General features: G+C 29.0%; 3 protein-coding genes, 2 non-coding genes and 1 pseudogene across 5 annotated transcripts; 2 read left to right on the top strand and 4 right to left on the bottom strand.

Moving 5' to 3' along the window:
* Positions 1-8,779: 8,779 nt before the first annotated feature.
* LOC107911259 (NADH dehydrogenase [ubiquinone] flavoprotein 2, mitochondrial) lies at positions 8,780-12,429 on the bottom strand. Its single transcript, XM_041105504.1, has 5 exons — positions 12,112-12,429; positions 11,965-12,011; positions 11,751-11,828; positions 11,583-11,635; positions 8,780-8,869 (listed from the first exon to the last, which is right to left on the bottom strand). The coding sequence occupies exons 1-4, from the start codon at positions 12,206-12,208 to the stop codon at positions 11,615-11,617; spliced, it is 243 nt and encodes an 80-aa protein (XP_040961438.1). The 5' UTR covers positions 12,209-12,429; the 3' UTR covers positions 8,780-8,869; positions 11,583-11,614.
* A 7,271-nt stretch (positions 12,430-19,700) lies between these two features.
* On the bottom strand, positions 19,701-21,285 carry LOC107912135 (myb-related protein 306). The gene is made up of 3 exons (XM_016840201.2): positions 20,937-21,285; positions 20,644-20,773; positions 19,701-20,558 (listed from the first exon to the last, which is right to left on the bottom strand). The coding sequence occupies exons 1-3, from the start codon at positions 21,067-21,069 to the stop codon at positions 19,949-19,951; spliced, it is 873 nt and encodes a 290-aa protein (XP_016695690.1). The 5' UTR covers positions 21,070-21,285; the 3' UTR covers positions 19,701-19,948.
* Positions 21,286-43,971: 22,686 nt separating this feature from the next.
* Positions 43,972-46,837, top strand: LOC107912136 (eukaryotic peptide chain release factor subunit 1-3-like; annotated as a pseudogene).
* Positions 46,838-47,614: 777 nt separating this feature from the next.
* Positions 47,615-47,695, bottom strand: TRNAL-CAG (transfer RNA leucine (anticodon CAG)). The gene has a single exon. It is a non-coding gene; the product is annotated as a tRNA-Leu (tRNA).
* A 1,483-nt stretch (positions 47,696-49,178) lies between these two features.
* TRNAL-CAG (transfer RNA leucine (anticodon CAG)) lies at positions 49,179-49,259 on the bottom strand. The gene has a single exon. It is a non-coding gene; the product is annotated as a tRNA-Leu (tRNA).
* Positions 49,260-52,514: 3,255 nt separating this feature from the next.
* LOC107912137 (NAP1-related protein 1) lies at positions 52,515-56,142 on the top strand. Its single transcript, XM_016840202.2, has 10 exons — positions 52,515-52,797; positions 53,348-53,470; positions 53,579-53,629; positions 53,797-53,868; positions 54,032-54,142; positions 54,236-54,297; positions 54,797-54,857; positions 54,953-55,009; positions 55,118-55,153; positions 55,809-56,142. The coding sequence occupies exons 1-10, from the start codon at positions 52,669-52,671 to the stop codon at positions 55,860-55,862; spliced, it is 756 nt and encodes a 251-aa protein (XP_016695691.1). The 5' UTR covers positions 52,515-52,668; the 3' UTR covers positions 55,863-56,142.
* Positions 56,143-64,740: the final 8,598 nt, after the last annotated feature.

Below are 64,740 nucleotides of genomic sequence, written 5' to 3'. Positions count from 1 at the left end.
AGTGTTAACATGTAAGTGACTTATCTTAATTGGTCAATTTAGGGTGACGTTATGTTGCCAACATGAATTGTTAAATTGAATAAGGTGATCACTGAATGCGGTCCACTTAATGTGGTGGCGATTGATGTGGGTAGGTTGCGAGGACTTGTTAAGTGAGATATTTGCTCATTCGTTAAAGGGTTGAACCCATGAGATTACCCTTAGCGAGAGGTCATCACTAAGGAGTTTTAATAAGAACGGCTTATGCAAAGTATCTGGGAGGTGTTTGGTGGTGAAGTGTAACGATATTTAACTTTTTTTATTTTAATAAGTGACAAGAGGTAAGGGTTATTTAATGATGAAAGTCATCATTGGTGTCAACTAAAGATTTGAACACAAGTTGACCGAATCTTAGCTCTGTTGGCATTGATATTATTATCAGTGCAAAAGGATGTGAGTTCAAGTGTGCTGAAGCGTATTTATCTTCCTATTTAAGGGTTCAAAAAGAGTTATGAGTAGTTCTAGATATTATATGAAAAGAATTGAACACAACTTTCGTGGTTTGAACTATAGTTTGAGCTATTCGTAAACTTATGGGTTCTTTTTTAATATTGTATTGTATTGGTTTGTTATTTTTTATTCATGTTTGTTTTATGGTATATGTTCGAGGTTTGTAGCTTCTTCTCTCGACAAATGTCATCTCTAATGTTTGAACTTACGTCTCTCCTTGAAAATGCAATATATTTTACTATTATACCTACTACTTATTTGCAGTGTGTTGGATTTTTTTAGTTTCAAACTTTTAATTAGACAAATTATTATTATTAATAATGTAATTTTGTATCTTCATTTTATTAGTAAAATTTCGTCACTAAATTTAACAAGCCAAAGAAATTGTATTTTCCCGTCGCTTCCTTTTCCATCTATCTCCAAATGACAGAAGCATTAAAACAACGCCACAAAAATAAACTTCTCCTGTAGCCGACAGAAATAGAAAATAAATGGTTAAAATTTGCTTCAAGTCCCTATACTCTTTATATATTTGAAATTTAGCCCCACTATTTTTATTTTCAAGAATTTAGTTCTACTTTTTTGGTTTAAAAATGCTAGTTGAATTGTTAGTATTGTTAAAATTCTTATATTAAATTCAAGTTCATTACAATGCTATTTTTTTGTTAGGTGTTTACCAATCAAGTATTTTTATTATTTCAAAATATCACACCAGCGAATTTAATATAATAATTTTAATAGAATTAATAATTAGACCTAAATTTTTAAATCTAAAAAATAAAGAGATTAAATTTCAAATATACAAAAAAGTATAGGGAATTAGAACATATTTTAACCAAAACAAAACAACACTAGAAATTTTTCTAATACAATTTTTAAATTACTCATAATCCTCCAAATCCTTGAATCGAAGGATAAAACGTACTTGAATTACGTCCTCTTAAATATTACGACAACTGCATCAATTGAACAAAAACTCAATCCACATACCATGCCAAACAAGTTGAAGTGAATCGTCAATAGAGGTCAAGACTCGGTGAGACTGGGCAAAATTGGGCTTTCTTAATCTTTGCTCTGTTATCGTTACACGACAACGAGCAAAGAGGGGCAGCTGTACAAGCCCAATTTTTAGCCCAATCCCACTATCCAAAATTTGACTCGGGCCCATACCAGCAAAACCCTCTACCCAATACAACCCAAAAACCCTACCTAAACCTACCCAACTCAATTAACCCCCCAAACCCAACTAGCCTAACCCAAATTTATAGCCCAAATTTGGGGCCCAAATCCCCCAAAAGTCAAGCTAGGGTTTCAGAAAAGAAACCCTAGCACCGCAGCCCTCTGCCTCTAACTCTGCTGGCCGCCGCATACGTCCCGTCACCGCGCCACCGACGCCCCCACTTGCCCCTGCGACAGAAATGACAAGAACATTAAAGAAACAAGTTGTAATGGCTATAAAAGCCAAACAAAAACAAATTGTAAGGGGTTCGGCCTCTATTTTTAAAAAAAAAGAACAGAAATAAAAGGTTGAACATTTTTGCTCAGTTTTCTCTTTACTTTTGCTTACTGTTTTTTTTTAAGTTCATTTTTTTCCTTTTTTTAACTCGAAAACATAAAGAAAAAAAATAAAGGAGAAGGCTTTTTACCTTTTTTACCTGCGCCGCGCCGGACATGGAGGAAGGCGAGCGGTTTCGCCCTTTTTCGGGTCTTCGGCCTTTGTTTCACGAGATTCGGCCCCAGATCCGTGCCTAAGAGACACTCGACTTCGAACTAGGATAAAAAAGATCCGATTTTGAGACATCGGCCACCGCACGCGGCGGTGCTACGCCGGAGGCCGGGCCAGATCGGTGGCCGGATTCTGGGGAAGAAGATGAGAGGGGAGAGAGTTTTGAATTTTTTTTAAATGGGGGGGCTGAATGGATTTTTTTCAGAAAATTTGGGCTTAAATACTGATATAAAACGGCGCCGTTTTGATATGGCCTTACCCGCGCGTCGACCCAACCCGCCTAGAGGATCCGCGTGTTTTCGACAGAAGGGCTAATTGCATCTTTAGCCCTTCCGCTTTTAAATAATCTTGCAATCTGGTTTTTTTTGTTTTTTTAAATTCGCCCTGAAATCTATTCTGATTTACAATTTGGTCCAACCTGAAGCGCAGTGTTTTGGAGAGCGGGAATATTTCCCATTTTGGTCCCTCCATTTCTACTCGTGTTGCATTTGGGACCTGATTTGCTTTTCTTTTTAAATTTGGCTCTTAAATTTTATTTTTCTCTTGATTTAGTCCCTTTTGTTTTTTTATTTCGATTTCGCCCCGTATTGTTGCTTTTACTTCGATTTAGTCCATTTTTAACACTTTTATTATTTTCTTCATTATTTTAGCGTATCATCATTTATTTATTATTATTGCTTTTATATATATAGGAGTATATATTTTTTTATATTTTTATATACTTATATACATACTTTTTATATTTTATGATAGTTATATACGTATATATGTACATATTTACTTATATATATATTTTATAATGCATATATGCATATATTTTTCATGTTTTTATAAATTAACGTACATACTTATATTTTACATATCTTTGTATTTTATAATCTATATACATATATATGTAAATACTTATATTTTTATATCTTATAATTCATATATATTTTTTCATTTTTTTTATAATTTTATGTATATACATACATATACATATTTCCCTTAAATGTACATATACATGTTCATATTTTATAATTTTCATCTATTTTCCTTTATTGTTTTGTATGATCATTTATGTATTTATTTATATGTCCATTTTTTATGCTTTAGTTTATTTATTTATTTATTTGCTATGATATATGCATGATTGATTTATTTTATTATTCGTTTTTGTAATATCTGTTCACATTATCATATCTATTATCCCATTATGCATATTAACACTATACTTCAAAAAGGAAAATTTTTCAAAATAAGGTAATGTTTTGCCGTTTGGAAATTCGAGAAAACATGCCCTAAGGTGCTGGGTGTCGATTTTTCTCATTCAACCAAATGGCTAAATATCTTTTTAAAAATTTCAAAATAAGGCAATGTTTTGCCGTTTGGAAATTCGAGAAAACATGCCCTAATGTGCTGGGTGTCTATTTTTCTCGTTCAACCAAATGGCTTAATATCCTTTTAAAAATTTTAAAATAATGCAATGTTTTGCTTTTGGAAATTCGAGAAAACATGCCCTAATGTGCTGGGTGTCGATTTTTATCATTTAACCAAATAGCCAAATATCTTCTTGAATTTCAATCCATATCATTCGAATTTTTTTAAGGATCGTATTTTAAATTTCTTTAAAGTTTTCAGTTTTCGACACTAAGACATTAAGTAATCAACTAGGTACCAATTTTGGGCGTATCGAGGGTGCTAATCCTTCCTCGTGTGTAACCGACTCCCGAACCCGTTTTTCTGAATTTCGTGGACCAAACCTGTTGTTTTAATAAAATCAAATCGTTTATTAAAAACAACCACTTTTCGAGGTGATCCGATCACACCTCATCAAAAAGGATCGGTGGCGACTCCCATTTTTGTTTTCATTTTCCAAAACCCAAGTCGACCCTGTTTTTCATCAAAAAAATGGTGTCAACAATTACAATGCTATTTCTTTTGTTAGGTGTTTACCAATCAAGTATTTTTATTATTTCAAAATATTACACCAGCGAATTTAATATAATAATTTTAATAGAATTAATAATTAGACCTAAATTTTTAAATCTAAAAAATAAAAAGATTAAATTTCAAATTTACAAAAAAAGTATAGGGAATTAGAACATATTTTAACCAAAACAAAACAACACTAGAAATTTTTCTAATACAATTTTTAAATTACTCATAATCCTCCAAATCCTTGAATCGAAGGATAAAACGTACTTGAATTACGTCCTCTTAAATATTATGACAACTGCATCAATTGAACAAAAACTCAATCCACATACCATGCCAAACAAGTTAATTAAAGGTGAAGCTTTTTAAGTGTTAAAAAAAAATTTTCCAAGCCCACCTTTTTGTGTTGCATGTGAATATATGGAGTATAGTTCGAGAGAGAAAATATTAAGCATGGCCCGTTAGGAAGCAAGCACTAGATTCGAGAATTATTCAAAGTAGGAACATAAATGGGCTTTCATGAGGCGGCCACCTTAATCTATCACTTTTTTTGGATAAGTTATTTGAGTTTAACTCAAAAATTTAAATTTAATTTGATAATTATTAAGTAGTTTTAAATTTAATAAAACTTGATTCAAACTGTTGTTAAATATTTTTAATTTCACTTCTAATGTATATTATAATTTTTTTATATTACGAAATTATATTATTGTCTTTAATATATATTATTAATCTTAAATTTAATTATTAAACCAAGATCGAATTTGAACTTAATTAAATACGAATTTAATCCAACTCAAACTCGAAAAATTTTGCTTAACTACACTTAATGTGAAATATAGATGTTTGTATTGAAGAAGGAAGAAACAAAAAAGTAAAATAAAAAAAAAAGTCAAAGCCTTCACATGTATTGCATTGAAGAGTTAATTTTCCATATTTCCAATGTTATCTTGGATTTTTGCTCATGCCACACCTATTTCGTTCCCTGTCTTGGCCCATTCGCTGCATCACTTGGTTTCTACTCTCAACTTCCTTCTTACCTTATCAAATAAAATATTTCTATTGTTGAAGGGATAAAAATATTATCTCTCATTTATCTAATTGTTAACATGTTGTTTTAAATGTTTTAACTAATTTCATTGGTCCAACTTTTTTTTTATTGAATAGAGACAATTATTATCCCTGACGAAAATTCAAAAAAAGACGACATCAATTTCACATGAGTTTCAATAAAAATCCGATAACATTATCTATTTTTAGGGACCAGATTTGATGAATCGAAGTCAAATTACATCAATCGAGCCGTTAGATGAAGCTTAATCTAATGATATTGGATATTCACTCTAAAAACCCATGTCGTGAGTAAAAATAACATGGACAGCTCCGTCTATGTGTGAGTTTATTTTATTAAAAATCTAACATAATCTTGAATTATAAAGCTTAATTAAGATTGGGTTGTTAACGAGTGAAAAGACTTTTGAAAAAAAGAAGTAATTACATTATATTTTCAATGAAATATAGATAGTTTATTAATTATTGTTGACTTAAAAGGAGTGTTTATGTTGACTTATCCTTCGCATCGTTTAACAACTCATGAAGGGTATGTCATGATTGCTTTAATTAGGATTCAACCTCGTAATTAAGGATGATTTTGTCATTTTAAAAAATGAGTAACATTACATGGTATTTGAATATCCAGTCCATTTCGTTGAGCTAAGTCAGAAGGTGTATTATTTTGATAGTGATATTATTAGCTGTTTTTTAAAAAATATTTTATTGCTAAATGTAATTATAAAAAGGAAATAAAATTGATCAAAGAAGAAAAGAAATTTGTTTAAAATATCAGATAAGTAAAATTTAAAAAAATTATAATCTTGTTTTAATTACTAAGAACTGATATTGACCACTATTGGTGGATACAAATAATCATACAGATTAGCATCAAAATCAAAGTAATGTCATATTAATACCATTTTATTCTGACCAATTATAGACCTTGTTTGAAAATTCAACATAGTATTTTTTTTCTTTCAAATGAATATAATATCTATATAATTAAGTTTTTTATTGAATCGGTGTTTAAACATGAATCTCATTTTCGATTTCATAATTTTCTACCCACCTTTTTATTTTTCTCACATTCAAAATAAAACATTCTATAAAAAAACGAAAATGAAATGATGTTTGTATTCCGATTCTATGTCTATTTGTGCTCTATCTTTATTTTATTTTATTTCGTAGTTACTCAAATATATCTCTCTCTATATATATTTGTAATTGTACCATATTCATATAAGTAAACCCTCTCCCTTAAAACAATATTATGCATAAAATTAAAAAAATGATAATATATATTTGGTTAAAGGTGATTTGTAGTAATTTGATATGTCAAATGAAGCTCTCTCGAACACTTTATGGGTTTTTCTCAAGCGATTTACGAGTCTTTTCAACATTTTTTATTGATTTTTAGTCTTTAGTATTAATGATAATTTTTCTGACGTTTTAATTTTTTTGAGACTCAAATTGGCAAAATTATGTCATCAGAGGCCTAATGGTTGATTTGAGTGTGTAGGGAGATGACTATAGCCAAACGTTAAGGAAAACATCACTATTGTGGGTGTCACGTACTAGGTGTGATGTGTTGCAACACCGAGTCCCAATATCTCGACTACAAGCCTTCAAGGTCGCAACTCCAAGTTGATGGTTGAAGTGAAGGAGCCCAAGGCCACTGTCAAGGATGTCGCGACACCAACTAGCCTGTGTTGCGACATCAAGAACCCCCGAGCTAAGAATGTGCCTAATGCGGAGGATGTCGTGACACCAAAGCTTGACAGCATGTTTGGTTGGCTGTAATGGAATAGAGACGTAATGGAATAGATGCGTAATGGAATAGAGGCGTAATAGGTAATCTTTTGTTTGGTTGAATGTAATGGAATAGAGGCGTAATGGTATTCTTGTGTTTGGTTGAATGGAATAGAGGTGTAATAGCATAAGGAAAAAAACTAAAATGACTAGAATACCCTTAGCAGAATTTTTTTTAGGTAGATGATTATTGTTATTGTTATTAAATTTTAATAAGCTTAATTTAATAAAAATAATATATAATTTAATAAAATATATGAATTTACTAAAATCATAATATATAATACTATAAAATATAATTTAAAATAATTATTATTAAATATAATTTAATAAAAATATATAATTTCCCCACGTTATTTGGAGATACAGGATACGAAACGAATTAATTGTTTGACTAATCAAGGGACTGATTTTGTTTAGCCATAAAATACATCAATATATACATTTATGTAATGAGAGTTTTTCATTTACATCCGAGTAAAGTTATTTTAATTTTATATTTCAACTAACTTAACATTTTATCTCCTATATTATTTTTGGAATATTAATTTTATATCAACCTTATACCATTCTTCTATATCATTTTGATTAAATTTAAGCTTAAATCTTATCAAAATAACATGTTTTAATAATAAAATAAAACAAACTTATTTTATTAAATTCCATAAGTTCAACTTAGTAAACTTTGCTTCTTTTAAAACCAAAAAGGAAAGCAGGTTATGATATAATTTGATTTAATAAAATTAGTCAATATCCAAACTTTATAATTTAATCATTTGTGTCCTATACTTTAAGCAAATATTCTCTCCATTGAAGGTGTAGTAGATCACTTCATGCAAGACAACAAATCAAAAAGCAATTATATAAAGTACAAGCTTATCAGTATAAGGCCAAGACAAGGAGCCAATTTCTATTTTTCCTTCATTAAGCTTATCAGTATATGGATCCATCAATACACAAACACTTGTACAACCAAAAGTCCCATATAGGAAATGGCACCTTTTTCCCTTGAACTAAAAGTAGCTACTAATGCTCAAGCACACAAGAATACACAAGCTATTACTTTAGTGCATGCGCACAAGCACACCCCCTTGGGTACATTCACATTTAAGAGGATAATATATACTAATAAACCAATACCAAATAAAAATTTACAATAAATCATGCCAATTTCCCCTTCAAGAACTTAACAACAGCAAAACACAATAGCTCTAACAAACAAGTTCCAAGCAGAACACAATAATTATCTCATCAAATATACCTCTGAATTGGAGATATACTCTCTGATAATATACCAAAGCTGAGCATTTGTATCCATCAACTGTAAATTACACAGAAAAGAGGCAAAAGGGCCATGAGTTTCATGATGCACACCAAGAATTGGAAACCACTCTCAGTTAATCTTGGAGCTTCTTTATCTCTGTAAAAATAGACATAAATACATCATGACACCAATCGTGAGATATAGAACCCTCAATATCTATTGCATAAAAGAAATGAAGCTATAGTTCATGGCAGGATATAGCACCTCTAACGCAAAAGACCACGCTAAAAAATTCTCATCATGGAAGAGCTGAAGCTCGTTGATTTTTCAGCTTGTCCTGAACTTATAAGTTGCAGCAAGAAACACTTCTTAACAAAGCTGAAGTAAGAAGCAGCTCAAACATTAAAACTAAACAGTTGAGCAAATTCAAAACTAATTGCATAATTCTACATCACATACACTACCATTAAGAACATAAATTATGCCAATGAATCGATGAAAAAAATAGGTGAAAGTCACACCTCCCATTGCTCATGTGCATAGGCATCGAGCTCCTCTGAGGTTGGAAGCCTTGCAGTAACACTTTGAGGCATCAGTTCTCTTGGCAAAATGTAACACCCCTTACCCGTGTTCCTTGCCGAAACAGAGTATGAGGTATTACTAGAACTCAAACACTTATAATTTTTTTTTTTATAAAAAAAATTTCGGCAGCATTTCTGCTTGTTTTTACATAAAACCCCCTGCAACTTTCCAAAAACAATTTCAAACAACTTCAATATTTCCAACCAATTACAGATATATGTTCAGACATAATTTTTCCATTAATAATCACCAACATATTAAACCGAATAACACTATATATATATATTTATACCACATCACATAAAGTCATCTATACATGCCATATTTCAAAATATTAATTACAAAATACCCAAAAAGTTGATGATAGTGTGGATGATTTCCTGACTTCGTCCAAATTCCAAGCTAGCTGATGTCACTATAATCAAGGGAAAATAAAAACAAGTAAGCATATAGCTTAGTAAGTAAACATATGACAAATAAATAAATTTCCCACATGATTTCATAGCAACATAATTTTAATCACACATAAATTTCAAAGTTCATTTAATTTCCAGCAAACTGTCTTTCTGCGTCACAGACGGTAATTTATTTTTATATGGAGCTACAGGACTCCAAAATAAGTTCCGTAAATTTTCCCCAAAACTAGACTCATGTACCTTTCCACCATAAAATTTTCAGAATTTTTTGGTTTATCAAATTAGTACAGTTTATTATTTAAACTTCCCCTGTTTCACTGCCCGATGGTTCTGACCTTCCTTTACTAAAATTTGCTTAACTCTCTGTACAAAATTCAAAAAATGGTCTCGTTTGTTTCTATTAAAAATAGACTCAATAAGGGATCCATGCATATAAATTTCAGGCCATAATTATTTTTATAAAATTTTTGGTGATTTTCCAAAATTGGAACTGGGGATTTCGAAATCAATCCAGCCTTGTCTCAAATAAATTCAAATATCCCCAAATATACAACTCTTTTGTTTGCTCTGTTTCTTTCATATGAAAATAGACTCACTCAGCTTTAATTTCATATATTATTCAACCTCCAATTAATTTTCCACCATTTATGGTGATTTTTCAAAGTTTCCCAACTACTGTTGTTCAAAACAGTTTTATATTTAATTTGCTCTTTTGTAGTTTTTGATACTTCCTCCCATCTTATACATGGGTTGATTAAGTATCAAACCCACAATTCCTCCCATAAACTTTTCCACCATATATAAATATTAACCTTTCCAATTTCCTCGTTGAAAACTCGAAATATCAACCGTTATCGGTGGATTCAGCACTTAGCAACCACCAGTGATTCGGGGAATCAACACTTAGCAACCCCTTTCACATTCAAAGATATGGTGGAATCAGCACTTAGCAACCACCAATGATTCGGGGAATCAGCACTTAGCAACCCCTTGGGGAAATCAGCACTTAGCAACCCCCTTCACATTTAAAATACGGTGGAATCAGCACTTAGCAACCACTAATAATTCGGGGAATCAGCACTTAGGAACCCCTTGGGGAAATTAGCACATAGCAATCCCCTTTATATTCAATGTACTCCGGCTTATTCCGAGTGTTCAACCGGAACCCATATTTTCAACACTTTACCACCTTTTCTAACTTAATCACATTTTTAGAATTTTTATCAAATATTTATTCTATGTTCAAATAAATCTCAACATATATCAAATAATGTCAAAATAATGCATTAAATCACATGTTTACTTACCTCGGTGCAAAATATCGAAATTTTGCAATTTACTCCACTATCTTCTCTTTTCCCCGTTTGAGGTAGTCTTCTCGTTTTTCTTGATCTATAATGGGAAATTTAACTCATTCAATGTTCACATTTATTAAAATAATCCACTACCCAACTTTTTGATAAATTACAAATTTGCCCCCAAACTTTTGCATAATTACACTTTTATCCCTAAGCTCGGAAATTAAACTTCATCACTTATTCTTATGTTTTATGACATGCTGAACATTTTTCCCTTCTATGACAACATCAAATTCTCACTCTAGCACACACTTTTGAACATTAGGTATTTTTACCGATTATGTCAATTTACCCGTTTTCGTTTAAAATCGCTTAGCAAAAGTTGTTTAACATAATTTCTAGCTTCATATTCCACCATAAACAGCAAAATAAACACTTTTCACCTATGGTTATTTTTCCAAATATGAACCCTAACATGAATTATTGATAAAATAAGCTAAACCGAGCTACGAGGATTTCAAAAATGCGAAGAACATTAAAAACGGGGCTAGGATGCACGTACTATGAGCTTGAGAAAGCAAAGAAACCCTAGCTATGGTGTCTTCCAAAATTTGGCAGCAACTATGGAGAAGATGACACCATTTTTCCATCTTTTTCCCATTTTATTTGTTTTTATTACTAAATGACTAAAATGCCCTTACTTAAAAAAATCTATTTCACTAATTCTATGCCCATTTTTGTCCATCAATTTACTAATGGTCTATTTACAACATAAGAACCTCCAATTTAGAATTTCATAACAATTTGACACTTCTAACATGTAGAACTCAACTTTTCACTTTTTACAATTTAGTCCTTTTGACTAAATTGAGTGCCCAAACGTCGAAATTTTTGAACGAAATTTTTACGATTTTTTTTTGAAAAATTTTAGACCATAAAAATATAATAATAATCATATTTTCCCTTGTCGGATTTGTGGTCCCGAAACCACTGTTCTGACTAGGCCCAGAATCGGGCTGTTACACAATCCCACTGCAACTATCTCAACTATCTCAACAACTCATTGAGTAGTAACATCTTCCTGCATTGTTTAAATATGGCAATGCACATATTAAAATTCCAATAGGTTATCAATTGAGCACACTACCTAGTTATGGTTAATCAGGCAAGTCGAAAAGAACTCTACAGAAACCCACATAGTAATTATACGTATATCCTTCAGATCCATTGGTGTAATCAGCAACTGCAATCATAGGAGCATTTACACAACATCCCTGCAGAAAAAATTTACAAAGCTGTTAAATTTGTGAGAGTGATTAAGGAAAAAAAAGGTTAGCATAAATAGATTTTCTAATAAAATTTGGCATTATGGAGAAAAAAAGAAGTAAACATGTAAAGGGAAAAACTTACCATACATTCCATTTCTCCAACAGAGAATAAACCGTCCTTTGTTACCTCTGAATGACTTCATATTCAATACAATCTAAAACTTCAAACTCTGACATGAGTTTTACATGATATGTGTATAACTGCAAGCAATATGTTTACAACACTTACCATTGCGCTCAACCCCCAAGTATTTCAATAAGGCTCCTTCAATTTCTCCTGAACCACATATCATACATGGTGTTGTGCCACAAACCAATGACCACATAACAGAGGAAGTGAGCAATTAGAGAATGACCGCAAAATGCATCAAAAAGAAAAAATAGAGCAAGAAAGCAACGATGGAATCAAATCTAAAATACCTTTGGGAGATGTTTTATTCTTGAAGATCTTCAACATGAGATTAACTTCACTGGTTTATCCTTCAAAAACAAACAAAAACCCTAAGAAACCAATATCAATGTGAGCAATAGCACTTCTAGTGAGGGAGAGACCTGGGCATAAAAAAAAGGGAGAAGGTTGGAAGGAAATGGGAAGAAGAATGAAAAAAAGAAGAAGATGCTTCAGACGTATTGCACCCTCATCTAAACCAACTCCATAAAACGAGAAGAAGAAGCAGAAATCAATGGAAGGGAAAGGGAAATTACCTAATCAGTGTTTGAGGCAAAAATTGATGGAAGAAGCAGAAATTGACGAGGGCAGAGAATGGAATAGAAAAAAAGAATAGGGAAGGAATCCCTAATCAGCGTTTGAGGCAGGGAATGGCTATTACAGCCAAGAGAGGTAATAGATCCGTAACTGAATATGGCCGTAATAGCATTACGGGCAACCAAACATATGAATAGGTAGGGCCCACGTAATAGGGATGTAATGGCTAATGCGGAGGATGTCGTGACACCAAAGCTTGAGTGCCATGCATTATCATTGTCATTCACCTTATTGTCAATCTTTATTGGGTATGATCCTTGGAATGCTCCAAGTGTTCCATTGTAACACTTACAAATTTTACAATTGATCTGTAACACTTACAGTCAAGCCACTTTAATTTTTTACATTTAGTGCTAATTCTCTGCTCGGTGTTCCTATGTCGTGGCAGGGCCAAAAGGTATGGTATTTAATATAAAACTATTCTCATTAATTATACATAATTTTAAGGATAAATATCAAAATAATAAATGAATTTTGATTCACTCTGCAACAGTATCATACATGAACTTCAACTTTGTACAATTTTATATATGAAATTTTGATTTGATTCAATTTCACAAATCACTAATAACATTATCGAATTAGCACTATTTTATGTTGATATATTGTATATACAAACAATTATATTACTCTGATATGAAAATAAATGTATGTATTCATTTCTTTAAATGTATACAATCGAATACGAAATCAAAGTTTCATATATACTTATGAATCACAATTCAAGTTTCACGTGTATAATTTCATCAAACCAAAGTTTATATATAAATTTAATATTGATCCCATAATTTTATAAAAATATAGATATAAAATATATATTTTTTATTTTTTAGGTAATAATTTTTTATTTGTTTAACTCTACTTTTAACCGAATAAATTAATATATTTACCGGAATTGATATTCAAGTTTATTCATAGGATTAAATTATATATCAATTTTGAATTCAAGGGGTCGATTTCGATTTTAATAAGTGACGCAATGGAGTTGTTAGGTCGAACCTGCTTTCCCTCCCCCCAAAAAAATGTAATAACCAAATTAATACAATCTAATCCTGCCGACACTATATGGAAGCTTTCAGACCATTTTTTCCCTTCTTAAACGCTGCAGTTTAGGCTTTAGATATTATGAAATAAACCCATATTTATAAGGGAAAACATTCTTGTCATTTTATATAAAATTATATATTGAAATTATGTTTATCAATAGATTATAACATATATACTTTATAGAATTTTATGTGAAATTCTACCCCGATCCGATCGTCGGATTCGAATATAAAATGTTATATTCCGTTATCAAAGCAACTCAAAACTTAATTTTTATTAAACAATTCGAGAATTTGAAATTTTTACACATTTTTTTATAAAAATTTTGATAGCACCTCCTATAGTTTTATTCAAACCCACCTACAATTAAACTTAACAAATATTTCAAAATACAAGTAAAACTCTCAAATCAATTTCCAACACTTCTTCAAGCGTATATTATATTCGAGATTCATCACTTAAGTGGTATGTATAAATATATATATTATATAGAGAGTATAATTCCATATAACATAATCAAAATACTTAAGATAAATTTCATAAGTATAAAGTTTATAAAAATTTATGTACATGCCATTAAAGTCCTAAGCAAAATAAACATCACCCACGTTGTGTTTGAGCTGAAGTCGGTGCTTCGAATACTGATGACACTAATAATACTCCTTAAAGACTAATGTAACACCCCTTACCCGTGTCCAACACCGGAATAGGGTACGAGGCAATACCAGAACACATACACTTGTAAACATATTTAACCGAGTTATAAAATTTCATCTAAATTAAAACTTTCAAAATTATTAACATGCTTTTATAACTCTTCACAATATATCCTCAAAATATTATAATCTTAATAAATAGAGTCTACGAGACCCGATACATATTCATGCAATTCAATGCTTCATTTCCATTTCATTCAATTCGCAATTTCTCATGCTCACAATTTAGATCATATCACTAGCAATTTCCATTTAATTCACGTACAATTCAATGTCACTAAGTTTAACACTAATACGTATTTACCATTTAACTCAACGTTTATCGATTATACCATTCATTAACACATTTATGAAATTCTCAATTTTGCAATGAAGATATCTCTTTAGCTTAAATAACAACATCATCCTGGTATAAATACACTACCACTTATCCATTTGCTTTAATTCTTTTGGGCGCATTTGTCACTTACAATCCTTAAACAAATTAGGGAACGGTTATGAAAAATTGAGTAATTCACTTCCACTTTGCCATAGTATAACTATGGTCTTACTTATGATCACTTATCACTTGTCCCTGATCAGATAAGTGTAGCTAGGCTACCACTTATCACTTTGTCACTTGATCAGATAAGTGTAGCTAAAACTACCACTTATCACTTTGTCACTTGATCAGATAAGTGTAGCTAAAACTACCACTTATCACTTTGTCACTTGATCAGATAAGTGTAGCTAAGGCTACCACTTATCACTTTATCACTTGATCAGATAAGTGTAGCTAAGGCTACCACTTATCACTTTGTCACTTGATCAGATAAGTGTAGCTAATGCTACCACTTATCACTTGATCAGATAAGTGTAGCTAATGCTACCACTTATCACTTTCTCACTTTATAGCTACCACTTATCACTTTCTCACTTGATCAGATAAGTGTAGCTAATGCTACCACTTATCACTTTCTCACTTGATCAGATAAATCACTTTCTCACTTGATCAGATAAGTGTAGCTAATGCTACCACTTATCACTTTATCACTTGATCAGATAAGTGTAGCTAATGCTACCACTTATCACTTTATCACTTGATCAGAAGTACTCAAATCCGGCATTCCGCTCAATTTGATCATTTATTCATATATCAGGCTTACTAACATGTGTTAATTCATAAACCATTCATGACATTATTTCATGCCAAATCATATATTGAATATACTATACACACATACTATGAAACTTTATTTTCACACATGAGTTTAAACCATGACCAATAATGCACAAATATAAGTATAATTCATATTTCATCGTTTATCAGTTTTCGCATTTTTATTTTATTCTCATTTCATCAATAAATATATATATTTCATCATACATTATATATTTCATGAAATTAACATTTAATCATTAAATTTCAGCCATATGAACTTACCAGGCTAATTTGCAGAAATACCAAGATACAAGGGCATTTTGGTAATTTTCCATTTTCTCGATTTTCTACCCGATCTTAATCTAAATTAATTTTTCATTTAATAAAACAACTTATTTCATGCAATTCGGTCATTTTGACATTTTTCCAAAATTGCCCCTAAAGTTTTACTTTTATTCAATTTAGTCCTCGAGCCCAAATCATGCAAATTAACCATTTGAAATGCAAATCCATGCTAGCATAATATTCATAAATTTATTTTCCTCCTCCTCCTCTCCATTCGACATCCTTAATTTACATAACATGCTTATAAGTAACATTATCTATAATTTCACTATTTTCTTATAAATTTATTCAAAATTGTCCATTTGAGTCATACTCACTAAATCATTTATATCTTGACATACAGAAATCCAAATTAATATCCGTTAATTTTCCCTGAAACTAGACTCACATATATTCTTGCCATAAAATTTTCAGAATTTTTTGTTTAGCCAAATAGTATAGTTTATTCTTTAAAGTTTCCCCTATTTTGTTGTCTGATAGTTCTGACCACTCTTCACTAAAAATGAATTATCTAATTGTAAAGAATTTGGATGATGTTACCGTTTATTTCATTTGAAAATAGATTCATTAGGGATTCTAATCATATAAATTATAACTCATAATTATTTTCTTAAATTTTTTATGATTTTCTAAAGTCAGAACAGGGGAACCCGAAGTCATTCTGACACTGTATCACAAAATTTATTATATCTCATGATTTGAAATTCTATTGCTTACACCGTTTCTTCTATGAGAAACTAGACTCAATAATATTTAATTTCATATTTTATTCATATTCTAATTCAATTCCCACAATTTTTGGTGATTTTTCAAAGTTAACCTACTGCTGCTGTCCAAACTGTTTTAGTGCAAAATATTGATTACTAAGTTTATAACACTCTTATTTTCTTTCTCTACACTATTTCTCATCACTTTCTCTTATTTTCTCTTCACTAACATACCAAGAACATAAAACCTTATATAATAAAACTCTACATTAACATCAATTTCATACCTTTTCAATAATATCAAACTCAAAAATATATTGAAATCTTGATGTTCTTACTTTTCTCAATTGATTTCAATCTTTAACTTGATTTTCTCTCTCCTCCAGCTTCTATTTCTTGAATCTAACTTGATATTCTAGCTCCCCATAGTCTCCTTGCTATCTTTCTCTCTTGATGGATATAGAAATTCTTTTGATTTCTAAGTGAAAATGGTGAATTTTTGGTAAAAGGACCAAATTGTAAAGAAAAGAAAGTTTCTTTCTTTCTTTCCTCTTCATACGTTGGTTGCATGGGGAAGAAGATGATAATTCCTCATCTTTCCTTTCATATATATATACTAAATAGAATAATAATAAATTAATAAAATATCATTTAAAAATCATATTAAAATATTAATAAACTAATATTTATTTAATTAATTAATCTAAAATATCACCAACATCATCATTGTCTTCTAGATTTCTCTCTCTTCTAATTGACCATTTTGCCCTTCATAATCTTTTAAAATTCCATCATTGAGTCACACTTAATTTGGTAAAATTACGATTTAGTCCCTCACAATTATTATCTTATTCAATTTGGTCCTAATTCATCCATTTTCCTTAGTTTCTAGATCATTCCACCCTTAAAATATTTACACCTTTGGTCCTTCAACTTTTTTATATTTACACTTTAACCCCTCAAATTTTGAGTATTTACTATTGGGCAACAATACTTTTCTCACTTTTGCGATTTAATCCTTCCTTGCATTAATATGTCATAATAAACTTCTCAATGTTGACATAACTCAAATTTTCCCTTTTTGTTACTTTATTTCCTTATTCTACTATACCAAGGATATTATCTTACTGTAGAAATTTTCAAAATATTACATTTGTGGTCCAGAAATCACTGTTTCAACTAGGCCCAAATTCGGGCTATTACACCTAACTACCTGCACACAGAAACAATGACGATACGCTAATCATTGAATGCTTAATAGTGCTAATAACATATAAAATCACTACATAAAATATTAAGTAATTCACAATTTAAAAAATAATGATAAAACAATAAAATAATAATATCCAATAACATAACATTCTAGTAAATCATTTTCAATTATAAATATAAGCTAAACATTAGTGAACTCTTCTCTTTTCTTTTATTTTTTTTCATTTAATTTCTAATTTCAAGTCAATTTTATAAATAACTTTAAAACCCCTTTTCATATTACTTACATTTTAGTTTCTCATTTTTCAAATTTAGGCGTAAGATCAGATACACGAATCTGTCACCCAAGATTGCCCAACAATGATATAGCTTAAAGTGTATGTCATCCCAGGTTGTCCGGAAATAATGACTATCATAGTACTCGACCCTCTAGGAATTTAAGTACTATTTCTCCCACGACCTTTTGAGAATTGGGGAGTAAAAATCAATAATGTACAAACTTTAATCATATGACATGTCAACTATATTTAAACTAATCTATCATTGATTTACGAGGAAATCTTCAAAATTACATAATTAAATCATAATTCAATATCATATTTCATTATTTCATTATTTCAGTCGAAAGACATATTTGATAGTCATATATAAATTATAACTACTAATTCAATTATTTAAATTATCAAATATTCATATATATATATATAAAAGTACTTCTCCCATGCTAATTAGCTTAACTAATAAAATTAAACTATTTAAAGACATTATGGAATGAGTTCATGTATATTAACATAAATCGAAGTTTTCACTCATTTGGCTCATTTTCTTTTCCTTTTGCCTTTGAAATGTCAATTTTATTTTCATCTTATGCTTGAATTTGAAGGAAAATTGTGATTTTCTTTTTTCTCTTCTTCCACTAACTTTCAATAATAAGAAAGAAAGATGTTAATCTTTTCTTTACATGTATTATAATATTACTTAATAAAATATTAAATAAATATTATTTAATAAAAGTGTCATTTAAAAGATAGATTTTTTTAAAAGTAATGGTAAAATTATTATCAAGTCATTTCCATCAAGATAAAATGGAATAATTGCTATTTACCCCCCTACTTTATGCTTTATTCAATTTAATCTCTAGTTTTTTTAGGGTTTCTAGTCTATTCCAAATATCTCGACTAATAATTTTTTACATTTCTATGTCTGACGATTTTTTCTAAAAATGATTACAATTTCTTGTACAATCAATTAAAACATTGAACGCGACATTATGATATTGCACCACATCATAACCTAGAAATTTATATTGATTTTTAAATTTCCAAGTGCTGATGTGGCATAATCTTAGAGTGCCACATCATCAAACTATTATATTCTTTAAGTTCATGGATCAAATTAAAATGACTCCATTTGTCAAGTTCAGGTGCTAAAGTGGACTACTTATCAGATTTAGAAAAAAGAGAAGTATAAAATAAGGAAGGTTAATAATTTCATGTGTGTTTTATCGTTCATTAATATATTTTTTAGAATTCGTGACAATATGATTTTGAAAATTTAAATTTAAAATCTGGTTTTAAAAATACAATTTAATTACTAGTATGGGACTTACAACAATGTTATGGATTAAAAACTCCAAAGGAACGTCCACACATTTGGATTGTAACGTATCAGTTAAAAACTCCAAAAAGTAACGTCCATTGTTTGTCATTATGCATCTCTTATTTACTTAGGAGAAGTGAAGTGAATGAAGCCAATTACCAACAAATTCATTCAATTTTATGGGGTCCCTTGCGAAAGATGGTCTCTCTTGTTTTAATAACCAGTCAATCCCTTTTTCTAATCAATCAATCCGATTGAAATAACAGATGAGATTTGCACCACAAATTAAGGTCCAACAACAACAACAAAGGAATTTCGAGTTACATATATAATACGATAAGAGATGTTTCTAATTTATTAGGATATCCAGTAGATATATATAGTACTATATATTAGTTTTACTTAATATACACTTCTTCATATCCTTCCTACAGCATGCTGTCCTGTTTGTTACCTTTCGGCTTAATTATAAATATAGACTGAAAACCCAAACAAAGAACCCTAATTAAAGCAACTGAAACTGATGATTATTTTCAGAACAGCACATCATCCAACAGCCATTTCTCTATCAAAGTAAGAGGCATTTGATCCCCCATATTGGGCTTACTTTCCACTTGGAAAACGACGCTGTTTTCAGATTCATGTGAGACATCATTATCTGAACAAGTACTGCAAGAGTTGAAGCTGAAGAATGAGTCCAAACCCTTGTCACTCAATGCCCCTTCATCATTAGAGTTGAAGGAACTCCGGGTCATAGTTTCGGCCGAGTTCGTGGCGGCGGTGGCGGAAGCCGGTTTGGGTGTGTTTTTCATCCAGTTTTGGAGCAACCGGGATATGTTGTCGGCACTGGAAGCGTAAGTGGGTGGTTGATGAGGCTGAGCTGAGTTTAAGAGATCATTGAAGTCTTTTGAACCAGTTGAAGGGTTTTGTTTACGAAGAGATAATGCCTCGGTGAGTGCTTGTTTAGCCATCCGGATATCTGTTTGAAGCCTTCTTTCCCATTGACCCTTAGGGACCGATTGACAATAAGAAACCCCATCTTGATTTTGACCCTTTTTCAGCTTCTTTTTCAAATGGGTGTTCCAATAGTTTTTTATATCATTATCTGTTCTTTGAGGGAGGTAAGAAGCTATGGCTGCCCATCTGCACACCCCCCAAAAAAAAGCACAACTTCAATAAAATCACCATCGTGTAAAGAGAAAGAGAGATGATGATTATGATTATTTACCTATTGCCTAAAAGAGCTTGGAGATGGATAATGGTCTTCTCTTCTTCTTCAGTGAAGTTACCACGTTTAATACCAGGCCTGAGATAGTTAGTCCATCGGAGCCTGCAACTCTTGCTACATCTAAGCAAGCCTGAAAAAAAAACAAAAATGAAAAGGAACCAATATGAATTAACGTAGGAAAAGAAAAGATGCCTTGTATATTTATTGCATCTCTTTAATGAACACAACTAACCCAAAAAAAAAGTTGAAAAAAAAAGCACCCAAAAGTAAAATTTTAAAAGAAAAAGGGGTACCTGTATTAGTAGGAACTGATCTCCAATTTCCTGGACCATGTTCTTGAATATAAGACACGAGTATGATATCTTCTTCAGGTGTCCAGGGACCTTTTTTCACACCGATTTTGTCACAGCAAGGTGGTCTACCCATGTTTGTTTTTTGTTCACTGATTTCCTATAGATGATGATCGAAGTTGATGATGAAGGAGAAGATTTGGTTCTAAGTTTAACAAAAGAAGGGTTGTTGGATTTAATATTGAAGTTGAGTATAGAGTTTGAAATCTCGTATAGAGAGACGATTAGTCTCGAAAGGGCAAGGGTTCGGGTATATGTGTATGCCATATATATAAAGAAAAGGATGTGAGAGAGGAAAGGAGGTGTTTTAGGCTGACCTGAGTGATGAGGTTCATGGGGGGGATACGCAAATCCAAAATGAGTCAAAACAGACAGCAAAGCTGCATTTACTCGTTCTTTGCCAAAAGTCAGATATGCTTAAACACACTCGCGGTGTTAGTAAGTCTCAATTATTTCGTAATTCAACTAAATTAAATTAAAAAAAGTTAAGATTTGTAAATTTGATAATTTGTATTTATTTCTTTTTATTTAATTGATGTTTAAACTTCAAATTTGTAAGTTAATTTGTACTTATTTTAAGTATTTGATTAATATCGTCAAAATATACTAACATGGTACTAACAACCAGTAATTAATCATCTGCATTTTGTAGACCTATTAAAAAGGTAGATATTAGCTACAATTAAATTTTAAAGTTACTCCATATCTAAAGTGTGTATCAAACACTCGACCACTAATTAAGATTAAAATGATTCTTATCATCTCATCTAACTCACATATTTTGTTGGTTTTCTATTTTTACCTTTCAAAATCGTGCGGCATTCATTGTAGGGGTTACTTAAAAGAGTTGGAGGTTTGGCACCGAAAACAACCCTAATTTTTAACTCTCTTATTATTTGTTTTACCCTCTTCAATGGCTCTTATTTCATGTATAAGTAAATGTGTAGTTACTCTGGTGTAAGTTATTGTTTTACCCATTTGCATTTCATGGGAAAATACAAATGAGAAAACATCATTGACATACTTAGGTATGTGTGCATCGATGGGAAAGGAAACCTAAGCTCTTTAACTAAAAAAATTATACTTCTTATTTTGTATGTGATTCTATTAAGAGTTTGGGTAAGCTATAAATTGACTAATATATATGAACTCGGATCAAATTAAGGGTTTCTTGATTTTTAATTCTCATATTTTTTGAATTTTAAAATTTTAGTATGGAGTAAACGATAACAATTAAATTTATTTATATAATTTTATGTGGTGTCTAATATCATGATAGATTTATTTTTTACATATTATTCACCAAAAAAAAGTTAATGAAGAAATTTAAAAATTAAAAAATATAAGAATTAAAAATGATTCAATTAGAAATCATGAACTAAATTTATTTTTTACAAATTTTGAAAATAATTATTGATTTTTTTAAATTTGTCGGGAATTTTTTTTTAATTATTGGAAAAGCAACTACAAAAAATTTAATTTTTATGAGCTTTAAAACCAACATAGAAAATACCTAAATTCCAAGTAATCACCTCTAATATACATATTAAATAATAAAGGCGTATTAAAAAAATAGTAATGGCGAAGCATGTTACCCATTATTTATGACTCATGTTCTTACTTATATACGGATCTAACAGCCTTGGTTTTTATTACTTAATTGCATGGTGAAATAACTATACTAAACGAATATTAACATTTATTTCCATAAATATAAATTATTTTTTCTATCGAAGAATAATTCACGCCAAAAATTTTGAAAAAATATATATTTATTGACATGTTATTCATTAATCGGTTTTTTTAAATAATTTTATTATAAGTTCTGATCCTATCTGTTACTTTCGACACAATGTCTAGAACTACTCATAGCACACTTGAACCCGTGTCCTTCTGCATTGGCAACAATTTTTTTTATAAATTACGTAATTAAATTTGAACTAAAAACACTGTGGATTTTAAACCTTCAACTTTATCATTTCAACAAAAACATCATTTAATTTTTACATAAATTTTTTTCACCAATCTATGTCAAGTAAAATTAAATTTATACTTTTTAATATTTATATTTTTTTATAATTTGTTTTGTGCATTATAGCTTAAAAGTTTAAGATTACAGTGTTATTTATCCCCTAATTTGTAAATTTCACTCTTCAGTGGTTCACACTTTTAAAGTGAACATGTTAAAACTATAATTAGTATAATTATGCGGTAAATTTGTTATCATTACAATGTTAGAAGAGAGGGAGGAGGATGTCAATATTTGAACCAATATTATCCAAGGACTACATAAGAATTTAATTTAACCCTTACTACAAACAAGTATTAGCTTGTTAAAATTAATAAAGTTATAAAACCCTATGTGTTGACTTGTTAGTTAAGGTGTTCACGGTCTAGATCTAGGTCGCACTAGTCATGTTGTTGTTAGGGCTATTTGTAAGAAAATAGCTAATTTGAAATCAAAGAAATAAAGCAACATGCAAAATGCATGCCCTACTCATTTATTATAAGAGATAAGAAAGGAAGAGTAAGAAATCAGTTTTCCAAGTTCCAATAGGCAATAGCTTATATATTATTTATAATAATGACAGCAATTTAATAATAATAGTAGTAGTAATAATAATATAATATTCATTTTTATTTGTTGTTGAAAGAGTCAGACCCATTACTACCCCATCAAGCAAAGAAAGAAAGAAAGTCAGATTCGATGAATTAGCAATAAAGGAATATGCGAGTGATCATCATGCCATTCCCAATTCCTCTCGCTCCATGAGGAATATATTTAAAATTAATTTCATTTTTAAGAATTTCCGATTTTCAGTGGAGGCTTCCTCCCACCTCCGTTGGTAGTCTTGAAATCTCTATTAATTAATACCTACATTTTTCATGAATCCTTCAAGGTTCTTGGTCTATGTAGGAAATAAAATTTTACCGAAAATAATACGACCATTCTTAAATAGTATGATCAATTGTCTGGTTGACAATGTTTCAAAAACTTCTCTCGAAAGTGTTTTTTTTAACAACGACAATTGAATATATCTCTTTTTTTTCAATTAATATCATCATATATTGAAAATAACATGTGTATTATAATTATCGGTGAAAATTCTATTTTAAGGTCACGGGCGAAGCCAAAAAAATTTTTTTAAGGGAATCAAAATTAAATTTTAATTTTTAAAGGTCTGTATCTTTATAAATTTTAAAGAATTAAATTAAATTTTTGAAGAAGAGTAAAGTGTAATTTTATCTTTACTAATTTAAAATTTTTAAATTTTTAAAAAGTCTAAATAGACAATTTTCTATTTTAAGGAGGCGAGGTTAGGAACTGTCAGCCCCTAGGCCACTGCTTAAGCTTGATTAAAAATCCACATTAATGTCTAACCGTTGGTAATTAATGGCCAAAAAAGAAGTTGGTAACTATCATTATAATTCAATTGTGTAACACAGAAAAAGAAATCACCGTTTACTATCCACTTGAAGTCTTATACTTAATGCATTTGTTTTTTCATTGAATTAAAAAGAAAACAATGCATTAATTTTAATTTTTTTCTAAAGTAATTAATATTTTTTAAAAAGAATAATTATTTAATACGCGATTGAAATTTTTAAAATATAAACATAATAACTGTGAGAAAATTTCAACCCATTTATTTATGTACCAAATAATAAAAATAATTAATGTTATCAGTAATACTTTTTATAGAAAACCTAGGTATAGGTGGTCTTTTTTAGAAGATGATAGACTTAAGCGATTACATTAGATAAAATCATAATTAAGAGGAAATAGACATGTTGTGATCTCTTTCCAACAAGTTCATGACCGAAGCCGGTGGGGATCTAAATAAACATAGCACATTTAGTCATGTGGCCAGCAATACCATTAAGATTTTTCGGGATATATCAGATACGAATCTCTCATTTCTGACACAAAACTTGATGTAACAGCCGCAGTTCCACTAAACTACCACTAGCTCCTCTAACATGCAGAAGCAATTCAACCAACAAAACATTATCATACTCAACTTCAACTTTCCAAAACCCTTTATCCTAAGCTAAGAATAATCCTTCCAACATCGCTCTTGTTTCAACTTTTAAGATTAACTCGTTATCGAAACTCATATATGCATACAATAAGAATAAATGATAAGACCTATTTTTTTTAATCAAAATTTTATATACACATAAATATACTACAATTTCATATATACATATAAATGTGTATAATTACTAATTTGGTCTTTTAATTTTACAAAATAAAATAAAATTAACCATCCATTTAATTTTTTGATTTTTTAGCTTTTAAACTTACGTCTTTTTGTCAAATCACCTAAAAATAAATAAAAAATTAACGCTTTTTAGTTTACTGATGTGACATAAATATAGATGGTACATTGGCATTTAATTAATTTTTTAAAAATTAAAAAATTTCAAAATTTTAATGGTTGTATAAATACTCGTGGAAGGTTATTGGCAGATAAAGCTTTTTGTGGTTGAAAGACCAAAAACCATAGTTGAACGAGTTGATTAGCAACTGGCAAAGCACGTCGTTTTTATTTAATTTTCCTTCACATTTGTGTCGTTTTTCGTCGTCAAACGCTGCAGTGCCTCACCTTGGCTTATTCGAAAACTTGTTAGGTTAGGACCGTTTTATAAATTAAAAAAAAAAAGTTTCAGTAGATATTAATAATATTAGTAAGACCAAATATTATTGATGAAAGATTACATCTATATTTTGGTAGTTAACTGACACAACCTCTTGATTAGAGATTCTATCCTCACTCATGAAATGAAAATGGAACATATTTCATATTCAATCGTTTATCACTTTGAAAAGCACTTGTAATAAAAAGATTAATCATTGTTACTGACGACGAATATCTTAATTGTGACAAAAAATAATAATAATGAATAGAAATTAGGTTTTTTTGTTTTTTTTTTCTTAAAATATCCACAAAAATGAATCCAATGATAAATCTTTTATGTTTCAATTTTTTATTTTTAAATTCTAGTGGTAGGGTATCAATCAAATAAATAAATATAAAAGAAGTTTGAAACTTGCTCAATGGGCTTGGGCCCTTCATTGAATATAGTGAAAATGATGGAAAATGGGGCCTAAACTTTACATTTGATCTTAATCTCTAGAGCATGCATCTTGTTTACAATTCATCATCTTTCATAAACAAACAAAACAATAAATCTCCTTTTCAAATAAAATAATAATAATAAATCATTTACTTTATTATAGATAGAGAGAGAAAGAAATAGCTATCTTTAAAAATTAATCTAAATCATTCTTATTATAATTTTCTTTTGTAATCAGGTGAATCTGAAATCACGAGGCGAAGAAAAAAAACTTTTAGGGGCCGAAATTAAATTGTAATTTTTAATAACTTATATTTTTATAATTTTTAAAAGACTAAATCAATTTTTTTCCATTTTTAAGGAGGGCAAAATGTAATTTTACATTTACTAGTTTAAAATTTTAAAATTTTTAAAGGGCTTAAATGGATAATTTTTCATTTTAGGAGGGCGAAGCCCTTGCCAATCCCTCTAGATTAGAGGTGCTCATGGGCCGGGCCGGGCCGGGTTCGGGTCGAGCCCATAAAAAATTTCGGCCCGGCCCGAAATATGGGCCTGAAATTTTGCCCAGGCCCGGCCCTTTTTTTAATAAAAACCAAAAATTTATTTTAAAAATTAAAAAAAGTATTTTTAAAATATTTTAAAATTTAAAAATAAAAAAAAAGTATTTTAAAAATATTTTAAAATTAAAAAAAATTTAAAATTTTTAAAAAATAAATATATTTATTATATTGTGCCGGGCCGGGCCCGGGCCAAAAAATGGTGCCCGAGGCCCGGCCTGTTTTCTAAGCGGGGCTCGTTTTTTTGCCCAAGCCCATATTTCGGGCCTATATTTTTACCCAAACCCTCCCATATTTCGGGCGGGCCGTCGGGCACCTCTACTCTAGATACGCCACTATCTAAAATTAGAATTTTTAATATTCATCTATGAATATGATTTTTAGCTCTCTTTTTTTTTAAAAGATAAAAGTATTATGGAGGTTCTTGTATTAAAAAAGTTAAATGACATTTTATTTTCTCTAGTTAAAAATTTGTCAAATTAGTCATTGTACCTTAAATTGATGTTAAAATTTTCATCCATTTGTGTTGTTAAAAACTGATGTGGTTGTGTAGCTAATAGAATAACCAAACAATGACATGTGCCTTGCCACATGTACCTCGTGCTAACATACAAGGACTGATTTTTAACAGTAGAAATAGATATAACTCCTAACTGAATGGTTAGCTTGTTATTTGATCTAACGTATAAGAATTAATTTGTCCATTTTTAATAAAAGAGACAAAATATAATTTGACTCCTAGTAAAATAGCCTCCATGATATTTTTCACTTTTTTATTGGATAACATAGCTATAAAATGCTCAAAATTTAATTTAATTTATTTCTATAAATACACTTTTAAAAGACGATAACTAACAAATTTAGAATTCAAATTTCAACCTCCACAATCTTCTTCCTATATATATATATATATATGTAATCTTATGAAGGGTTTTTGTTTTGGAATATTAAAATGTCAATTTATTATTTTACTTCCAGTTTTAGGTTGCCATATCTTTTATATATGAAATCGTATGTTTTTTTAGAAATATTTAGAGTGCCGCCATCTAAACTTGTTTTTCCTCTCATCCATCCTTCTATTTTTAGATTGTGACAAACAATAAGAGAGATCTTACCGACATATATTGTCAACGCAGTGAGGATTCGTTGTTATATATAACATGGATTTGCCCTCTCTTGGAGGCTTCTCCATATCTATCCTGGACCAATTTATTTATTTATTTTCTTTTATTTTCTTTCAAATGTTCACATATAAATTATAACATTAAGTGCAATAAAATAATATTAAAAAAATTCTCAAAATACTTTTTATCAATTTGTTGAGTAATATTTTCTCGTACTGTATTGATGGAAACATAGGGGTATTTATACGCACTCCTATTGCTATTGTCGAAACCATTTTTTAAGTTTTGAAAAATAGGGATCGATTTTTGAAAATAAAATGGGAGTCGCCACCGATCTTTTATTAAGGTGCGATCGGCTCACCTTAAAAAACGGTTTTGGTCTACGAATTTTGAGAAAATAGGTTCGGGAGTCGGTTACGCACGAGGAAGGGTTAGCATCCTCGTAACGCCCAAAATTGGTACCCAATCGATTATTTGATGTCTTAGTGTCGAGAATTTAAAATTTTAAGTACGATTCTTTCTCTTCATTTATTAATTTTACAAAAGATGCTTGGATAAATCGAGGTGAATACTAAAAACCATCTCATCTCAGAGTAATAAAACGTCATATCCAATACATTAGGACACGACATTTTTAGTTCTCAAGAACGAGCTTGTCTTTTGATTTCCAAAATTCTTGAGGTTGAAAAGAGATGTTCAATTGCTTGAAATCAGATGAAAAATTGAAACTCAATACGTTAGGGCACAATTTCTCAAAATTCCTAAAATTGAACACAACCCTTATTTTTAAAATCTTCATTTCAAGAAAATGACATATCGCATCCAATACATTAGGATACGTCGTATCAAATTCCCGAGAACGAGTTTTTGTTTGGATTGAAGCATATCCACGATTATTTAGATTCAACGAGGAGGATTAGAACCCAATACGTTAGGGCTCAATCTTTTCGAAGCTCCTATATGTCGAGTATTGCGTTATTTTGGAAACTTAAAAAAAAAAAAGGGGTTTTAATGCTTTAATGAAACTAAATATTTTATTAAAACGATGGGATGTTAATATACAACACGAAACTATAATTAATGAGCCTAAGTATATACCAAGTAATCATCAATAAACAACAAACAATAATAAATAACATAATACATATGCGGGCAATAATATCCAACACGCACCATACAAATACAAATATCAACATTCAACAACTAAATGAGTTAATCATCGATTTTGGAACAAGAGCAAAGCGAAACAACATAAATAAAATGCAGCAAGTTTTCAAATAAATAAAATGAACAATGAAACGCATCAAAAGGTTCGAAATAATTACTATGTGAAATAATAATATACAAGTAAATTTTCAAATAAGTATTTCATAAAATAAAAAACTCAAAATATATACATATGCTAGTTTAAATAGGTGATACATACAAAACACAAAGAAAAACTTTGTAACAGTATATGCTAAATTTAGATAATAGTATATACATAGTAATGATATATAAGGGTTAAATAAATAAAACAAAATAGCAAATTTAAAAGAAATAAGGCTTTTATACATAAGAAAATATCATTTGAAATTAATAATACATCATTCTATACACATGTACATAAACTACTAAAAATATTATATACGCCTATATATAAAACTATAAAGCATTATTATTAAGAATTTTAAAGTTTATTATATGTATATGCATTCACGAATGAAAACAAACAAAAGGTATGCATAAATCATATTAAGATGATATCCAAAACATATAAGATTTATAACATTAAGTAATGAATTTATGGAAGAAAATAAATAAATATTAAGATGCATTAATAGGGATTAAATTAGAAATAAAACAGAATTGAAAGGAAAATGTCGAAAATAGGATAACATGGCGGTTCAAAGCGTGACATGCGGATAACATGGGGATCAAATGGGAAATATTTCCCATACCTCCAAAACGCAGCGTCTTTGCGTGGACCGAAATGACGCCATATCAGAATGCAAGGCCAAAATTAAAAAATAAAAGGGACCGATATAGAAACGTTCAAGGGCAGAAAGGCCCTTTTGCGTAATATACCCAAATGCTGGAAGATGCGCGGATCATCCCCGGATCGGGTCACCGCGCGGGTCGGAGGCTTTCGAACGACGTCGTTTCTTTCCAATGCACATAGACCCCCATTAACCTGACCAGCAAACCATTCTTTCCATTTTTCAAAACAAATGTTTAAAAAAACAAAAGAAAAATAAAGGAAAAAAAATGATAAACCCTAGGCCCCTCTCATGCGCAGCTCGACGGTTCATCGCCCCCTTTCGGAGGCTTTCCGAACCTTGCTCCCGAACTCCGATGACGACGGAGAAAGAGCAAGACGTCCGGCGGCGAGGTAAGTCTTTTCCTTTTTGTTGCCTTAAAAAAAATCGATGGATGTAGAAGATGAAAAAAAAAACTTCGAAGGCAGAAAGAAAAAAGGAATCACCTTTTTGGTGTTTTTTTTTGTATTTTGATTGCGTGGGTATTACAACATATTTTGCTCCTTTTATATTATCTATTTACAAAAATGAAAAAATGAAAATGAAAAAATAAAGATGAAATCAAAACAAATCGCCCCCTCTCTGCTCACTTTGCCCATTTTTGTGCCGTTGTCTGCCTTCTGCTTGTTTGTGCGTCTCTTGCAGGTACGGAGAGCAAGAGTGCGGACGTGGAGGTACGGAGGCGATGGCGCATGCGCGAGGGTCGAGGCTTGGCACGTGCGGGAAAGCGAGGAGGCGTCTGCTGCGGCGCTAGAGAAATCCTAGAAGCTTCTAGGGTGCTCCACTGATTCGGGCTGAGCTTGGAAGATCCGGGCCTAGGGTCTGTTAGGTCTACTATTTTTTTTGGGCTTTGGGTATTTTGAAATTGAGCCTATTGTATTGGGTTAGGTGTTATTAGGCTGTTTTTTTTTTAATTATTTCTTTGGACTTTTGGACTATTATTATATTTTATTTAGTTTATATATGTGATGTATATGGGCCGGGCATAAATTGGGTATTACAGCTACTATTATAGCTCACAATAGGGCCCACTGTTTTGCATTGGCGGTTGCGCCGAGGGCACTGACATTATTTGTCCCTTGTACTGACATTTTCCGAGCATCCTTTGGCTTATTGGACGCTTGCTTACGGAGCACGCGATCCTTTCTGACACTGGGACTGACTCTCCTAGCGAACCTCGCACCTCCCAGTCACGAGCAAGGGTCCTCTTTGCAGACATGGCTTGCGACCTCGTCCTTGCGTGGTTTACGTGAGCTCTCCTCTTGCGACCTCATTATCGCGAGGCTTATGCGAGCTCTCCCGCGGGCTTCCCACGCGAGTTATCTCTGCGAACATCTTGCACTCCCACGATGTTCTTATTTGACTATGCCTATAGGCGAACATTCTTCTCCCGGGTCGGGTTCATCCGGGTCGGCGATCCAGATCCTATCGGTCACTTGGACTATTGGTTCCCAAATCTGAACAAAATTATACTGTTATAGAAAAATTATATTTGATGTAGTGTTACTGTAAAAAATTAGTTAGATATGTTTTTGGTAAAAAAAATTGTTCAGTCCTTTTCAATTTCGATATTGAGTAAATTTGTCTCTTTTTAAAAAATTAGATCAATGTAACCTCTAACAATTTCGAACGTGAGCAATTAAGAATAATTAATCGTAACATTAATGTTTTTCGTCATTTGTACGTATTTTTTATTTTATAATAATAAATTTAGCTCTCAACGTTTACATATTTTGTCAATTTAGTTTTAAGTTAATAAATTTAGCTAGCAACATTTACACATTCTATCAATTTAATCCAAAATTAACAAATTTAACCTGCAATATTTACACATCCTATCAACATTAGCGCAAAATGTATAAACATCAAAGGCTAAACTTATTATTATACTAAATATATATATGTATAATTGACAAAAAATTAACATCATAATTAATTATCTTTAATTGTTTATTTTTCGAAATTATCAGAAATTAAATCGTTCCAAAAAAAAAATTAATTTACTCAATATCAAAATTTTAAAAAAATTGATATTTTTAATAAATCACATCGGCGTGATTTATCGGTAATCCGCATTGATAAAATCTAAATGTGCTCAATTGAGACTCACTTAAGTTTAAACTCAAAGTAGTAAAGTGAAATGGATTTGGACACAGATAAATTTGTCTTTTTTGTTGTCTCTCGTACATATTTGAAGTCAATTTAACATTAAAAAAATCACAAAATCAAAACCTTAATAAAGTCGTTTTTCCTCAATCATTCTTAACATATATCGAATCAAGAAATAGACAAATCCATGACAAATATTGTTTGTTTCATCAAATAGAATAGGTTTTGAGTATATAATGTATCTAATTCATAATTTTTTTAATAATTTTATTATATGTTCTGATCATATTTATTATTTTTTACATAATATTTAGAATTATCCATAATTTTTTCTCAACACATAAATAGGAGAATAATGCATTTTAGTGCACTCGAACTTATGCCCTCCTACATTGACAATAATACATTTACTAATTGAATTAAGACTTTGCTTAGCAATATTTCTCAAAACTGCTTTTAAAAAAAAACATATTTAGAGAGAAACTAAAAATTTCAACTTTTCAAAAAATAATTTTGGATCACTTTTTGGTTTGGAAAAATTATTTTTTTCTAAAAAATAATTTATTTAAAAATACTTTTATTTCAAAAATATTTATTAAAAATAATACTAAACACATCTAAGATTCAATCGAGATGTAAATATTATTGCATGATTTATTGTAAAATGAAGTAACAATTGGAAGCCATGAATTACACACTAAACATGTTGACTTTCTATCATTGGGCATTTATTGGACGGGATGGGCTGATTTCGACACTTACCATGCCACATGTCGATTCACAATAAAAAGAGGAAAATATGAAAAAGATAGAGTAAATTTTCTATATACACTTGGCCTTCTTTAAATAGGCACTTGTTATAATAATATATTATTATAACAGTTGAATTTCACCTAAAAAATTATTAATTATATTTTATTAAATGAGAAAACATTTTAATAATAGAAATTACAGTTATCAATTTAATAAATTATTATATTTATTAATTAAATATTCTACTATAAATTTAAAATATTATAAATTTATAAATTAATTATTAATTGGATCATTTATGATAAATTAATTAATTTAATTGAACTTATTAAAATATAAGATATGCATAAAAATAATAATGCATGCACTCGCTATATGTCTTTTAATTTTATTAATTCGATTCTCACTTTTTTAATATAATTATCACTTCCATTATTTAATTGAAACTCGTAATATAAATTTTATTGTATGCTTACAACAATTATCTCTCCATAACAAATATGGTTATAGGTATACGGTAGCTATATGGTAAAAAAAATATGGTATCTAGGGATGAGATGTAGGGCCTTGGTTCCTTTTGCTAAATGTTACTGTTTCGCTTGTAATCTCTCTTTAACATTTATCAATTCAATTTAGTCCTTAATTAAATGAAAATTTTGTTTTTTTTTAATCTCTAAAAATTGAATACTCAATTTAAATAACTTTATCACAAAATTGTTTAGCTTTTTACTTCCTAATCCTTAAAATTATATTTCAGCCGGACACAAAATTATAGACTTGGTCCCCGTCAATTATATTACAATATATTTTGAACTCGAAAACATTTAAAAAAAATTCAAAAAATGGGAAGTAATGAAGCACTCGAAGACAAAGAACATATACGGCAAATTGGGAATATTTATAAAAAAAATCCCTTTAAGATAGTTTATTTTAGGGTCCCATTTGGTAGCATGCTTGCTTGGTAGCCAGCATGCCGTTTATGTCCTTTTAGTCATTAATAAGCTATAAATTGCTGCGGCATTGGAAGCAAATGTCCACGTTACGTACTCTTGTGAAAATGCCAAGTGTAAAACGGATTGGTGTAGAACGAATTTCCAGATTTCAATAAATTTTCTTCAATTTTCAATTATTATTATTATTATTATTTGTAAAACAGTAATTGCATTGAAACACGAGGCCGGTTTTATATGGAAATGGGAAAGATTTGAGGCTCAAATTTCATATTTATTAATGATATTTTTCATACAAAGAAAAAAAGTACATTAATGAATTCTCTCAATTTAAGATGGTGTGAAGATTGTTGGTTAGTCTATCAAATATAATTATAAATGTATGAAATTATATGCATGGTCATTATTTTAATAGATCGTTCAATCATACCGAATGACCATTGAACTAATTTGAGTAGGGTTAGCGGATTCCAACATTGACTCAACCATTTATGATTATGTTTCAAGTTTATAGACTCATTGAATGCCCATTTATTCATTAACGTAAAATACAAATAAATATTTTCTCAATTCAAAATAATGTCCATCCATTTTTAAATATATAATCATATTACCCACTGATTTTTATAATATTTCGAATAACGCATAATTTTTTTACTATAAAAATTTAATAATTATAAATAATTATATCAATACATATAATATATATTCATAACTAATTTACCCCAAGAAAATTGCGAAAAAATAAAAATCAACAACTAACTCATTTGGAGGCGGTTCATGTCATCACCTTAAACAATACATAATCATGCCTTAAGAAAGTGTCAAATCATTCTTTGGAACCACACTAATATATTTAATGTATTTTTTTATTCATTTTGAAAAAAATATTTTTTAATATTAATAACAATTCTTTCCAATAATATCATAATCAAACTTCATTTCTCTACGAAAATCATCACTGCACCCAATATATATGTCACATATAAATTTGTAATAAACATATCACTAGTTTGCAAGACAAGGGCGACGTCCACGACATGCATCGACGTTAAGCCTAAACGACACTTGTATGGCGGTTCATCATGCAACGTGGGAATTATCTACATTTAATTGCAAAACAGTATGCTGTTGTTAAAAGAAAAGGATGGTGATGACAAACATTTATATTAAAAACTGTTCAAACTTTGTCCTTGAAAATGTATTTAAGAAAAATCGAATAAAAATTAAGTATATAATCCGTGATTGTCGTTGTTTGAGACATACAAAAACTTTATTTGTCATTATCGATATTTTCAAAACTCTTACTTACTTCATGACAGTTGCATCCTTTTTAGAATGTACCGTTACCATATAAATATTATTTTTTCAATTAACCAAGGAGTGATTAATAAAAATAACAGATTAATAACGTCTTTTTAATATGTCTTATATATCGATTCGCATTGGCATTATTACCAATGTAGGAGGATGTAGATTCGAGTGCGCTGAAGCATATTATTCTCCGATTTAAGGGTTGAAGAGAGACTATGAGTGGTTCTAAACATTATGTCAAAAAAAGAGATACGATAAAAATGATAAATATTTTTTTAAAAAAATTAAATCTCATGGCTGTTTTAATTCTCCAAGGTTGCAGGGTGTTGATTCAAGACTATATCTATTTTAGTATTTATTTTAATTATTTATCCTTCTGTTGGTCTGATAGAAATTAGTCCCATTTCATACATGAATTTTCATTTTCGAAATCATTTTTTTAGAAATATAATAACTTTTTCTATTTACTATGATGACAAAAATTAATTCGACATTTAGTTTTAGAGAAGTCCAAAGATTTCCACGCCATTCTTGTAAGCTTTTTAGATTTTAATTGAGAAAAGAGACACGGAGGATCTTAAGAGAAGTAACCAATAAATAATCAATAATTATATTTTAAAACATCATTTACTAACCATTTATCTTTTGAATAATTCATAATCCAACCAACTAAGTCAAGTCAATTTGTTTTGGATTAAGCTTAAGTTTAACATTTTTAACATTAGTCGACTTGATTTTGTCCGTCTTATCAATAGTAATAAAATAATATTTAAACAGTCAAATAATTAATATCTCGATCCAAGCTTAAAATTTTACAGATCCAACTAATGAATATTTCTAATTATTTTTAAATAGATTTATTTTTAAATATAAATATATTTCATCATTTTAATAAAAACCATTAAATTTTTTTTGCTATTTTGTTTAAAAAATGTATTGATGATTGATATCTTATAAATGAATTTTAAATGTCTATATATAATAAATCAAAATAAAAAAATATTGATCGGCAAAATCTTCCACAAAACGATATCTAAAATTAAAAAGGAAAACGAATTGGAGGCTAAGAATAGGACAGCTGTCCAAAAGACTGCACCATGTTAATTTGGGCCCACTTATCAGCAGTTAGAATAAAAATGGGTGCCAAGTGTCAAAATAAAAGCAATAATTTCCTCTGGAGATCAGATCCCATTGTAGGAAATGGCCACGTATTGATTCTTTAAAGAATGGGACCCATTTAAATTGACAGATGATTCAGTGCGGTTTAATCTACGGAGAGGAGACGTGTTGACGTCATGATCTAATTACGATCTTGTTTTAGTTGGTTTTGGATTACCAAAATAAAAAAAGGAAGAAGAAGAAAAAGTCAAACCATCGATAGAGAACCGTTGCAGCTAAAGTATATTTATTTGGCTGGCGGATCATGTACTGTCACTGTTTGTTTGTTGCCTGAAAACGCTGTCGACTGCCACATTGACATATCTAAAATCAGATAACTTTAATATATTTTTTATAATATTTAATTTTTTACTATTAATTAAATTATCATGTCTCCACCATGAAAGTTTTTATGTAAATATATATTCTGTAGAATATTTATTTACAAATAGTAATGAAATTTGAGTTGAAATAAAAAAAAATTAATAAGAGAACGAGGCTGAACCCTTAAAGCCCAAGCATTACAGTTTCGATAAATAATTAAGCTCATTTAAAATATGAGTCGAGCTTAGATTCGAAAATTCAAAATTTAATCTTAGTCATTTCTATGTTTATAATATATAATACATAAAATTTAATTTTTAATAATATATAATACTATAATGTAAATATTAAGATGTCAATATATAATACTTTCAAAATAAAAAAATTCTGGGCGGGCCTAAAATATATATGTATTAGCCATTTACAAATATAAGTTGATTTAAACAAAATTTTAATATCATATTTCGAGCTAAAATGGGCTATAACAAGTATAAAGTGTGTTATTGTCACGCTTAAGCCCAGCTCAACCTGTCCCGTCCCATGAACACTTTTAATACACCTATAATTGCATCAAAATTTAAATTGGTTTGTAAAATTCAACATGTCTTAATTTGTGTATTGAGTGTATCTATTAAATCAATTGTGTAATTTTATCATATTAGTTGTTAATGTAAATGCGACATTGATAGATTTGATCTAAAGTACACACAATTTCAATAAATTTAAGAGGGTTGAATTTTTTTACCACGCCTTATCCTAGTTGTCAAATTAACAGATACACATACTTACAATTTTATTCATATGTTTTAAATATGTTCAATGTAAGCTTTGAGGCTTAAGTTAATAATTATAACGACATAGTTACATGGTCAAAATAATATTAATACTTTAAGTATTTAATTATAATATTTTATAGTTTAAATTTTAATTCATAATTTGATAACTCAAGCGCTATTGTTGAACTTGGCCCCTACTTTCAACTTTATACTTTTTTTTCTCAACTTGCGTCCAGACTTTTATTTCCCTTCACTATTTTGATACTTTTGTAACTTGGTTTCGAGCTCATTTGTATCGCTATCTTCTCTAATCGATAACCCTGTCAAATCACTTCTCACTTTTCTCACTTTTTCATATTTGATTTCGAGTCTCTTTGAATAAGTGGTGCGTTTATCTACAGTCAGTGTAAAAATAGCGGCGACGATGAGATTAAATACTGTAGTGTGAAACAAAAATAAAAAATCTAAACGCATCCCACTAAATGTAGATGCCCATCATTTACATTAGTTTAAGCAAAAACGGTTTTTAAATTTATATAATTGTAGAAATATTCTGATGGTGAAATGAATTTATTTTGATAATAAATATTTAAATTACTAAAATAATTCACATGTTTTAATTATATTTTATTATTTTTGTAAAAAAGGAGTACACTCAACACTCGTAGCTTAATGGGCTTTGAAATAAAATAAACAACACCCTTTTATTGGAATTGCCGACAAACTGAACAAGGCCCAATAAATTAGTGGGCTGATGGTCACCTCCTCCGATCCATCAGGTGGTTTGGTGGTGGATTCTCCGCTCCATCTGAGGTTTTTAAAATATTGGTATTTCGAAATCAAACAATTCAAATTATTAAAGATGTTAAAAATTATGGTTTTGATAAAATTATTCATTATGAGCATGGAATTAAATAATTAATTAATTAATAAAAAAATAACGGTATTAGCTTTTAAGTGTTTAAATTGGGTTTTAGTGCTGATTTGATGAAAGTTATTTGTTATTGTTATACATTTGAATTTTCATGATTTTGTTTATAGAATAAAATTCGTGTCACTTGCCAATTTCGTGATTACGATATTTCTTTAGTTTTAGGATTGATTTAATGAAATTTATCTACTAATATTATTTATTAGTTAAAAATGAATTTTCATCAAATCAACATTGAACCTAGATCAAACACTATAAAATTATCATGGTTAGTTTTAGGTATTAAAATGTATAACTTTTGTAGAAAACAAGTACCACGGTAATAAAAAAATGAGAGCCAAATTCAAATACCAATTACTATATTATTAAAATATTTCAGACTAAAATATATAACTTATTGAATAATTAAATAATATTAAACTATTATATATATTGTTATGTTATGTGAATATAAATCGAAAGGATTTAAAGGATGTTTTAGTTTATTTTATTATGTTACCAATTTTTAAAAAGTTTACAACTACAATCTCAAGTATAAAGCATAAATAATGTATGTTTGATTAATTGGAATCGAAATGAACTCAATACAGAGCACAATAAATTTAGACATAATTCATATAAGATAAATTTTAAACTCTGATAATCTTAGAAAGAATCCATATATGACATTTGCATGTAGTATAACTCGAGCCATTAAAGCTTCAGTAAGTCAATTATTAAAATCGAATTAATTAAATATTAATTATTGGAAAGATTTGTAAAAAATAATATAAAAAAACATCTGTCAAAGTTATTAAGATATTGTATATCTAATTTTAATTAGTATATATAATTACTACTTAATAGGTAGAATTCAATTTTAGCTCATAACTCAAAAATATAAAAGATTTATTATTTAATAAAATTAAAACTTTTTTAAATAAAAATTAAAACTGTTTTAAGTTAGAAATTTTTTTTATGGAGTCGAAATTAAATTACAATTTTTGAAGGATTAAATTAAATTTATATCAATTTTAGAAGGGGTAATGTGCAATTTTACTTTTATTAATTTAAAATGTCAAAATATAAAAATTTTCATTTTAGGAGGGGTTGCCAGCCCCCTAAATTCCCCCGTATCATAATATATTATATTTCAATGTATTTAGGAATAATCTGAGGTCTGATATTTAAAATCAGGGTTTTTTACATAAATAATACTAAAATAATACAACCATTTTATTATGTACCAAAATGGTACAAACAATAAAAAAAACGAAGCTAGCTAACGAAAGTGACAGGACCCTGGTCGAGGGTCTGCCAGAGGCGGCACCAAAGGTGCCACTGCCACAGGCGACACCTGTGCCTTGTTTTAAAAAAATAATGGATTATCTTGTTATTATGTTTTTTAGATATTTTTTTATTGTTTTTTGTTGTTAGTTTAGTTATTATTGTTAGTTATTAGGATTAATAAAAATCCTAATTATTATTATTGTTAGTTTTTAAGGTTTAGTTATTAATAATTATTGTTACTTAGTATTATTGTTAGTAAAAAACTAAGGGTCAGTTTGTTTACATGTAAAAGGGTTTACGGAAAATGTTTTCTGCATTTTCCTGTGTTTGTTTCACAGAAAACAGCTTGGTCAATGGAAAATGACTTACAGGTCAACGGAAAATAAGCCTTTTTCATTGTAAAATGACTTACCCTTTTGAAAAGCGTAAGTCATTCTTTGAAAAAGAGTTTCTCAATAAATAATTTTACTTTTATATAAAAATTAACTTAAATCAAGTTTAATATTATTATATTGATAATAAATTTTATTTTTGTTTTTAAAAATATTTAAAATTATTAAAATATTAATATAAAATATTATTATTTTTTAATATTATTAAACATACATATTTAATTATTTATATTTAGTCATATAATAAAATATTAATATAATTAATATAATTTATTATTTTTAATAAATTATTTAATATTTAAATTTTATTTTAATATTAAGTTTTAAAAATAATAATTTTAAATAATATTATTCACATATTATTGAAAATATCAATATTAATATTTTAATACTAAATATTTATTATAATTATAAATATATTAATAATAAATATTTTGTAGTATAAATGTTAAAATATGTCAGAAGTCTATATACTCTTCACAAATTTGCAATTTAGTTTCTGTACTTTTATTTTTAAGAATTTAGTCCCTCTACTTTCCAGATTTTAAAATCAAGTCCAACTACTGACATTGTTGATTTTTTTTTGTCAATTTTGTCAATGTCACGTTTTTAAATAAAAAAAATACTCAGTTGGTAGTCATGTAACTAAAAAATGATCATTGTAATAAACCTAAATTTAACAAAATATTTTTAATATATGTAAAAACAATGTAAAATATAAAATTATAGATATAAAATAAACTCAATTAAACAATGAAAAAATAAAATAAAAATCTCACATGTACATTTGTTTAATTGAAAACGACTTTTATGAAATATTTTTAAACAATCTGCCAAACAAAAGAAAATATTTTACATAGATTCATCCAAACACTACAAAATATTAGCTTTTCCAGAAAAGTAAGTCATTTTCCAGAAATCATTTTCAGTGAAACAAACGGAGCCTAATATTATTATTATGGTTAGTTATTAGGATTAGTAAAAACCCTAATTATTATTTTAGTTAGTATGATTGTTAGCGTTTACACTATATTATTGTTAGTTATTATTTTTAGTAAAACCCTAATTCTTATTGTTAGTTAGTATTATTTTTAGTACAAAACTATTATTATTATTATTATTATTATTATTATTATTATTAGTGGTTAAATGTTGTTCATGTACAAAATGATAACTGAAATAGTATGAGCCTATGAATGAAAAAGATTGCATATTGAAACATTAATTTTTTTATTGCATCCGTTTACTGCATCTGTCACATTGCGGCTAACTTCCATCGAGATTATAAGAATGCAGACCGGAAGAGACCAGCAGTGGCAATGGGTAAATGATAACCTTATCTTTTCAATATAAGTTGTAATATAAAAAAAACAAAAACAAACTAGAGTAATATCAAAACCACAAGAAACCCCTAAAATTGATAGTTCGATGGTGTGGTCCTAGGGGTATACTTCTGCGGAGGTCGACGTTCACGTTGTGGGTGATCGTGACGACCAACATCCTCTTTAGGCGCAGGTGGGGGTGTGCCAAACATGGAAGAAAAATAATGTGGCTCGAATGGCATTGATGAACTTGAACCGAAATGAGTGCCATGATGCTGTGGATTCGACTCAAGGGGACTGATGTACTGCAGTGGATACGGGCCGGGAGTGCTGTACTGCGGTGGGTACAATCTAAAGATATCAAACCCATAATGATATCCGCCCCCTGACAAGCTCGGGAAATAGTCATTGCCGGCCAAATCTGGATGATAAGAATGTGAATCCGAATGTGAATGTGATTGCTCAGGATCTGACTTGGGCTCCGACTCGGGCTCCGGTACGGGATTAGGATCTGCCGCTGGAAATGTATTAATTTATATTATTTTAGTACATAATGTTTGAAATGTATTAATTTGGTGTGTTTTTTTATATAAATTTAGTAAAAAAAACTGTTATTTTGGTTATTTGTTCGTATTTTTCTTATTTTCAGATTTTATTACTTTCAAAAAATATACTATTTTCGTATTTTATATTTTTAGTACATAATGTTTGAAATGTATTATTTTAGTGTTTTTTATATAAATTTAGTAAAAAAACTCATTATTTTGGCCTTTGTTCGTATTTTTCTTATTTTCGAATTTTATTACTTTCAAAAAAGATACTATTTTCATATTTTATTATTTTATATTATTTTCGTACATAATGTTTGAAATGTATTATTTTAGTGTGTTTTTTTATATAAATTTAGTAAAAAATCATTATTTTGGCCCTTTATTCGTATTTTTATTTTTTCGGATTTTATTACTTTTAGTAAATATACTATTTTCGTTTTTTATTTATTTTCGTATTTTATTTTTTCATAAACATATTTTTTCGGTATTTTGTTTTTAATACTATTTTTGTAAAAAAATCTCATTACAACATACTAAATAAATTTCATAAAAAATATATCTAATCAACATAAAAACACACTTAACAAATAAATTAAATACAATAATAAAACGTAGAATGTACACAACATAAATAATAAATAAATAAAAACATAAATAATAAAATAATAAGACATAGTATGCACGTAACATAAATAATAAAACATAGAATGTACATAACATAAAAATTAAAATTAAATTATGAATGAATGAAAATATACATAAATATAAACATACCTTAATATCTCTTTTTAACCAAATAGTACCTTGCAAAAAAAATAAATTTAAAATTAAATCTCAATTAAATCAAAACCAATCAAATTATAATAATAACAACAAAAATAAACAAATTTCCTTTATACAATTACTTACTCTATTAATTTTTTTTTTCCTTTCTTTTTCCCTCCCTCCCTATTCTCCTTCTCTTTTTCCTTTTTATTCCTTTTGCACCTCCTTCCCCTTCTTCTTTTCTTATTCTCTCATTCTTCTTTCCCGCAACTTCATTTTGCCACTTTGGGGACCATTATAATGGTCCCAAAGACAAAGAAAGATACGGGCTGGGTGCCGCCTGTGGCAGACCCTCGACCAGGGTCCTATCACTTCCGTCAGCTAACTTTTTTTTTACTGTTTGTACCATTTTTGTACATAATAAAATGGTTGTATTATTTTAGTATTATTTTAATTTTTTGTATTATTTATGTAAAAAACCCTTAAAATCATGACAAATGGATAATGTCGTAGCTTAACACATCATCATTTTGTGTATTAAGCTAATATAAATCTTATAATTTAAATGAAAATTATTATTTATGGAGATAAATATTTTAAACATTTCTTTAAAATTATTAAATGGTGTTAAAACTATTTTAATTTTGAATATTAAAAACAATAATGAAATTATTCTAATTATATTGAAAAAGATATATTTAAATATTTAAATTTGTGATATACTATTTTACTGTATTGTTTTTTAGTTGATGTATAATTTTTTTGAACAATTTGATTATAAGTTCTAATTATATTTGTTTTTTTTGACACGATTTCTAAAACTATCCATAGTTTCTTCTAAATCCATAAATAGAGGATAATGTACTTCAGCGCACTAGAACTCATGTCCTCTTATATTGACAACAATGCACATGCCAATCAAGCTAAGACGCAATCGGCTAATTAATGTTTAATTTTTACATTTGAATTAATATGAAAAGTAAAAATGTAATTAAAATATTTTTTAATAAAAATAATATATAACTTAATTATATTAAAAAAAATGCACTCTTAACCTATATATATATTTATTATTTGTCTTTTAAATTTCCAATATATTCAAAATTTGTACTAATAATTGTAATTTATAATTATAATTATCATAAATTTAAGTAATAACTCTATTTTAAAATTAACACAATTTTTTAACCGATAATTGTAATTTAAATTATAATTATTTTTAAATTCTTAATTATCGCAATTTTATTAATTTATAATTATTTTAAATGTAATTTTAATAATATGATGAAAAATAAATGTTATTTTTATAGTTCAAAAGTTTAAATTAGCACAATTTTTAATTAATAATTGCAATTTAAGTTTCAATTATTTTTAAATTTGTAATTACCATAATTTTTATTAAATTATAATTATTTTAAATGTAAAGTTAATAATATGATAAAAATAAATATTATTTTTGTTAGTTCAAAACTTTTTCTAAACTATAGATAGATAAAAACATTATTATTTAAAAAATAAAAGAAATAATTTTTTTATTAATAACTACATAAAAAATAATAAACAAATAAAATTACTGGTTTACCATCGCAGGTGCTAGGGCATCTTCTTTGCACGGTATATATTGTATCGGACTGCGCTCCGAACCAAACAAAATTTGCAGCCTTTTTTTATTTCACCGCTTTGGAGGCGATTTCCTCAGGTTATTCTCTTTTCTTTTTATTATTTTTCTCCTCTAATTTTATTCTTATTTTAATCAATTCAAAAACTGGTATTTTTCTCTCCTTATTTTTTTTCGCATTAGATCTGTTCGACATTTGATGCAACTTAGGGAATTAAATTCAAGTTATATTCCTCATTTTTGTTTGTTCTTATGCATAAATTGCTTTGAATTTCGGTTTTTTATTTTGAAAATCTAGGTTAAAATTACGTATCCAGGTTAGTAAATTGAAAAACAAAGCCTCTAGTATGGATAGTATTTTCTGGGGGCGAAATTCTGTTAGATTATATAAATAGGAATTTATTATATCATTTAGTGGAAGCGTTTAATGTATTAAAATATATTAACCTGAGTTCGTTAAAACGAATATTTTAATAGCCGGACTTTTGTTTTTAAATAGTTCTTTGCGTAGTGCTTAGCATCTTTGTAAGTATTAGTAATTTTGAATTATTTTGATTTTCTTTGAGATCAGAGGCAAAGCTATTGGATTTTTTTTTTTTGTTATTAATGCCAATTTTATATTCTCTTTATTCTTCTTTTTTTTCGTAGTTTATTTTAAGTTTCTGATGCTCAATAGTAATTTGTATAGATTATTTTAGGTCATTAGAACTTGTTTATATAAACAGATTAGATGTGTTGCGTGCTTTGATTGTTCTTATGATGTGATTCAAACTTGATTTTTTTTTCTTTGGCAGATTAGATAAATTATTTGATAATATTCATGTTTTGACTCTTTTTTATGATTACCATGCCTGAGTGCTAGATTTGAGTACTTTTCAGGTATGGTTTGTTAATTGTTTGGCTGATTTTAGGTAATTTTATTTAACTTTATTGGGCAGGTACTACATTAACTAGCAATGGCGGACGGTCATGAGACTGACAAAAATATCGAGATATGGAAGATCAAGAAGCTGATTAAAGCACTCGAAGCAGCTAGAGGCAATGGCACCAGCATGATATCTCTCATAATGCCTCCACGTGATCAGATATCGAGGGTTACCAAGATGCTTGGAGATGAATTTGGGACTGCTTCAAACATCAAAAGCAGAGTCAATCGTCAATCTGTGTTAGGTGCAATCACTTCTGCCCAGCAAAGGCTCAAACTATATAGTAAAGTTCCTCCCAATGGGCTTGTGCTCTATACGGGCACGATTGTGACTGAAGATGGGAAGGAGAAGAAAGTCTCGATTGATTTTGAGCCTTTCAGGCCTATAAATGCATCTCTTTATCTCTGTGACAACAAATTTCACACTGAGGAACTTTTGGAATCAGATGATAAGTTTGGTTTTATTGTGATGGATGGTAATGGGACTCTCTTTGGGACATTAAGTGGCAATGCTATAGAGGTGCTCCATAAGTTCAGTGTTGATCTTCCCAAGAAGCACGGGAGAGGAGGACAATCAGCTCTTCGTTTTGCTCGACTTCGAATGGAAAAACGACACAACTATGTGAGAAAGACTGCTGAACTTGCGACACAATTTTTTATTAATCCTGCCACTAGTCAGCCTAATGTTTCAGGATTAATACTTGCTGGATCGGCTGATTTCAAAACTGAGCTGAGTCAATCAGATATGTTTGATCAACGGCTTCAGGCTAAGGTTCTGAATGTGGTTGATGTCTCTTATGGAGGTGAGAATGGTTTCAACCAAGCAATCGAGCTTTCAGCAGAAATCCTGTCGAATGTGAAATTCATACAGGAGAAGCGTTAATAGGGAAATACTTTGAGGAGATTAGTCAAGATACCGGGAAGTATGTTTTCGGTGTGGATGACACACTGAAGGCCTTGGAGATGGGAGCTGTTGAGATACTTATCGTATGGGAAAATCTGGACATAAATAGGTACATGTTGAAGAACAGCGTTACCGGTGAAGTTGTCGTAAGACATTTGAACAAGGAACAAGAAGCTGATATGACCAACTTCCAGGACTCATCCAACTCAGCTGATTTGGAGGTTCAGGAAAAGATGCCACTTTTAGAGTGGTTTGCTAATGAATACAAGCGATTCGGTTGTAGTCTCGAGTTTGTTACCAACAAATCACAAGAGGGTTCCCAGTTCTGCCGAGGGTTTGGCGGGATTGGGGGCATCCTCCGATACCAACTTGACATGAGATCATTTGATGAGTTTTCTGATGATGGAGAAGTTTATGATGATTCCGAATAGCAACCAATCAACTCCACCCCATTAACGGTGCAGGATGATGGGGTCAAAAGCAAAGACTGCACCAGCGCCCGAGCTGCTCGGGATGCCCCCAAAGTTTCTCATACATCTAATTAAGGTATGAGTTGAATTATAGTTGATTGATTCAATTAAATGGTGTTTATGGTTATGCATTTTGATCATTCGGTAAATGCCGTTTAATCTAATTTGCAGCAGGCTTTATGTGCAGTATTGCGCGTCAACAGATCGATGTAGCAGCAGCTAGAATGTGTGAAGAAGGCTTAACTTAGAATCCCATGGAGCTTCATTTCTTCTATTTACTGGAGCAGGGCCTTACATATATAAAATCTGGGATTTATGATATCCATATGGTAACATACTTGCCTTAGGGTGTAGTTGTGTGGAGCTATTGATAATATATTTGGTTCATCTACTTGTTATGTTATGCCTAAATGATACCTTATCTCTGGACATTGTCGTCTGATATCCAAACTTTTGTGGAAGCTATGTTTTTCATTTTATAAGAGACCTTGTTAATATTATATAATTGAATGTCTATGAATATGTTTTAGAATTGTCTATCTGACCCAACAAAAAATTATTATTATTAGTATTTTGGATTTTAAGGCAGTTTGCCCTATAACCTTGAGAAATATTGGATGGTGTTCGGTTGATTGTTTTTTATGTTTGAGGAATTGTAAAATTTTTAAGTCCTTTCTTATAAATATTTTTTAAATAGAATAATTAATAATTTTTATATGAGATTTTTTATTAACATTTGCTCCGGTTCGAGTAATTACCACTTTCTGTTCAAATATTTTGGTTTATTTAATTTTTAATTTTTTTATTGAATCTAAAGTTTCATTATAATTCTTTTTCCGGACAACGCGGTTTTCAAAGCTGCATCTTAAGAAGATATCCCTAAGATCAACGGCAGATTTGCTTTCGAACTCTTTAAATATTATACATCAAAACATTGAGCTTAAGCAAAAGCAATTTAAGTTACTAAACGACTTAATTTTAAGTAATTCGATAATATCTTTATTATTTTTAATCTTATTTTTTGTTTTACTTCATATCAAAAATTATAATTCGAATTCAAGAAGATATGTAAAAAAAAGTTAAAAAGTTACTAAGTTGGAATCAAACTTAAAATGTAGATTTAAAATAAGGGTTATCAAGAATATTAAAAAATCTTCATTATTTAGCTTTAAAATTTTGTATTTATAATTTTTAAATACTAAAAAATCATAATTCGAATAAAGAGGACCAACTTAAGGTTTATAAGCATTGTTGCGGATTCAAGCACATGATCCATTTACGATTTAAATATAAAAATATTTTAATTCTCTGTCAAGAATGGGATTCGAACCCATGCCCTTTCGGACCAGTACCTGAAACTGGCGCCTTAGACCAACTCGGCCATCTTGACATATTTGGAGATACAAATGGAAGTTCACCTTCCAATAAAATTATTTACAATTTCACCTTTCAAATCCCTTACTTATATCTTTACAAAATCACTTATAATATTATGGCGGCTTGTTTGTATTTTTATATTTTATATAAGATTAATTCGTGATCAGATTTGAACCTACAACATATAAATTTTAAATTTTCAACTTTACCATTTAATTCTAAATTTTCGTTTAAATCTTATATGAACTTTTAATAAATACATTTTTTATATAAAATTTTCACCCACATCATAGTTAGTTCTTTAATCTAACATTTATATTGTGTATCCTACATAAAATGCAATAATTCAAGTATTAAGTATAATGAGATTCTACTTTGTAAAATAAAATATTTTATAAATAAAGCCGATTAGTTGTGCTCGTTGTGGGGAGTTAGAAGATCTGGACCATGTTATGATGTCTTGCTCAGTGGCAGTTGATGTTTGGGCAGTGGCTGGGATTGTGCCACCGGCTTCGACAGTCCATTATCGGTCCCTTTCGTTGATGTAGGAAGGTGATGATAATGTTCTAACACAGATAACCATGTTGTTATTGTGCAGCATGTGGTATTTTTGGAACTTGTGTGTGTTGAAAAATGAGTTAGCGTCTGCGACCTAAGCCTGCGAGTTTGCCAATCGATTTCTTCATGACCGGTATGCTACTTGATCGGCTTATTGCCGAGTGCAACAACTTTCTTCTTCACGACGACGTTGTCCTATAATATTGAGAAATGCTGGATGCAGATTTGTCCTATAATATTAAGCAAACATTAGATTTCAACATTATTATCAACATTCAATAACTATTTCATAGTTGAATTAAAAATCTTAAAAATAGTTAATTTTAATCATTAAAAATAGGAACGAACTTGATTATGTAATCTCTCCATTATTTTTGCTCAGCCTGTAATCCTTTCATTGCTGATTTTGAATTGCTCAAAACCCTAATTTTTGTTGTAACAATTAAAAAATAAAAAAATTAGGAAAATCACCAAAACCCTAAATTATTTTCTAAAAAAATATGTCAAATCAAAAGAAAAAGAAATTGACCAAAATTAAATTTGAGGGGAAATTGTTTTAATCTTTTTAATTTGAGTTGAAAAAAGTTGTTGACGTGACATAAAATAATTGGATAGGATCATATATGAGGTGGTGAGAAGAGTTTATGGAATAATTTTCCCCATATTTAATTTTAATTAATATTAATAATTGTAATTTGAATATTAAAAAAAAGTTCAAAGTTATTTAGTTCAAACTTCAAATTTAAGTTTACAATAACTGCTATCCTTTTTTATTAAGTTTTTAATTTTAATTAATATAAAAAATTGTATCTATAATTGTTTAAAGAGGAATAGAGGATAAAAATAGTTATTGGGTTTATCAAACATAGCTTTATAAGCTTTTTTGCGGGTCAAAGCCCATGCTCCATTTTAATTAGTTTTAAAATTTTAAAATGTTCTGTCAAGAATGGGATTCGAACCCATGCCCTTTCGGACCAGTACCTGAAACTGGCGCCTTAGACCAACTCGGCCATCTTGACAGGTTTATTTAACCATGTTATGGAAACGGAATTACTAGTCAAAATCCCACTTTTGACTATAAAAATGGAAATATGCCTTCCTATAAAAATATTTATATAACCAAATCCCTTAATATATATATATGGTAAACTATTAAAATAGTCATTTTTATTTGCTGCAGGTTCCATTTTAATCACTTATGTTTAAAAAGTTATATTTTAGTCATTTACGTTATCGTTTTATTATGAAATTGTCACTTTTCCGTTAAGATCTATTACCTCTTAGACGACAGTATGATGTAATAGTTAAAATGGGTTTTTAATGCCATCGTGGATGTCCAACCAAGTAAATTAATTATTTTTAATTAAATTTATTGAAAATTCTAAGTTAATTAAAGGAAAATGTTAATTTGATTTCCCAAAATAATCAAAACCAATGTATCAATTTAATATTTGAACTGAAAAAAAGAAAAAAAAAGGAACCATTGGTCTCTTTTTTCTTTTAATTTTCCTTCCCATTTTGACTAAAAAACCATCTATTTTCATAATCATCTTTATTGAATCGAAACAATAGAAATCAATTTGAGTGCTCCATCAATCGGTTGAATTTTTTATTCAAAATGGAAGAACAAATGATCGATTTAATAGATGATTCAGACATGGATTACAATAAATAATGAGTTTTTTTTTTGTTCTTGACATAGGTTTTGGATTCAGATATTATGGATTTTTTTTTGCAAAAAGGTGATCCATCTTTTCATTTTTTTATATATGTGACAGATAAAAAAAAACATGTTTCATCTTTGTTTATTTGTGTGTGGGCAACCACAATAGCAAGCATGTATAAAAGTTGGTGTGTCAATTTCTTCTTTTTCTTCTTCTCTGTCGTTCTGCTCTTCTCTTCTCTGATGGTAACAAAAAAAAAATCTAATTGTTTCTTCTTTTTAAATTGGAGAAAATTGAGTTTTAGGGCAGAATTTTGTATTATGTTTTCATAAAAAAATATATAACTTTTTTCTCATTCCAAGTGGACATCCATGTTTGGCATTGAAAACCCATTTTAACTATCACGTCGGGCTATAGTTTAGGAGGTAACAACTCTTAACGCAAAGTGATCTATTCGTAATAAAACAATAACGTAAGTGATTAAAACATAAGTGACCAAAATATAACTCGAGGCAAACAACAGTGACTATTTTAATAGTTTACCTGTATATATATAACATTAGCGAATTAGGTGAAGGTACGAAAAAAGGCAGATTCAAACTTTCGGTAAACAAATGTCTACATAGCAATTCCAATGCTACGCCTTGAACCACTCGACCATCTCTCTTACATAATTATTATGGCCAACACCCCAAACGAATGGCAAGTTATCCATATTAAATTGTTTGATAAGTATTAATATAAATTATAACTAGAAATGTAACTATAAAAAAAAATAATCACTTTTTATTTAGCCACTATTAAAAGCATCAAAAATTTCCATGTAACAAATTAATCAAATACAAAGACAATTAAGAAGTAACAAAATAACTAGAAATTAAGTAACTTATATTATTATATTATTATTGTATTTTTATATTTTTATATAAAATCAATGAAATTTAGCTCACCGTATATGTTTTTTATTATTTAAACTTTATCATTTTATCAAAATGTCATTTAAATTTTACATAAACTTTTAATAATAATTATTTTTGTATAAAAATTCCGATATTATAGTGAGTGTTCCTTAACCTAATGTTTATATTATGTATAATACACGAAATACAAATAATTCAATTCTTATGTTTAATGAGGCTTTACCGCATAAAATAAAATATTTTTATAAATAAAATTCAACATGTAATTTTATAGAAATGATATTTTTTTTGAAATTTTGAATTATTTAAAATTATAAAAATTTCAAACCATGTAACTTTTATAAATAAAAAAAATAAAATATGTGAAAATAATGCTAGAGGAAATGAGAGCAAATAAATTGTAATTATAATTAGAGAATAAGAAATATTATAAAATTTTCCCCAAGTTAAAAGAAAAAGGAATCTTAAGTAGAGTAATATGCATTGGGTTGATTTTCCCAAGTTAAAAAATAATATTATTACAAAATATTTACAAAATAAAAGTATATTTTTAAGATTAAAAACAATTTATTAATATTAATTAATTTATTTTATTTTTAAACATATTCTTATAATCTAAATACATAGTTTTCAATATTTTAATTTTTGTATGTTTAAATGTAGAATTCTATTATAAGTTGAGTTTAATCAATGTCTAAAAGAGAAAGGAAACACGTGACTTAAGCGGGCGATAGATGGCGATAGAGAATTGAGGATAATTATTTGCGTTGAGAAAGAATCTAATAGATGCAATTCAAATAACTCATATCATATATAATATTTTTAATAAATCGCATGGTAACCACTCAATTTTAGTAAAATTTTATTTTGGTCATAGAAATTTTTTTAAATATACCACCACCGTTTACCATTAATTTGACTAATGGCAGTATAATTATGCACTCATTTTAGTCAAAATCGTGGTTAGCCGAATCATGGTGAATGATTAAAATGGGAAAATATCTAATAACTGTGCTATATTTGAGAATTTTTCTGATGATCAAAATGAAAATTAATTTAAAGTTAGATGATTAATTGTGGAATTTACTCTTATTTATTATTATTAATGTATATCTGAAATTTTCGTGGCGTTACATATCCCGAATCGAATAGTTTTCCTAGGAGAAAGTTGCTACATTTTTTAGGAAAATAATATTATCAAAACTTAAAAGTCATTAATAACATTTTATTATTTTTCTAAGAAGAGAAAGAAGATATTATTTATTAGGGTCTAATTCTACGCTCAATACGCACTATACGGATTTTTTAAGTTTAAATTTTTTAATTTTAGTTTCAAGAATTTAACCATTCTACTTATTCGATTCAAAAAAACAAATATAATTAATAATAATTTTTATTAATTTACATTTACATTTAAATATGTTTTATGAGTTGTACTTTATTTTTTCTTTTAATTATTAGGATACCACATTAAAATTTTAAAGATATCTATTAACAATATTATTAATTTTATTTTAAATTTTTTTTTGAAACAAATTGTACTTTAAATTTTAAATCACACAAATAGGAGGCTAAATTATTTGAAAACTAAATTTCTAAGCTCCAAACATTATAGGGACTTGATGCAGAATTAAACCTTTATTCAGTACCCATTGGTAAAACCCCGAAAAGATCCCAACAAAACAGATATTTAAACTCCCAAACCCCTAGCATTTTGTCGTCACTCTCTCTCCCTCACTTTACTCTCCAAAAAAAAAAACAGTATTAGGGTTTAAGACTAGAGGACTAAAATCTAGGGTTTAGGGTTTTCATTTTTCTGTTTGGTGTAAGTGAGAAGGACAAGAATGGTGGCTGACAAAGGAAAGAAGGCGAAACTAGAAGAGAAGGGAGTCGAAGAGAACTCTGAACAAATTGACGGCGCACTCGTCTTTTCCATCGAGAAACTTCAAGAGATCCAAGACGGGCTTGAGAAGGTCCATTTGTTTTTAATTGAATTTCACTTTCTTATATATAAAATTTTATGTATTTGTATTCATGCTTTTATATGCTGTCGCTTTATTTATTTTTGGTTCCTTAGTGTTTATGAGGAAAATTTTGGAATAAATGGTAGCAAACCTTGGTTTTCATGTTGTTTTATTTTAATCTTGGATTCCCTTGTGTTTTTATTTTGTTTGAATGGTTACGTATTGTTTCTTTTTTTTCGATTTCAATTGTGTGTCAATGAAATAAATGTTAATAATGCTATTTCTGTCTTTGATAATATTGATAATTTTTGTACCTGATTCGCTTTGTATGTTTGATATTTCTGAATTATTGAAGAAAGCTTTAGTCCTTCAATTGTCTTATTCAATGTTTTGAAGTGTCGTGTCTGCTTCATTGGACACTTTTTTTGGGGTGTTTTCTTTAGGTTGTTATGTATCATTGTAAAGAAGGTGATTTACCTTGATATGTTTGCTTACATGAGTGGTTAATCATTGGACATGGTGATTCTATATTTAATGTTTCCGTTTTGATATGTTGTAGATCAATGAGGAGGCTAGTGAGAAAGTCTTGGAAGTGGAGCAGAAATACAACCACTTACGCAAGCCAGTCTATGATAAGCGGCACGACATAATCAAATCAATTCCTGATTTCTGGTTGACGGCTGTAAGTGATTCTATTATTTTCTATTAGTTTTAGGGTACATTTTTTTTTCAAGAACTGCTTCCATGTTCCGAAGAAAGTTTTTAATTGAAATGCTTTGTTCATGTGCAGTTCTTGAGTCATCCTGTTTTGGGTGAACTTTTGACCGAAGAGGATCAGAAGGTTTACTGCCAATTCTCTCTCAAACTGGGATTTGTTCTGCTAAAATTTGATTTTTTTGGTTTTATTTTGTTAAAAGCATATTTCTGGATGTTTGCCTTCCATGTGATCTTAATTAACTGCTTTCTTATTTTTTTCATCTCTTCTTTTCAATTATTCTTATTTGGTAGATATTCAAGCATATTAACTCACTTGAAGTGGAGGATTGCAAAGATCTGAAATCTGGATACTCTATTACTTTTGTAAGTTATCTATGTTCCTGTTCTTTACATTAGCTTCTAGTTAATTGAAATTGCTTTTAGTTTTACTTTTCTTGCTCGTAACATCTCTTAGATGTTACATTATTTCGTGCTTTAATTTGTCCTGATGATTTGTATACCGACTTTTATTGTACTTTTTTCACAGAACTTCAACCCCAATCCTTATTTTGAAGATACAAAGCTTACAAAGACCTTTACCTTCCTTGATGAAGGAATTAAAATTACTGCCACTCAAATCAAGTGGAAAGAGGACATGGTGAGGGCTTCTCTGCTCTCTTGATGTCTAGTCAATTTCTTGCTATTTTCATTTTGTGGATATTAGATAAAATTACTTTTGCTAAATGAGAAGGGCTTGCCAAATGGAGTTAATCATGAGAAGAAAGGAAACAAGCGACAATTTGCCGAAGAAAGGTTTGTTTATCATACTTGTTAATCTATTTTCTCTGTCTATGACCCCATTAACATAAAACTTGGTACATTTTTCTTTAATAACTTCAGGTTGTGAAACACTGTCACTTTGTTACTATTTCCTCACTATTCTTAATAACTTTCTTGCACTTTTGGCTTTAGCATTGCATTTTATAAGATTTTTTTCCAACTACTCATCTTCCTTCAGTATTACTTAGCCAAACCTTGAATGATTGAAATCTGTTCTATTACAAGACAAGTTAGCGTATAAAGAAGGTGACTGTCGGAAACCTTTAATTAATGCAATTACTTTTCAAATATTGTATGGTGATTGTTGTGCCTATAAATGGCTTGCATCTATACTTTTTTTTTTTAGTTTCTTATAAGTTGCATTATAACTTAACCTTGATAGTCATTTGCATTATCATATAGTTTGCATCCACTTATGTCACTGTTTCTTAGTCACTCTAAGTTGTGCTAAATTTCTTGCACTTGAGTGTAGCTTCTTTTCCTGGTTTGCTGATGCTCAGCAGAAAGATGACATGGATGAAATTCATGATGAGGTAAGATCTAAATGCGTGTATTATGTGTAGTTTTTATTTTGTTTCACTCATTTTGTAACAGAGCTGGTCTAAGTTTCTCTTGGTAAACATTACAGGTAGCTGAGATTATCAAGGAGGATTTATGGCCTAATCCTCTTACTTATTTCAACAATGTAACTTCTTTTTCTTTGAAGTTCCCTGATTTTGTTTATATGCCTGTTGCTCAAGATCATTTTCTTCTTCTGCTAATTGTTATTCTATTGATAACTCCCTTGATTCAGGAGGCTGATGAAGAGGACTCTGAAGGTGATGAAGAGGTACTTTATATGCACACACAGATACTGATACCCATATATGTGTCTGTACAATATATGTATTTATTGTTTTGTGAGTGTATGTTTGCTAGAGATTTGCTCGTAGTTAAAGTATGAATTTATCAATTGAAACAGGAATTTTTTTTTTTGAAAAAAAGTGAATATGGACCATGCTTAGTGTTGTTTTAAGGTTTTATCAAACAGTGGGTAAGAATGAATCCTTTTACTTCAAGTATATCTCAATGAGAATTTATTTTCTTATTTCGTTTTGTTGTGGTGGTTCTGAATCATGGTGAGATTTATATGAGATACTGGCTCTATGAATTTGCTTGGGCTGAATATTGTTGAATGCGATACTGGAAATTGTGATAGAAACCTGTAAATGCATTTTCACTTTATTCTTGGTGAATAGTTGGATCTAGATCACTGATCAGGTGTAGCTCTATTTGAAAATTTCTGTATTTTGTCGGACATAACATTGTTGTCAAATGCCAATAGCTTAAACATCTGTTACACTTCAAGGATGCTAAAATATCAGAAAAACTAAATTGTGTATATTTATACTCGTCTGAGTGATGCATTATATTGTAGGTTTCTCCTGTATCTTTTTCCCTTTTTTTTATTATTATAGATTTTTCTTATTTTTCATCATTGACAGGGAAAAGATGAAGATGATCAAGATGATGAAGATGAAGACGAAGACGATAACTAAAATCACATCTGGCCTTATATTAGTTAGTTGCTTGCCTTGCTTTAAGTAAGAACTTGTGCAAAGTTGTGTCGTAGTAGTTACTAAGGTTATGGGGAGCATAATCATCTTTTAGATAGCTTTCTCTGCTTCACAAACAACTCTCATTAGTGTGTCACCATACCTCTTAACTCATTTCCTTTTTGTCCATCTCTCGTTTACCTTTATCTTTTTTATGTTTGTTTTTTTTTCTTGTTTCCTCCCCCGTGGTAACAATATTGGGAATATACCCCCCTTTTTTATCTATAGATTTGTTTAAACTCAGGAAACTAGAAGAGAAAAATTATATTATGACAAGTAAATGCAGAATAGATTATGGGTTATTGGCATTGAGCTGGCATCTCTCATATTTACCGTTGCTGGCCAAAATAATTACAGAAGGCAAAGAGTTTTTGCAACCTTTCAAAGTCTAGTACAATGAACTCTCCCCAAGGAAGGATTAAAAGGTAAACAGAGTTTTGTTGCTCTTAAGGTTGCCCTAAATTTGAAGTTTTTTCGGTGAAATGCTTAGGTGATCCCGCTAATATAGAATATCAAATTAGTCTTTTTATTATTAAATGGATCAATTTAGTCCTTGTGCTATTAAAAAGAATGATATAAAAAGTATCATTTACTCTTTAACAAAGTTGATATTTTTGAAGTTTTTATGTTTATACATGAAATCTTTTGTTTGGAGTTAAATTTCAATTGAAAAAAATAATTTTGTAGATATTTTTTATACAATAAAATTTTTTTATTCTTTTTTGTAATATAGGGATTAAATTGATCTTGGTACTATAGATATGATGCGTGCTTCGTTTTCAAGTAAAAAGTGGTAATTTATACCTTTTACTGTAATATAAGAAAATGTAGACTTTCATCATATTTTTTACAATGCCAAATAACTATTTGAAACATTAATCTCATAATAATTCCAACTGAGGGTTGAAATATTAATGTTAAAAATTTATTTTTATTTTCTTTATTAATGTATGAAAACCATATCTCGTAATTAATTTATATACAGCCTTGAGAACCAACTTGAATGAGCTATCACCAATGACATACCAAAAACTGAAGTACGAAAGTAATTATAAAGTAACAGCACACTGATTCACGGTTTTCACGTGGTACGTAGTGGCATTGTCGCCATCTTGGAAAATGACACATTCTTCTTTTTTTTTCCCAACAAAGCAATAAAGGATGTGGTTTGTACGTCATACAAAAGGTGGGTGGCTCTGATAAAAATTTATCCAAATAATTAAAAATATATAATTTTTTTTTAAGAAACAATAGATTGGGTTTTTGGATTGCATATGGATATTCTTTGAAATATTTTTCAAATTAAAAATAAAATTTAAAGGAGGGAGGGCTAATAAGTGAGATATGCTGTCTGTTGTTCTCCTCGACAAAAAACCCCAATTTTGTAAAATATCAAAATATAATTGAAGTAATTACCAATTTTGTACCCTTGATCATGTTAAAAACTTTTCCAGCCTATTTAAGTTCATCGGTTTTATTGAACATTTGCACCAAGTTTGATATTTTATTAACATTTTTTGTGTGTAAGATACATTTATTTAACTTGTATTTTAAATTATTTGAATATTGTATATATGATGATTTTCATGTAATGAATAAAAAGATTCCTTTGTTTGCAATTTTGGGGGAAACCAACATAAAAAATTGATGGCTGCCTCTTTTGGTTGGGTCATGGGATTTGGGGCATTTTATCACTTTCTTTTTCAACTTTATTAAACGTTCAGTCTTAAATTTGAAGGACAAAAGGGGAAAAAAACAAAACAAAATTATTGAATAAAATAATAGATCAAAAGGAGTTAATAGAATATATTTTATGGTCAATTTTATCTTTTCAAAACAACACCTGCCATGAGAGAATTAATCATGCGATAAATATTTTAATTTCACAGATAAAAAAAAAAGCATTTGAAGGATTAATTGATATTTTTATCTCATGGATTAATCAAGTTTATGCTATTTTATTTAGACTGGTTACTCGTCCATTTTAAGAGATTCTATTTATTTAGATTTAGGCTTGCTCTGGGTACCATCACTCCTCCAACAAGTTGAAATCTTATAAGTATTTGGCTTTCATTTCTCACCATAGCATCACTGATGAAAGTTATTTGGGAAACTTTCAGTGAAGTAAATGCACATTACTGAAGTCTCTTTCTTGGTTGGTGCTTAAAAAGGTCCAATGAAGTAACTGTGTAATGTGTATCAATAATTTTCATTTTGTCTTTTTTCTAAAAATTTCTCTTAATGTAATAATATTATTATCTTTTTAATTATAATTTAATATATTTTATTAATTTTTTAACTATTATTTGAATTTTTTTATTATATATATAATTTTATTAAGTTTAAGCTTTATTTAATAAATATGATTGTGAATTTTTATTTTTCATTATATAATACTCATTTTAATTTCATATCTTTAATAGTCATTTTTTCTACATCTACCTCACTGCCATCATTGTATTTGCATTCCTAACATTGATTTTAATCTCATTAGAGCAATCTCACAGTCCATTTTAAGGATACTCAAGGTCTGTTTGTTTACAGTTAAAAGGTTTTACGAAAAATATTTTCTACATTTTCTTGTATTTGTTTCACAGAAAATAGCTTGGTTAGCGGAAGATGACTTCCAGGTCAACGTAAAATAATTTTTTTTCCTGTAAAATGACTTACCTTTTGAAAAGTGCAAGTTATTTTTCGAAAAAGAGCTCCTTTATATTTAATTTTATTTTTATATAAAAATTAACTTAAATAAAACTTAATATTATTATATTGATAATAAATTTTATTTTTATTTTTAAAAATATTTAAAATATTAATATAAAACATTATATTTTTCAATATTATTAAACGTATATATTTAATTTATTATTTTAATAAATTATTTAATATTTCAATTTTATTTTAATGATAAATTTTAAAAACAATAATTTTAAATAATGTTCTTCAAAATATTCAATATTAATATTTTAATAATAAATATTTATTACAATTATAAATATATTAATAATAAATGTTTTCTAGTATAAAAGTTAAAATTTGTTATAAGTCTATGTACTCTTCACAAATTTGCAATTTAGTCTTTATACTTTTATTTTCAAGAATTTAGTCCTTCTACTTTTCAAATTTGAAAATCAAGTCCAATTATTGACATCGTTAATTTTTTTTGTCAATTTTATTGATGTCACATTTTTAAATAAAAAAATACTCACTTGGTAGTCATGTAACTAAAAAATGATGTTGTAATGAACCTGAATTTAACAAAATACTATTAATATATGCAAAAACAATGTAAAATATAACTTTGTAGATATAAAATAAACTCAATTAAACAATGAAAAGATAAGAAAATCTCGAATGTACGTTTGTTTCATTAAAAGTAATTTTTATGAAATATTTTTAAAAAATTTGTCAAACAACAGAAAATATTAACTGTCTCAAAAAAAAAACAAATAAACCCTTAAATTTGAATAAGTTTATTAACAATTTAGTTTTACTTAGTATGACCCAATAAAATAATAATTTAATTAATTTAATAATTAGAAACATGAATTTGATCCAATGAACTTTGAACTTTTAAAAAATATATATTTTTTCAGAAGCTTCGTACACTGTGCATCCCTTTTATCGACAGGTTTTGATATATTTTTTTTCCTATTTATGCCAAATTATTCATGGTTGTAGCAATGAGGGGTTTTTTTTTTAATTTTAAAAAATATAGAAATTAAAAATTATTCATCCGAAAAGTATGTTTTGAACATTAGTATCCAATTAAATTTGACACTAAATCGTCACCGTGAGATGTAGAAAAACAGAAGATGTAAATATGTGGAGTTCACTTTATTATTAAAAATACTTAAATAATGGTATAGTAATCAGTGGTATAGGACATTGATAAACTTTTTTTCTGAAAATATTAATATGACAAAAGAGTATGATTAGGTTGACCTGCAAACATGAGATTTAACGTCAGCATATTGACCTAGTTTTAGTAGGATTCAACTAATCCCTCACTCATGCTCCATCCCATATATAATATGCTCATTTTTAATCTTTGAGAGCACCAAGACAACTTTTTTTTTGCCCCAACAACATTAAATTGAGTTATTAATATTTAAAAGTGATTAAAATTGTCATTGTGCCATTTAACTAAGGGGTCGAGGGTGTTACTTACACTCCGCACTCATTATCACGCTAGTAAATTTTAAAATTCAAGTCTCCCAAACATTATATTTCATGGGTGGCATCTATTTAAAGATCTCGTTCTAATATGATTTTTTTGAATCGACGGTTGAAATAAAAAGAGAAAAAAAGAGACATCACTTCATTGTTGATTATGCGATAAAAGATTTGCATCGAGCAACACGAGTCTAATTTTTTAACTAATTCAATTGGTTTCTAGAGAAAGACAATGCATTTGGCAACCGATTAGGTCATCAGCACAAATTCCTAATTTCTGACGTGGCTTGATCAAACAAATATGAAGTCTTTTCATTTTTATCTTTTAACCATAACTATTAATTTAAAAAGAATCTCATAACAACTTATGTTTTAATTTTTTCTGAGATTCTGTAATTAAAAACTAAAATATAATTTTTAAATATATATGTATAATGGTAAGACCCCATTAGGTCCAGATAGTTGTCTGTTGGTTGTGCAACAAAGATGACACTCGTCTCTTAAAGCTCAGCTAAGGGCTAAGCTGGAGGTTGAACTGTCTTCTTCACATTGCATACACATAAGTGGCGACGCATGTGGTCTCACACGATGCCATACATACATTGCCCAATTCATAATCCCCTTGCTCTTTCAACTGTGTGGGACACACCTTCGTTCCTCCACAATCAATTACGATAAATAAATCAACGAATCCACAAAATTCAGCAGTATATTAAAGAGATAGAGACTGCATATACAATACATACATACATACATTTGTGGCTGTTATGTCTTATGGGCCAGGATATTCTATTTAACACTGTATAATTTTTTTCCTATTTAAAAAGAAATTATCTGTAATTTCGTCCTTGAGGCAGAGGACAAGAACAGTGTAATTGGACAGTGCAAGTTTGTGCTGCCAATTTTGCTATTATGTTCTTGCATTTGAATACAATACCAGCTCATTTTTTATTTATTTATTTTAGTACTATTGTTAAATGTAATTCTTTAAAGAGTCTCGTGCATGGTATTTTTTTTTAAAAGAAATTATACAAGCACAATTTTTTATTTTATTCACAGTTTAACCCATAAATAATATGGTTGGCCAATTGAGTTTTAATTTGGTTGGTATCGGTATTGTTGTTGGTATTCGAAAATGTGAGTTTGAGCACGCTGAAACGCATTTGTCTTTAGGGGCAAATCTAAATTTTTTTTTACGAGGGACCGAAAATTAATTATAAAATTTTGAGAGGTTAAAACATAATTTTATCATTTATTAATTTATAATTTTATCTCTTTTTTAAGGGATAAAAAAGAATTTTTTTTCATTTCAGGATGGGGTCAAGGCCCCTGCATGCCCCCTTAAATACGTCTATGTTTATCCTCCTATTTAAATGTTGGGAAGGGGTTATAAGTAGTTTTAGACATTGTATAAAAAAACATTTATAATGTTTGTGAGTAACCATTGATAGGGTTAAAATCGAGCTAGGTATGAATATGTGTGTAATTGAGACATTGATGCTTGTTTGACTTGAAAAAAAATTGAAGACAATTTGGTAAATATTGAGCCGAGCTCAAGCAACGTCTCAAACTATGGATTTAGTCAAATTCAAGGTTAGTAATACTTGGGTCAAATGGCTTGTAGATCTTGTCGAGCTTTTGATTTTTAATATATATTAAATATTTTTATATTTTAAATTATATTATCGTTCTTAATATATATTATTAACCTTAAGTTTAGTTATAAGCTTGAGCTTGAGTGCAAAAATTAATAAATGAGCTTAATCAAAATTTGAATTAAGTAACTTAATTATCTCTCAAGCTTAAAGATAGATGTTTATTCTAGCTTGAGTTTGACAATGTTTGGGATCGACTCGATTTGATTACATTCGTAGATATGAATAGAAAAACAAAATACCTGTTCAAGCTCAATGCATTTTGAAAGCTTAATTTACTATTGAGAATATATTAGAATAAGTTTTCTAATAATATATTTTTTCATTATTAATTTTAGAATATATATTTTACTATTAAAATATAAAAATTGTATTGGTAAAATATTCGAGTAATTAAATAATAAAACATCATGTATACTGCAACTCGTTTGAAAGAAAAAAAAAGTAAATTAAAAATTAAAAACAATATTATCAAAAGTCACCATCACGAAATTCGAATATCAACAGTTAAATCTCTTATAAAAGTTTCGTCAAAAGTGAATGCAAAATGTGTATAATTATATGTTAGTTTGTTAATTTTTGATGGTCGGTTGTGTAACACCCCTAACCAGTATCCGTCGCCGGAACAGGGTTATTGAGCATTACCAGGGTTTACGAATCAATCAGACAGAAATTTCAAACGTTTCATTACATATCAATATTCATAATAAAACCAATCAAAAATCATATATATTGTCCCTTAAACGAGTCCTCAAGACCCAAAATACATATTAGAAAACTCTGAGAATTTTTCAGAAATATTTAAAATTTTCAACACTCCAGGGGTCACACGGCTGTGTGACTCACACGGTCAGGAGACACACCCGTGTCTCAGGCCGTGTGGGCATTCGAAATAGAGACACATGGCTGTGTCCAGCCCGTGTCCGTACCCGTGTAACTCTTTGACTTGGGTCACACGGCCAAGCCATACACCCGTGTGCCAGGCTGTGTGAGCATATTGACTTGCATTCTTAAAAGATATAGGGGACACATGGCCGTGTCACTTGGCTGTGTATCACACACGGCTGAGATACACGCCCGTATCTCTCCCCGTGTGGACGGAAATAGGCCATTTTTTAAGCCACATTTCTCACCCAAATTGACACCAACCGAACCTTAACAAATTACACATCAACAAGCCATAACAAGGCATTCAACATAAGCTAAAATTATGTCTTAAACATGTATCATCACCACATACAACCAATATACCATTAAATACCTTAAATGATAACTTTTAAAAAAATGTACAAACTTATCTAATTATTTACCCAAGTTACCAAAGTTCACTCTAATTCAATTACATACATACCAATATGTAAGTTGGTTATTTAAACAAAATATCTATAATAATATTTTCACAAGTCAAGCCTTGACTAAACCGTACAAGTGTTGATTCGATCGTCCAACATTCCAAAAATCTACAAGGACCTTAAACAACGCAAATAAGCTTAATGAAGCTTAGTACGTTCGACGGGATAAATAAAAGTCTTACCAAACTAACTATAACAAGTCAAATAAATAATATCATTCATGTCAACTCCCTGTTATTCACAACTTCAATTGATAAATACCTCCGTATTCAAATCAATACAAAAATACATAATATGTCTTTCAAATTCATTAAATAAATCACTTTACCGAAATTTTCTATTCGAAGAACGACTTACGGATAAGAGTACATTGTCAACAGAAGCTCATAAACCTCTCAAATACGCCAACATAAACTCGAAAGCTGAACAGAAACTCGTAAGAGCTGAACAGAAAGTAAAACACGAGAGTTCGCAACAAATGTTGAACCCCGATTTACTTGGGAAAAATGTTGTTGTCTCCTTCCAATACCATCATACACCAAAATACGAATGTACTCAAATTCCGCGTTCTATTCAAACCGAAATCCAATTCAATATTATAATTCCAACAATAATTCAATTCCAACAATAGAATAAATAAATAATGTCATTCATCAATTTATACAAAATATTACATTTTTAACCGTACGAACTTACTTGGGATGAATTGTAGCAATTGTGGAAGTTCAGGCCTTCAGGGACTATTCTCGTATTTTTCTTCTTTTACGAGTTTCTACGGGATCTTAATTTAAAATATAAATTACTCATTAATTAGCATATATTTCACTTCTAATTCATTTCACAGTCAGTACCCTTTTATTTTTTTGAATTTACAAAATTACCCCAAACTTCTACTATTTTTGCAATTTAATCCTTTAATTAGTTAATCTATCAAATTAACTCTTTTTCCTCAATCAAATTCCTCCATAACACTTTTACTTTAAATTAGCTTAATTGTGCGACCTCATATAGTTCAACTTTCATCTCAAACTGTAAATTGAGTTTGAGCCTTTCATTCAAATCGATCTCAAACTTAAATCCTTTACAATTTCAATGACTCGTCTTGTCTCGGTTTGATTTTTATTTTAAAATTTTTTAAAATATAATTAAATCTTAAAATTAATTCTACTAAAAAAAAGATGATCGGTAGTATTAAATATAGCACGTGAAGGCAATCAATTTTCATAAAATTCTTAATATAAACTGTTAGCTTAATTAATCCTGAGAATGCCACTACTTACGCTTCGATTTATTAATTACTCATTTAACTCCTCCTACCTATACACCTTTGCCTACCTATTTTCATTCATTAGCCCCTTTTAGTTTCCTAAATTACAAATTTTTTAAAAATAAGTTGTTTTGTGGTTAGAAAAAAATGGAATTTTTAAAAAAATCACACTTCCTTATATATATATATATGTTTTTAGTTTATAATTTCACTTGTTAAGTTGGTGTTACTCGATATGTGATATACGGGAAAAACTAAATTTTTTTTACACGGGTTACATTTGAATTATAAAATTTTGAGCTAGTTAAAATGTAATTTTGCTTTTGTGTGTACGTAAAATTATAAAATTTTTGGAATGATTAAATCATGTA

The sequence above is a fragment of the Gossypium hirsutum genome, chromosome D11 (genome assembly GCF_007990345.1).
Source record: "Gossypium hirsutum isolate 1008001.06 chromosome D11, Gossypium_hirsutum_v2.1, whole genome shotgun sequence".
NCBI classification, from domain to species: domain Eukaryota; kingdom Viridiplantae; phylum Streptophyta; class Magnoliopsida; order Malvales; family Malvaceae; genus Gossypium; species Gossypium hirsutum.
Note: the sequence above shows the minus strand (reverse complement) of the source record. Positions and strands in the feature narration are given on the sequence as shown.

Coding starts and splice junctions, on each gene's coding strand:
- LOC107911259 (XM_041105504.1), bottom strand. CDS start 12,208: ATGTGGTCATTGGTTTGTGGCACAACACCATGTATGATATGTGGTTCA. Junction 12,012..12,111: donor CTTGGGGGTTGAGCGCAATG/GTAAGTGTTGTA, acceptor GAAGTCATTCAG/AGGTAACAAAGGACGGTTTA. Junction 11,636..11,750: donor GATATACGTATAATTACTAT/GTGGGTTTCTGT, acceptor TAAACAATGCAG/GAAGATGTTACTACTCAATG.
- LOC107912135 (XM_016840201.2), bottom strand. CDS start 21,069: ATGGGTAGACCACCTTGCTGTGACAAAATCGGTGTGAAAAAAGGTCCC. Junction 20,774..20,936: donor ATCAGTTCCTACTAATACAG/GTACCCCTTTTT, acceptor TTTTTTTTTCAG/GCTTGCTTAGATGTAGCAAG. Junction 20,559..20,643: donor CAAGCTCTTTTAGGCAATAG/GTAAATAATCAT, acceptor GGGGGTGTGCAG/ATGGGCAGCCATAGCTTCTT.
- LOC107912137 (XM_016840202.2), top strand. CDS start 52,669: ATGGTGGCTGACAAAGGAAAGAAGGCGAAACTAGAAGAGAAGGGAGTC. Junction 52,798..53,347: donor TCCAAGACGGGCTTGAGAAG/GTCCATTTGTTT, acceptor GATATGTTGTAG/ATCAATGAGGAGGCTAGTGA. Junction 54,858..54,952: donor TGGATGAAATTCATGATGAG/GTAAGATCTAAA, acceptor TAAACATTACAG/GTAGCTGAGATTATCAAGGA.